Source organism: Salmo salar, chromosome ssa06, assembly GCF_905237065.1.
Source record: "Salmo salar chromosome ssa06, Ssal_v3.1, whole genome shotgun sequence".
NCBI lineage: Eukaryota > Metazoa > Chordata > Actinopteri > Salmoniformes > Salmonidae > Salmo > Salmo salar.
Window position 1 is genome coordinate 55,610,860 of NC_059447.1, and position 60,948 is coordinate 55,671,807.

Genomic DNA, 60,948 nt, shown 5'->3' on the forward strand with positions numbered 1-60,948 from the left:
GTCATGGAAGACCACAATACAGATCCTTTTTTCATAAGTAAGAATCCCAATGGGGTGCCAACAATTGTCACAATTGTCATTTTGTTGATCTTTTTTTGTGGAATTTGATTGGTGCAACTTTGCTGGAGTGACTGTCCCCCATATTCCTTGCAGCCAATAAATTCATTTTTTCTCTGTGAGGGCAAAAGTCACATGCAATATCTCATTTGGTCATTTCTGACACCAATGCAGCAAATGTTAAAGAATATGGTGCCACATAGCATGAACTGTGTCAATTGTATGGGCTATGGGTTACTATTGTGTTAGCTGAGGGTTACAGGTTTTTACTGCATGAAGGTCTGCACATGTGTAACTAAGGCCAAGCTGCTTGCTTAACAAGTAGGCCTATTGCTTATTCCTGTAAGACTAACTGTAAGTCGCTCTGGATAAGAGCGTCTGCTAACTGAGTAAACTGTAGGAGAATGATTTACATACACTATTTCTCTATGCATGCACATGTATTAGCGATCCTAATATTGGGCCAAAGCTTTCATGGTTAGCCATCTGACAATTCGTGTTTGGTGAGGCCAATGTAGTGAAAGTAATATGTGTAATGTTACAATTGGTTATAAAAGAGATTAACTACAAAAAAAACATTTGAATGCATCAGATCACCTATCCCATTGTGTGATGTTTGTGTAGAGTTTGCTCCTTGTTTGCACATTGATAGGGGATATAGATCAAACTTAATTTGGTTTAGCACTTGCTCCTTGTAATTCTAGTAATCAATGAATTCTTAAACAAAAGTGTATAATGTTTAGAATCGAACATATTTTTTATTAATAACCTCTTCGCTATAGGGGTCAGTATTTTCACGGCCGGATGAAAAACGTACCCAAATTAAACTGGTTACTACTCTGGCCCAGAAACTAGAATATGCATATTATTAGTCGATTTGGATAGAAAACACTCTGAAGTTTCTAAAACTGCTTGAATGATGTCTGTGAGTATAACAGAACTCATATGGCAGTCAAAAACCTGAGAAAAATCCAACCAGGAAGTGGGAGATCTGAAAATGTTAGTTCTTCTTTTGAATCCCTTTCCGTACTACAGTGTCTGTGGGGTCACGTTGCACTTCCTAAGGCTTCCATTGGCTGTCAAAAGCCTTCAGAAAGTTTTTTCATCATTCTCCTGTAACTGGGCAGAGAATAGGAGCTCAGTTAATGAGTGGACTGCCTATGGACAAAGGGTTTGGGTATGTGCGATCCCGCGAGTGCGCCGTTCATTCTTTTTCTCCTGGAATGAATACACTATTGTCCGGTTGGAATATTATCGCAATTTTACGTTAAAAATACCCTAAAGATTGATTGCAAACAACGTTTGACATGCTTCTTCGAACGGTAATGGAACATTTTGACTTTTCATCTCTGGTACTGCGCTCGCGCATTATGCCTTTGGATAGTGATCTGAACGCACAGAGGTATTTGGACATAAATATGGATTATTTCGAACAAAAAGAACATTTCTTGTGGAAGTAGTAGTCCTGGGAGTGCATTCTGACGAAGATCAGCAAAGGTAAGAGAATATTTATAATACTAATTCTGACTTTAGGTGAACTCAGAACTTGGCGGGTGTCTGTATAGCTTGCTGTGATGGCGAGCTATGTACTCAGAATATTGAAAAATGTGCTTTCTCCGTAAAGGTTTTCTAAAATCTGACACAGCGGTTGCAGGAGTAGTATATCTATAATTCTTTAAACAATTGTTATATATTTTGTCAACGTTTATGATGAGTATTTTTGTAAATTGATGTGCACGTTCACCGGCAGTTTGGTGGGAATACATTTTCTGAACATCACGCGCCAATGTAAAATGCTGTTTTTGGATATAAATATGAACTTTATTGAACAAAACATACATGTATTGTGTAACATGATGTCCTAGGAGTGTCATCTGATGAAGATCGTCAAAGGTTAGTGCTTCATTTAGCTGTGTTTTGGGTTTTTGTCACACATATACTTGCTTGGAAAATGGCTGTGTGGTTATTTTTGTCTATGTACTCTCCTAACATAATCTAATGTTTTGCTTTCGCTGTAAAGCCTTTTTGAAATTGGACAATGTGGTTACATTAAGGAGAAGTGTATCTTTAAAATGGTGTAAAATAGTCGTATGTTTGAGAAATTGACATTATTAGATTTTTGATGTTTTGTATTTCGCGCCCTGCTGTTCCATTGGATGTTGGCTAGGCGTTCCGCTAGCGGAACGGCTATAGCCAACAGGTTTTAAGCCTTGTCCTACTTAGCACGATTTATTTTCAAACTCAGTGGTAATTTATAGGCGCCGGCGCATTTCAGGAAGTGGCTTGATCAAAACCGTGCTTCGGTAACTCCTCTACCGCATTCAACTTCCAAGCTTAATAGCTTGGCAAAAGGTGAGTATCTCCTTTAAAACAATACAACCACTAGCATGTTATTTACCTACATGGTAACCTACACGGTATAAATATTTATTGGATAAGTTAACAAGTGCCCTTTATAAAAAAAGAATGATACTTTTCAGCACAAGAATAGCAAGGACATTAGGCATTATGTTACATGTTAGCAAGCTGGTTAGCACAGCACACACACTATGTTAAAATGGTAATTTGGTTAAATTAAGAAAGAAAATCTAATATTTGGCCAAATATTATTTTACTATATCAGTTTAAGTCAGATTACTTGTGCAATTCTGCTGTGTACAATTGTAAGCTTGCTGTTATCATGCTGTTAAATAGTAACGTTACCGCTCTAGCTAGCAGCACACATGGCGCCAACTTGCAGACATGCTGACTAACTTGTCATTTGTTTGATAACCTGTATAACAGTAGTTAGCTACAAAAGCCAACTGTTGCTACTGTAGCTATGCTTGTAGTTATAATTACTATTAGATTGGGTGATAATGAGATGTTATCAGTTTATTCTTCTATTGTGGTTGTATTCAGTGACTTGCTAGCCAAACATCAGATATAGGCATGTGTAGCTAAGGAAAATCCTCCAGTGTACGTTGTGGCATTTAGCTAGTATGCTGTTAGCTAGCATCGCACTATCTAGCATGGTGTTAGCTAGCATAGTGTTAGTTTGGACCGTTAGGACACGAGGTCAGAATTGCACATGTGCTGATAAAAGCTACTTGTTGGCTAGCTTTGAAATAGTTTGATAACCTGCATAATAGTACAAAGGAAAGATGTTTGCAAGCCATGCTTCTAATTAGTATTCGGTTTTAAACCCTTCTTTTTTCCAAAATATATGATTTTAAAAACCTAAGAATATTCGAATGATTAATTAGCCTAATCTTGCAAGTAGTAATGTTAGTATATATTTTTGTTATTTAAAAATGGTTAGTTTGGGTGTAATGAGATGTTATGTTAAACAAGCCATGTTATAAAAATGAATTTTGCTGTTAGTAAACAGGTTTACCTAGAAAGCACTTATATACATTTCAGAATAATTTGTTAATAATTAACATGTTAACTAAAGTGAATAAAAAATGTTTATGTAAACATTCTTTTTCAGATTCTTGGACATCTAAAAGCATTATTCCTTCAATGGATGAAGTGGAACTGTAAGTACTGCAGATTTGACACATCAAATCAACGCATCCTTATTAGACATTAGAAATTGAAGCATGGACATTATGCAAGAACCTGTCCATTACCATGTATCCATCAAGACTGTCCATGCACCTTTAAAACAGAAATAGCACTCAAGAAGCATTTGACTAAACACCGAAGAAATGTTCATGAATCAATTACTGCTTGTATAAAATGTGACCTTTGTAATTTTTTTGAGCCCTGTAATGTTAAGCAGTACTTTTCTCATTTGATAAGTCATTTCAACAATAAGGATTATATGCAAGAAACATTTCTGAAAATAAATTCTGACTGGGTAACTATTGATGCAGCAGTGAGGACTACTTTCTCATTAACCTCTTGAAGAACGGAGATTGTGGAAGATGAGCCCCTTGTGATTGACATCAAACCTAGATGGCCAGCACTTTTCACAGACAGACAAGTAAGCGCTTATTTAATAAGATTTTCTGTGATTGTTGAAATTAATAATATACAAAGTTTCTCATACCTCAAGAGCTTGTCTCCCTTCAGACCTTTGTGCATTTTGAGATGAAGGTGAGAGGACACAAGGAACTACATAAGCTATTAATGTAATACGCGTTCCAAAAATGTATTATTTTTTATCTGTAATGCTCTTAGGCTGGGTGTAAAAATCAGAACTCTCTGACTGTTTATAGGTCACACAAATGCAGGGCTCTATACAGTGTAAGTGTTTCACTCACATTTTCTGAAGTCAATTATGGCTATAAACCATTGTTCTTTTCAAAGTATTTCTGTCATTTAGTTTCATAGCTTGATTCTGAATCCCTTAACTTTATTTAACAATGAGCACAGTGGCAGTCACAGGCTGTCATAGATACATTTTAAATTATCCCAACTGAGACTTAGCTAGATTTCATGTTTCCTAGCTACAGTTGAAGTCAGACGTTTACATACACTTATGTTGAAGTCATTAAAACTCGTTTTTCAACCACTTGGGAGCAATTTCCAAACGCCTGAAGGTACCACGTTCATATGTACAAACAATAGTACGCAAATATAAACACCATGGGACCACGCAGCCGTCATATGGAAGGAGACGCCTTCTATCCCCTAGAGATGAAGGTACTTTGGTGCGAAAAGTGCAAATCAATCCCAGAACAACAGCAAAGGACCTTGTGAAGATGCTGGTGGAAACAGGTACAAAAGTATCTATATCCACAGTAAAACGAGTCCTATATCGACATAACCTGAAAGGCCGCTCAGCAAGGAAGAAGCCACTGCTCCAAATCCGCCATGAAAGCGCCAGACTACGGTTTGCAACTACACATGGGGACAAAAATCATACTTTTTGGAGAAATGTCCTCTGGTCTGATGAAACAAAAATAGAACTGTTTGGTCATAATGACCATCGTTATGTTTGGAGGAAAAAGGGGGATGCTTGCAAGCCGAAGAACACCATCCCAACCGTGAAGCATGGGAGTGGCAGTATCATGTTGTGGGGGTGCTTTGCTGCAGGAGGGACTGGTGCACTTCACAAAATAGATGGCATCATGAGGGAGGAAAATGATGTGGATATATTGAAGCAACATTTTAAGACTATCAGTCAGGAAGTTAAATCTTAGTCGCAAATGGGTCTTCCAAATGGACAATGACCCCAACCATACTTCCAAAGTTGTGGCAAAATGGCTTTAAGGACAACGAAGTCAAGGTATTGGAGTGGCCATCACAAAGCCCTAACCTCAATCCTACAGAAGATTTGTGGGCAGAACTGAAAAAAGTTGTGCGAGCAAGGAGGCATACAAACCTGACTCAGTTACACCAGCTCTGTCAGGAGGAATGGGCCGAAATTCACCCAACTTATTGTGGGAAGCTTGTGGAAGGCTACCCAAAACGTTTGTCCCAAGTTAAACAATTTAAAGGCAATGCTACCAAATACTAATTGAGTGTATGTCAACTTCTGACCCACTGGGAATGTGATGAAAGCCGTTGGCTTTGCTATTAAACTGCTCCGGCTATTACCATGTTCTGCTCTCCTGCGTCTGACTTCCCTGCCACCGGTTACGCACCCCTTACATTGTGTGGCCTGCTTGACTTGCTCGTAGCCACAGTGTAGCACCACCAGCCAAACAGGTTGAGAACTCAATATGAAGTAGGCTTGACTTAAGTGCATGTTGATTGAACAAGGATTGTAAATGGTTAATTATTTTATATGTGGCTTTAGATCAGATAACTCACACTTTAATGTTGTTTCAACATGTCATTTCCAGTCATCTAGTTGCATGGCCTTTTTCAAGCTCAGAGCACTTAACATATCAAGTTATCCTAACTTAGACAATTTTGTTATGTTAACTTTAAATGTAATTATGATAACTGTATTACTAGTTACAATAACTTAATTGAAAGTTGACTTAACAAAATCTGAAATGAATTCAACTAAAATGGTTGGTTATACTGACATGATGATGTGGACTTAAATATTTTTTATTTGTCAACATAAATGTTGCTTTAGCTATGATAACTCAATATTTATTGTTGATGTAATAAATGTTTAAGTTGATTCAAATGAGAATAGTAAGTTACACTGAAAAATTAAGCAGTGGACTTAACTGTCTTTTATTTGTCAACATTAATGAAGCTTTAGTTATTAGAACTCCACATTTATTGTTAACATAACAAAGGTTTAAGTTGATTCAAATAATATCAAATTAAATGAACAATTAACAAACATAAAATGAACCGTCTATTGTTAGTCAAAATAAATGTAATAAAAGCTAGGATAACGTGAAATGTGAAGTACTCTGAGTTTGAAAAAGGCCACGCAACTAGGTCACTGGAAATATTAAGTTGAAACAACAAATACTTTTTTACAGTGTATAGAGGAGACGGACCCACTGCTTGCCCTCTACGTTACACAGAGCTGGTAGTCCCATCCACCAAACTACCAGGTGTGAAACAGGGAAGGGACTCAGGGGGCTTGCCAATTTGCTATAGAGCAGATCTAACTCACTCTATTAAATTAATCAAAACAGGAACATTTTACATTTGGCTAGAAATTCAAAAGGAAATTATCTTAACAGAGAAAAATGTCCTCCTGTGTGCTACTAGAATCCCCATACTTCAATAAAGACATCTTCTCCATCCTGGAGGGGGAAATCAATCATTTCCAGGCCCAGGGACATGTACTAGTCTGTGGCGACCTAAATGCCAGACCCGGACAAGAACCTGACATCCTCAGCACACACTGACCTCAACCCAGAGTCCACAGTCAGCCCACTGACACCCCTATCAGATCACAGCAAAATCACAGTCTACTTGAACAAAGCAATACTCAATCATGAGGTGTCAAAGCCAAAGGAACTAAATACTATTAACAAATGCTATAGCTGGAAGGAATGTAGTGTGAAACCTACCAAAAAACAATTAGGCAACAACAAATTCAATGCCTTTTAGACAACTTCCTGGACAAAACGTCCCACTGTAATAGTGAAGGTGTAAACTTGGCAGTAGAAAACCTAAACAGTATATTTGACCCCTCAGCTTCCCTATCAAATCTAAAAATGTCAAACACAAAACCAAAGAAAATTAATAACAATGACAAATGGTTTGACGAAGAATGCAAAAACCTAAGAATAAAATTGAGAAACCTATTCAACCAAAAACATAGAGACGCAGAAAACCTGAGTCTATGCCTTCAGTATGGTGAATCACTAAAACAATACAGAAATATACTACGGAAAAAGGAGGAACAGCACAATGTAATTGAAGATTCCATAGACTAACCACTTCTGGGAAAATTGGTAAACACTAAAAAACAACACGAAGAGTTATCTATCCAAAATTGAGATATATGGGTAAACCACTTCTCCAATCTTTTTGGCCCTATAACAAAGAACAAACATATACATGTCAAATACAAAACTTAGAACCAACTATTAAAGAACCCACTGGATTCTCAAGTTACACTGAATGAACTACAGGACAAAATACAAACCCTGCAACCCAAAAAGGCCTATGGTGTTGATGGTATCCTCAATGAAATGATAAAATACTTAAACTCTTTAACATCATCCTTAACTCTGGCATCTTCCCCAATACTTGGAACCAAGACCCGATCACCCGAATCCACAAAAGTGGAGACAAATTTGACCCCAATAACTACCGTGGGATATGCGTCAACAGCAACCTTGGGAAAATACTCTGCATTGTCATTAACAGCAGACTCGTACAGTTCCTCAGTGAAAACAATGTACTGAGCAAATGTCAAATTGGCTTTTAACCAAATTACCGTACGACAGACCACGTGTTCACCTTGCACACGCTAATTGACAAACAAACAAAACAAAACAAAGGCAAAGTCTTCTCATGCTTTGTTGACTTCAAAAAAGCCTTTCACTCAATTTGGCATGAGGGTCTGCTATTCAAATTGAGGGAAAGTGATGTTGAGGGAAAAACATACGACATTATAAAATCCATGTACACAAACAAGTGTGAGGTTAAAATTGGCAAAAAACACATGTATTTCCACAGGGCCATGGGGTGAGGCAGGGATGCAACTTAAGCCCCACCCTCTTCAACATATATATCAACGAATTGGCGAGGGCACTAGAACAGTCTGCAGCACCCGGCCTCACCCTACTAGAATCTGAAGTCAAATGTCTACTGTTTGTTGATGATGTGGTGCTTCTGTCACCAACCAAGGAGGGCCTATAGCAGCACCTAGATCTTCTACACAGATTCTGTCAGACCTGGGCCATGACACTAAATCTCAGTAAGACAAAAATAATGGTGTTCCAAAAAAGGTCCAGTCGCCAGGACCACAAATACAAATTCCATCTAGACACTTAGAGCACACAAACTATACATGTGCCCTAGAGCATACAAACTATACATACCACGGCCTAAACATCAGCGCCACACGTAACTTCTACAAAGCGGTGAACGAGCTGAGAGACAAGACAAGAAGAGCCTTCCATGCCATCAAAAGGAACATAAAATTCGACATACCAATTAGGATCTGGCAAAAAATACTTGAATCAGTTATAGAACCCATTGCCCTTTATGGTTGTGAGGTCTGGGGTCCGCTCACCAACCAAGAATTTACAAAATGGGACAAACACCAAATATCCTCCGTGTACAACGTAAAACACCAAATATCCTCAATGTACAACGTAAAACACCAATTCTGCAGAGCAGAATTAGGCCGATACCTGCTAATTATCAAAATCCAGAAAAGAGCCATAAATTCTACAACCATCTAAAAGTAAGCGATTCACAAACCTTCCATAACAAAGCCATCACCTACAGAGAGATGAACCTGGAGAAGAGTCCCCTAAGCAAGATGGTCCTGCGGCTCTGTTCACAAACACAAACAGACCCCTCCCCCAGGACAGCAACACAATTAGACCCAACCAAATCATGAGAAAACAAAAAGATAATTACTTGACACATTGGAATGAATTAACAAAAAAACTAGAATGCTATTTGGCCCTAAACAGAGAGTACACAGTGGTCAGAATACCTGACCCAAGTGTAGACAGACCTGGCTCTCAAGAGAAGACAGGCTATGTGCACACTGCCCACAAAATTAGGTGGAAACTGAGCTGAACTTCCTAACCTCCTGCTAAATATATGACCATCTTAGAGACACATATTTCTCTCAGATTACACAGATCCACAAAGAATTCGAAAACAAACCCAATTTTGATAAACTCCAATATCTACTGGTTGAAATACCACAGTGTGCCATCACAGCAGCAAGATTTGTGACCTGTTGCCACAAAAAAGGGCAACCAGTGAAGAACAACCATTGTAAATACAACCCATATTTATGTTTTTGGCCATCAAATAAGAATTTGTTCTTAACTGACTTGCCAAGGTAAATAAAGATTAAATAAAAAATAAAATGTTTATTTTTTTTACCTTTTGTACTTTAACTATTTGCACATCATTACAACATTGTATATAGACATAATATGACATTTGAAATGTCTTTATTCTTTTGGAACTTCTGTGAGTGTAATGTTTACTGTAAATTTGTATTGTTTATTTCACTTTTGTTAATTATTTACTTCACTTGCTTTGGCAATGTTAACATATGTTTCCCATGCCAGTAAAGCCCTTGAATTTAATTGAAATGAGAGAGACAGAACGCAAGAGAGAGAAATAGAGCGAGAGACACAGAGAGAGAAAGCCGCACTGTGAGCAATAAGAAGACTTAATAGTCATATAAAAGTGGATCCCTTGAAAGTGCAAGTCCTGAAAGTTCTCCCCAGGACAAATCCTGACATGATTGCGTGAACGCATTGAACCAACAGGAGTGAACTGATAACTGCTAACAAACGGACAACTGTGTGATCACCCTCTCCGCAGCCGATGTGAGTAAGACCTTTAAACAGGTCAACATTCACAAGGCCGCAGGGCCAGACGGATTTCCAGGACATGTACTCCGAGCATGCGCTGACCAACTGGCAAGTGTCTTCACTGACATTTTCAACCTCTCCCTGTCTGAGTCTGTAATACCAACATGTTTCAAGCAGACCACCATAGTCCCTGTGCCAAAGAACACTAAGGTAACCTGCCTAAATGACTACCGACCCGTAACACTCACGTCTGTATCCATGAAGTGCTTTGAAAGGCTGGTCATGGCTCACATCAACACCATTATACCAGAAATCCTAGACCCACCCTAATTTGCATACCACACCAACAGATCCACAGATGATGCAATCTCTATTGCACTCCACACTGCCCTTTCACACCTGGACAAAAGGAACACCTATGGGAGAATGCTATTCATTGACTACATTTCAGCGTTCAACACCATAGTGCCCTCAATCACTAAGCTAAGGACCCTGGGACTAAACACCTCCCTCTGCAACTGGATCTTGGACTTACTGATGGGCCGCCCCCAAGTGGTAAGGGTAGGTAACAACACATCCGCCACGCTGATCCTCAACACGGGGGCCCCTCAGGGGTGCGTGCTCAGTCCCCTCCTGTACTCCCTGTTCACCCATGACTACACAGCCAGGCACGACTCCAACACCATCATTAAGTTTGCAGATGACACAATAGTGGTAGGCCTGATCACCAACAACGAGACAGCCTATAGGGAGGAGGTCAGAGACCTGGCCGTGTGGTGCCAGGACAACAACCTCTCCCTCAACGTGATCAAGACAAATGAGATGATTGTGGACTACAAGAAAAGGAGGACCGAGCACGCCCCCATTCTCATTGACGGGGCTGTAGTGGAGCAGGTTGAGAGCTTCAAGTTCCTTGGTGTCCACATCACCAACAAACTAACATGGTCCAAGCACACCAAGACAGTCGTGAAGAGGGTACGACAAAACCTATTCCCTCTCAGGAGACTGAAAATATTTGGCATGGGTCCTCAGATCCTCAAAAGTCAGTTGCACCATCGAGAGCATCCTGACGGGTTGCATCACTGCCTGGTATGGCAACTGCTTGGCCTCCAACCGCAAGGCACTACAGAGGGTAGTGCGTACGGCCCAGTACATCACTGGGGCCATGCTTCCTGCGATCCAGGACCTCTATACCAGGCGGTGTCAGAGGAAGGCCCTAAATATTATTAAAAACTCCAGCCACCCAAGTCATAGACAGTTCTCTCTGCGATCGCACGGTAAGCGGTACAGGAGCGCCAAGTCTAGGACCAAGAAGCTTCTAAACAGCTTCTACCCCCAAGCCATAAGACTCCTGAATATCTAATCAAATGGCTATCCAGACTATTTACATTGCCCCCCCCCCCCTTTTACGCTGCTGCTACTCTCTGTTATTATCTATGCATAGTCACTTTAATAACTTTACCTACATGTACATATTACCTCAATTACCTCGACTAACCAGTGCCCCCGCACACTGACTCCGTAGCCTCGCTATTGTAATTTTACTGCTGCTCTTTATTTATTTGTTACTTTTATTTCTTTGGGGTATTTTTCTGAAAAATGCATGGTTGGTTAAGAGCTTGTAAGTAAGCATCTCACTCTAAGGTCTTCACCTGTTGTATTCGGCGCATGTGACAAATGACATTTGATTTGATTTGATTTGATTTGAAAGCACCGATTACAGATATACTAGACAAAATTACTGCAACCAAGATAACAAAATAGGTCAGATTCAGTGCATCCAAAATGGCACCCTATTCCCTAGATTGCTATTTGGGACGCCGACATTGTCTACCCTGATCAGATTGTACCCATGAGGACTACAGACTGTATTGAGTCTGTACTGAGCTGTTCTTGTGAGACCAACTGGGATTGAATTCGGGTCTCCTGGGCCCAGTTTTTCAGAAGTTATCTAACCGGATTTCACCAATCGGATACGATTAAATGCATAGAAATAGAATGAATAGAACGAGACTGCTTTAACTCGCTGAGCTAAAGCCTAGATATAAGCTCAGGGAGCTAAGGCAAATCTTCAAGTCTCAGGAAAGGGTACCCATCACCTGACCTTTCATCAGGAACGTCTACATAAGGGGTATCGGATAATGATTGACTTCCAGGGACAGAGGAACAATGCGAATGTAAAGGGCTCCACCCTGGTCAAGGCTGTGTGTAAGCAGAGACGCAGACAGCCAGTGCCATTGTGAGGAATAGCTCACCAAATTATATGGATATCCAATGGCGGAAAATAAAAAAAACTTTTCTAAACATCCAAATTTCACTTTGGCCACTTAACCCTTCTTCTAAAACATGTCCTCAAAAGCACTGCTACATTCTCGGTAAGTTTGAGAAGGGGCCCAGAGAAGGAAGTGCTGAGAATAAGTACTCAAATGGTTGCAGCCAAAAGCCCTTACCATTGTGACAGTGTGCATCCCAAATGGCACCCAATTTCCTATAAAGTGTTATAGGGCGCTGAGTTAATTCTGATGGATGAGTAACAGTTGCTCTGAGATGCGATTTAAATGCTGTCCCAGCTTCAACAAGCACGTTGTCCAAAGAAAATAATCTATGATAGAACATAAACCCTGTAATACTGCCCCTGTTGGATAATGTGCAACATTGACGAGCGGGAGGAAAATACCACAAAGTGAAACTTTCAGTAAATATGACAAGTTGGTCACAGCTGTTTAAATACATACTTTTCTGTCTTTCTGTCAAATGTGCCGGTTCCCAGACTTTGACTGAGAGGGTCAAAATGAACACATTCACTCGCTTATGAATGCTGGAAAGCCGTAATATTTTCACTACTCCAGGTCTCTTCTTCCTCTCCAGTTAAACATCATGAAAACATCAATGTGCTCTTTTTCCCCTTACCTTATTATGAGTCGACGGTTTATTTGTGCAGGTTGTTTGCATCGTCCATTTGAAACAGAGGGGAATGTGCGTACATGCTACTGTATCCAGCAACTTGGGAAGAGAAGAGTGACCATGGAAAATGCATAATGAGGATTCTGTACATCTCAAATGGCACTCTATTCCTGTATAGTACTATACTTCTGACCAGAAGTACAGAACGCTTGGAGTCAGTGACCCATTTTCATATTGATCTTAACCGTTGCTGATCAATGACTGTGTTTTACATTGTTTATCTCTAGGTTTTGAATGTCCATTTTCCATTGTCTTAAATACTCCTCAAAAGTACTTAAATGACTTTGACACATAGACCTATACAGTATTTATTTTAATTATATTTAACCTTTTATTAACTAGTCAAGTCAGTTAAGAACAAATTCTTATGTACAAAAAGGCCTCCTGCGGGGATGGGGGCTGGGATTAAAACTAGAAATAAATTAAATACAAATATAGGACAAAACACACATCATGACAAGAGAGACAACACAACACTACATAAAGAGAGCCCTAAGACAACAACATAGTATGGCAGCAACACATGACAATGACACTTTAACAGAATGTGACTGGCAGAACGGGTGTTGTATGTGGAGGATGAGGGCTGCAGTAGATATCTCAGATAGGGGGGAGTGAGGCTTAAGAGGGTTTTATAAATAAGCATCAACCAGTGGGTCTTGAGACGGTTATACAGAGAGGATCAGTTTACAGAGCAGTATAGCGTGCAGTAAGGTGTCTTATAAGGAGCATTGGTGGTAAATCTGATGGCCGAATGGTAAAGAACATCTAGCCACGTTCGAGAACACCCTTACCTGCCGATCTATAAATTACGTCTCCGTAATCTAGCATAGGTAGGATGACATCTGAATCAGGGTTAGTTTTGCAGCTGGGGTGAAAGAGGAACGATTACGATAGAGGAAACCAAGTCTAGATTTAACTTTAGCCTGCAGCTTTGATATGTGCTGAGAGAAGGACAGTGTACCATCTAGCCATTCTCCTAAGTACTTGTATGAGGTGACTACCTCAAGCTCTAAACCCTCAGAGAATGTAATCACACCTGTGGGGAGAGGGGCATTCTTCTTACCAAACCACATGACCGTTGTTTTGAGGGTGTTCAGAACAAGGTTAAGGGCACAGAAAGCTTGTTGGACACTAAGAAAGCTTTGTTGTAGAGCGTTTAAGTAGCACATAAACCTGTAGCTGAAAACTACTGGACGCATTATAAGCTCTATACCAAAAGGCAGACTATTCCCTATAGTGCACCACTTCTGACCAGTGCCATTAGGGATCTGATCAAAAGAAGTGCACTGTGTAGGAAATAGGGTGCCAGTTGGGACGCTATACTATTTTCTCACAACAAGCCCTTGGCATCTAGTACAGCTAGTGAATTAAGACAGTAAACAGATAGAAAACAGTAGTTCAGTTGTGTTGAGAAACTCAAACCACCAGTGCAGGTGTGTGGCTCCGGGCACTCCAGGCACTGTGAGAGCTCCATCTCAAGTCAGCTGAGAGCCTGCGCGCTGACTGACAGCTCCCGTCGTCATAGCAGCCGCCAGAGCGGCGCCTGCCTGGCTTCAAGTGCTGCTGTGAATGGGATGCCGTCACAGCGCTGGCGCCAGGCAGTCGGTAGAAGTGGGAGCTTGCGGCGAAGCCAGGCAACTCGCTACAGCTACTGCAGTGTGAGTGCGTTGAGCTCTATGGTGCCAAGCAATCATGAGATTGGGTTCAACTTGGTCCAGTGGGTAAGAAATGGGGAAACTGCGCACAGCTTTAACTCAAGGTAAAATTAACTCACTCCAGATGAGCTCGGGTCACGAAACGAAATAATGTGCAATTTCCCTCTATGGAAAGTAGGCCAATATAGGCTATCAATAGCTGGAACGTGGAACTGTAGGCTAATACATGGTTATTGGGGTGAAAAGCTCTGGTGAGTAACCTAATTGGCTCTGCGTAATTAGGAGGTAGTCTACATTTGGCACACGTGTGTGTCTTTAGATCACCTGTAGGCCTACAGTCAGAAGTAGCCTACAGACTCAGATGACTTCAAAATAGACTTTCACATGAACAGAGAAGAACATCACTTCAGTGCGCGCCTTCACATAACTTGCTCAAGAATGCGGAAAATATGGGCGGGGTGGAAATATGTGCTCCATTTCAACCAATTCCATTGCTTGGGACAGTGATTGACACTTCCAGGAAGCCAATCTACGAGCAGTTCACCCTGAGGCGCGACCAGCCCCGTCCACAAGGCTTATAAGACAACTTGACAGCGTGCGCACTGCACTGATTGTATTTAGCGAAGTCTGGGCTAGGATATCTGCTTCTTTCATGCGTAATATCTTATCGCACTCAACTGTCATCATGAAAGCAATAAGTCCTGTGCGGTCTATGAGAAACAACATCACCAACTCGTCGGAACATACCCTCGGCATCGCCCGGAGCAAAAGCCCGATGGATGATCCTCTGAGTCTGCTGTACAATATGAACGACTGCTACACCAAGCTGAAAGAACTCGTGCCCAGCCTCCCGCAGAACAAGAACGTTAGTAAAATTGAGATATTGCAGCACGTTATAGACTATATATTAGACCTTCAGATTGCACTGGACTCTAGCTCAATCATCTCCAGCTGCCAACATCAGCAGCAGCGACCGGGACAGCCAGCATCACCCAGGAACCCCCTAGCAACCATCAATTCCGACATCAGCCTACTCACCTTTCAGGTAAAATTACGAATAGTATAGAACAACTTCATTTTTTTTCTCCAATGAGGGAACTTCTGTTTTGGAGTGGTTCGGAAAAAGAAATAGCCTAACGTAAACATAGTAGGCTGAACAGAAACTAGCTTGTTCAATTGGAGTTCCTGATGTACCCTAACTCCTATGACATGTAAAGTATTCATGTAGTCTATGTAATATGTTATATATGCTTACTTTTGTTAAAGGCGTACAGGCTTATATACAAATATTTATTCGATTCTTTCCAAAGCAGCCTTATATTCTGCTTCACATACATCTGTAAAAATGTACTAAATCTTTTACATTTGATTAAGTGCCACTGTTGGTTGTTGTACAAGTTACAGCTTGGTGGTGAATGAATAGAAACCTAATAGAAACTAGACCGCAGCCACTGTACTAACTCAGCAATGCCAGGAGACTCGATCTGTAAACAGTGATACTGAACAGTGGTTGTCTTGTGTGTTTTTACAGTCAAATGACCAGCTCCCCAAAGAGACAGAGACTGATGACAGCTAAACTCTCCCTCTGACTGGGTAAGTATTTCCTTTAATACTGCCATTATTGCATCCATTTCCATTTGGAAAAGTCATTTTGTTGAGAGGTAAAAGAAAAGGTGCACTCAAATGGGTCAAAACTTTTAAGGACATAGAGACTTGGTATCAGTTACACTTTTAAAAGGGTATTCCACGGACTGTCATATTGTTGACTTGACCGACATTTGACACCACTGATTAACCTACCTGTATCATGATATCATAGGCTCTGGCTACATAATAGACCGGATGGCTACTCCAGTCAGTGGTTGTGTGGGTTCTGAAAACTACTGGTCTGTAGATAATTGTCTGTAAGGAAAAGCAGGCGCCAGCCAGCATCATTATAGCAAGTGTAGATCTAGTCCCACGTTGTACTTAGAGGTTGTCAGGATGTTACTTATTCCTCGACACAGTCGACGCCTCCATCTGGTGCTCAGGGATTGCCCAGTATTTCAGCCTGTGCGTCCCAAATGGCACCCTATTTCCTTAAGTAGTGCCCTATGGGCCCTGTTTAAAAGTAGTGTGCTACATAGGGAAAGGGGTGCCATTTGGGACAGACTTCCACCAGTATTTCAGTGTTTGGTTAAAGTAGAAAAATAACTGTGGCTTCCTCTCAGGCGCCAGTCTGACTGTCCAGTTCCCTGTCTGTCCTTTAGCCTGGCTTCTCTCTAAATGTTACCCTCTTTTCTCTCCCCAGTCTATTACAGGTGTGTTTTAAACAGGACCCCATGTTCACCTCCACTGGCTGGCTGGATTTCCTCTTGACTTAAGTTGATCTTTTTTCCTAAAAGGAGATACAAGTATGTGTTTTAAAGTTTTTAATTTATCTACTGGCCTTTTCTTTTTTCTTTCAACGGAAGAATGATATCTCACCAACAATGGAAACACAAGGACAGAATAACTGACTGAAAAGATAGTATTGAAACAAGATATCTTTCAACGACAGGATTCTGCTTTTTCCTGGGCAGGTGGCGCATGAAACACAGGAGAACTCTAAATGTTTGCTGTTTCTTACGGACGGACTAATGGACACTCACTGTATATAAATGTTAAGACCAAAATCATGCCTGTATAGTATCAGATTGGTTGCAGAGAATATAATGAGGAATGTTGTAAATTGCACTTTTATACAATAATAAATTAGATTCCTTATACTGTACAATTGTTAATATCCATATTATGTTTTATGAGGGATTATATTGGAACTTTGTAAGTGGTGTAAATATACACATTTCCAACTGACAATTTTCAATTTTCAACATTGTCACTGGACTTTCTCTTACATCGAAGGATGGTGGAACTGCATTCCATTTAACTTGCTTTTAAATGTATCTGAAAGATTCAGACTATCATTAGGAAGACCACATAACAAGGCTCAATGTATTGCAGTTACTAATCTTATCCAGTTATCCAGGATGGTGTGCTGGTGCCCATCTAGTCACTGATGGTTCTCTGTAGCTCAGTTGGTAGAGCATGACGCTTTCAATGCCAGGAAAGTGGGTTTGATTCCCGGGACAACCCATACATAAATAACTTATGCACCATGACTGTAAGTTGCTTTGGATAAAATTGCATATTATATTATTACATATTAAGATGCTTACTACTATTTTTGCATGGGTGGAGCACGCCTCCTGCTGGTGGACATTAAGAAGAAACTGCTATATGAGAAAACATACCGGTCCATACATATCATTTCCAACACGCCTACGTGGGAACAAACAAGAGGTCAGACTCTGTATACGGCATCCAGATTTTATTTTTCAGTCCGATTAATGTCTGACGGCAAAATTCACTTATTTTCCTTTATAGATAGAATCCCCTATTTTATTTTATTTTTTTCTCCGACACGGTTATCATCAGACTGGGTAAAATACACCATAGAACATCACAGTGCATGCTACACATACACATAGGAGGGCACTCTGACATTTGCACAGACGTCAAACTAATTTGCATATGCATCGCACGGGTCATCTGTAGCCAGATTTGTGAATCCGATGCCATCAAATGTATATTTCAATGGCATTGGATACGTAGTACTAGTGTTACGGGACGAGACAGACCATGACAACATTTAATAAACCAAAATGATTTTACAACCACTGTTCATTACAAAGAAGCGTACATACAGTCCAATTTATCACATGGCGAATGCAACTGAACTTTTCTGAACATACTTCTCGTTCTAAATGTTTTTCTTAAAACCACTTGTCACATATTAGTGTCAACGTCCCCTCCCTTTTCTCCTCAAATGTTTGTTAGTGTTGTAAGGAGGGCCCATAGCACTGGTCAAATGTAGTGCACTTTATAGGGAATAGGGTGCCATTTGGGATGCAACCATAGTTAAAAGTCCTGTGGCTATAGCAACATTGCAGAACAGTTCAGTTGAGTCTCCTCCATGACATTTGCTGAGACACGGCAAAGACAGATCCTACATACACTTTTGTTCAATTGGCTCACGTGTTCATTTGCATTTATTCTTCATCGATGTTTTATTGTACAGAACCCACAAGCTCCATACATCACTAGTTGACACACACAGGGAGCAGCAGCTAAGAATAATACTGTTGGCACATGCTCCTAGACTGGTCCCGGATAGATTTGTGCTCTTGCCAACTCCATTGCTCATTGTCAATCCCTTGGCATGACAATGAGTGACAAGAAGTTGGCCTGATAGCACAAACAGACTGGCACTCAAGCTTAAAATGCTTGCTCTAGTGCAGGACAATTCACAGACAGTTGTCAATTATACTGTAAGTAACTAACTACCAAGATAGTTAGTATGGGTCACTTCACATGATGAAAATACACAATACAACAGTGCGCTGCCTCTTCAGTACATAGTAGCCTCGTGAAACCAGACCGACCGCTGCGCTCTCCTTCTATTTCACTGAAGTAAAACAGAATGTGAGCACGCAGAATCAGGCCGGTTTAACGAGGCTATCTACGTAGCACACACCTAGGAACATATAGCCCTAAAAATCTTAATTTATCTACCCATTTAGCTAGCTACGGTACCTTGCTACTCATGCTTTGTTCAGACTACCACACCAAAGATTTACTGACAGAGTGCTCTCCAGGGGTCTCCCTCCTGGGTACGATGTGGGAGGGGAGGCTCACAGGATGCTCTCGCGCTCCTCTCCGAAGGTGACGCTGTCAGAGGACACGCTGGTGATCTCTGGGGGATCCCCGGGGTTCAGCCCCCGCTTCAGGTGCACCACGCGCACGTTCTCGTTGTGCGGCCCGGACTTGGTGGTGCCGGAACCCGGGGAGATGATGATCTCGCTGGTGGAGGAGGAGGTAGGGGTGGAGCAGGTAGTGTCGGTCGACCCCACCGGAGCACTCTGCCCTGGGCAACGCTGCTGCTGGGCGTTGGTGTTGTTGTTGAGGGTGGTGTTGCTGGGCGTGCGGTTCAGGTTGTAGCTCTTGGACGAGGGCCAGCTCTCTTCGGGGCTGCTGGCCAGCAGGCTGCACTGGTCCTCGGAGCAGATGGACATGCGGGCCACGGCCGGGTCCTGGAGACCACTCAGGCTGCTGGGCAGACCCCTCTTCCTGGCTGCCAGGCTCTGGCTCTCCTCCTGGTCCAGGTCGATGAGGTTGGCCCTTTCCAGCTGGGAAAGGTCGGCCTCCTCGTCCTGAAGAGAGTGGTTGGGGGAGCTCTCATTAGACCGCATGCCAGAGTCCGATGAATCCTTCTTATCCAGCATGGCATCGGAGAGATATTCTTTCCCCTTAGCCAGGGCCAGAGAGCTGCTGCAGGAGGATGCTTTGGTTTCACCGGGCTTCTTCCCGTCGCCCAGGAGAGGAGTGTCGGAGTTCTCTGAATCCTCGTCGTCGCTGGTCAGCTTCTGGTAACGCAGCCCGCCGGTGGCCTTCAACTTGAGATCGGCGGCTCCCAGAAACAGTCCGCTCCCCCTGTCGCTGCATCCGGAGGTCTTGCGGCCCAGCAGGGTTTTAGAGGAGCCATGGGGGTCCTGCTTCTCATCTTCCTCTGTGATGGGGTCCAGGGGGGCTTCAGCATTGGTGAAGTCTGGGGCGTCTACAGTGGGGGGCTTGGTGGTGCTTCCCTTGGCGGTAGCCTTGTCCTTGGTCTTATCTTCGGAGCTGGAGGAGGTCATGAACTGGTTGGGGTGGGGCTGGACGGGCTTCTCTCCCCCGCCTCCGCCCACCTCCAGCGTGGCCATCTGGGCGATGTACTCCTGGTAGGCGTTGCGGTACTCGGATTGCTGCTTTTCCGTCAGCTTGACGATGTCGTTGGACGACTCCGGGGAGTTGAGGCTGGACATGCTGGGGGTGCGGTGGGTCGGGGCCTGGGGAGAGGGGAGGTTATGGAACATTACATTTAATAGAGTAAGACATTGAAAGACTGAGGAGGGCCTAGATCTGTGGTCTAAGTATACACTACTGTTCAAAAGTTTTAGAACACCTACTCATTCAAGGGTTTTTCTCTATTTTTACTATTTTCTACATTGTAGAATAATAGTAATGACATCAAAGCTATGAAATAACATATATGGAATCATGTAGTAACCAAATAAGTGTTAAACAAATGTAAATATATTTTATATTTGAGATTCTTCAAATAGCCACCCTTTGCATTGATGACAGCTTTGCACACTCTTGGCATTCTCTCAACCAGCTTCATGAGGTAGTCACCTGGAATGCATTTCAATTAACAGGTGTGCCTTCTTAAAAGTTAATTTGTGGAATTTCATTCTTAATGCATTTGAGCCATTCAGTTGTGTTGTGACAAGGTAGGGGTGGTATACAGAAGATACCCCTATTTGGTAAAAGACCAAGTCCATATTATGGTGAGAACAAATAAGCAAAGAGAAACGACAGTCCATCATTACTTTAAGACATGAAGGTCAGTCAATATGGAACATTTCAAGAATTTAGAAAGTTTCTTGAAGTGTAGTCGCAAAAACCATCAAGCACAATAATGAAACTGGCTCTCATGATGACCGCCAAAGGAATGGAAGATCCAGAGATAAGTTCATTAGAGTTACCAGCCTCAGAAATTGCAGTCCAAATAAATTCTTTACAAAGTTAAAGCAAAAGACATATCTCAACATCAACTGTTCAGAGGAGACTGCGTGAATCAGGCCTTCATGATCGAATTGCTGCAAAGAAACCACTACTAAAGGACACCAATAATAAGAAGAGACTTGCTTGGGCCAAGAAACACGAGCAATGGACATTAGACCAGTGGAAATTTGTCCTTTGGTCCAAATGTGAGATTTTTGGTTCCAACCGCCTTGTCTTTGAGAGACACGGTGTGAGTGAAAGGATGATCTCCGCATTTGTATTTTCTACCGTAAAGCATGGAGGAGGTGTTATGGTGTGACAGTGCTTTGCTGGTGACACGGTCTGTGATTTATTTAGAATTCATGGCACATTTAACCAGCATGGCTACCACAGCATTCTGCAGCGATACGCCATCCCATCTGGTTTGGGCTTAGTGGGACATTTGATTTTCAACAGGACAATGACCCAACACACCTCCAGGCTGTGTAAGGGCTATTTGACCAAGAAGGAGAGTGCTGGAGTGCTGGATCAGATGACCTGGCCTCCACACTTACCCGACCTCAACCAAATTGAGATGGTTTGGGATGAGTTGGACTGCACAGTGAAGGAAAAGCAGCCAAAAAGTGCTCAGCATATGTGAGAACTCCTTCAAGAATGTTGGAAAAGGATTCCAGGTGAAGCTGGTTGAGAGAATGCCAAGAGTGTGCAAAGCTGTAATCAAGGCAAAGGGTGGCTATTTGAAGGATCTCAAATATATTTTGATTTATTTAACACTTATTTGGTTATTACATGATTCCATACGTGTTATGTCATAGTTTTGATGTCTTCACTATTATTCTACAAAGTAGATAATAGTAAAAATAAAGAAAAACCCATGATGAGTAGGTGTTCTAAAACTTTTGACCGGTAGTGTACATGAAGGCAAATGTGCTATCATTTGGTTTACATACAGGTCAATGGCTTAAATCATGGTTCTGTACATATAGTTATTCAATACCAGTCTTTCTGTCAATGTAATATAATGATGCAATATAGACCTCTCTACAATGGAAAATACCACCAGTCACTCACCATCCATGTGTTATTGCTGTGCCTGGGAGGCTCATCCAGTCCCACGTTGCTTAGTTCCTCAAAGCTCAGGTTGAAGCTGTACATTGGTGAGTTGGCGTCGAGGTTGACAGCACTAGCTTGGGGCGGGGCGACCTGGCGCCTCGGTTCCCCGTGGCCCGCCACACTGCTGCCCATCTCGCTGGGAGCCTCCTCATGAAGCACCTGGCTCTCCACGTGACGCATCTCCAACACCTAGAAGAAGAAGAAGATGAAGGAGGAGGACTACAGATGACTGGGTTTAGTGTGTACAATCAAAAACACATCTTTTGACCAATGGCTAAAATTATAACCCTTTAAGAAAACCAAACCTCATGTCTCTAGTAATCTTTTAAAAAGTTATTGGAGTTTTTACCCTTGTAGAATGCCCAGAATTATAGTGACTAAATCAATGGAGGCCAGAGAATAAGTGTGGTCAAAAATCTGGAAAATTGCATCATGTCAGCTAGGCTGGATTCTGTGCAAGAATTAAGGCTACTGGCTACCTGACAGGCTCACTTTGCTGTTGAACTCGTTATCTTTTTGTATTGAATTGCAGGACATTATACAATATAGAGGTAAGATGGATATTGATTTTGAAACGTGACATGTAATATTTTCATATTTTAGCATATGCTTTTCATATGTAATTGGAAATTCCTGTTATTTTTCAAATATTTCTCACAAAAACAAACATATCGCTGTGAAATGTCAATGGAGCACTGAATTTACAGATGTAGGATCTTAATTTGATCTCTCTTTTGTCGCTGACAATTTTCCCGCCCAGCCGGAAATGCAATCTTGTAGTGTACTCAAGGTTTAAAAAGACTTCTAAAGTTTGTAATTTCCACTTTAAAATGTCAGACTTGATTTGCCCTAACGAAGAATGTATTAACCCCTACAAAAAATGTAAATGAATTATGATCCACATAATAATTCACATTTCCTGTTGCTGCAGGATTATGTTCCTTCTGTCGCAAACTGGCTCAAATTAAGATCCTACATCTGTATAAGCTTTTTATTTTCAAAGCCTTTTACATTTAATTCAGCTCGTGTCATGCTAATTTTGCGTTTTGTGATCCGCAGAAACAACTTTGAAGACAACGACCACAAAATGTAAAAGTGACAAAAGTTGTTACAAGAAACCTGCACAGCTATGTCAACAGAGCTCGGTGCTTATCATAGGATGTATTAGGTATGAAATCCAACTCTTTGGACATAATGTTAATGATTTGTTAGAGAAAGACCCCATTGAACGATTCAGAACATGAATAATATTTGTCTTTGTAAAAATGTATTTTATAACATAAGGAGGTGAAATTTCATCACCAAAGCGCATTTTGGGCAGACACCCTACTGAGTTAAGAACCATACTGTAACAGCAGTGTCCACTGTTAAAGCTGATGGTAAATACACTACACAATAAAAAGAAACAGGTAAGAGCAAAGTTAGAACCAAAGTACTCACCGTTCCTCTGAAGAGCTGCCAGTCTCCAAAGTTCATTTTCATCTCATTCTTCAGTTCATCGATGTTGCACTGGGTCAGAACTCTGCCGTTCACATTAGCCTGAGGGAGAGAAGCAATGGAGAGATGGTTAATGGGGGGGATGTCAGAAATACTCTCTCTCTCTCTCTCTCTCTCAAGCTCACCTTCTTAATGGTGGCTGTGTATTGGACCAGCATGCTCTGGTCGATGCCCTCGATCTGTTTGACGCGCTCACACACTGCGTCTGTGTTCATGGAGCTCAGGAGGATGACCGGGGTGGCCGACACCACAGAGGCAGAACCCTGACACACACACACAACCAGGTCCAGAACACATTGTCAATGACAGGATTATTGTTGTTAGGATGCTAACTGATGTAGATACTGAACACTACAAGGCCGCTGACTAGTGAAATATTTGATCTGCTCATAGTGCTTCTGTCCTTAATATAGCAAAACTGCTTAAGACCTATTTACAATTAAACGGTTTGGAACCTTGTAAGATACATTGTAGATTTGTAACATGTTTGATTTAGTCACTTTTACAGTCTCTATAAGCATTTCAAACATTAGCTTAAGTCCTCTCCTTACCACAAACCCTCACACACTCCCACCTCTCGCACCTCATCAAAGTCGACATGTCCTATGAAGACAGCCATTCTACTCAGTCAGTGGCATTGCCTGTGGTTTCATAAAGACCTGAAACTAACCTGTTTGAATAAATAATAGTCATGCACCATTTTATTGCTGTGTGCGTTCTATCCATACTAGCATCACAGCAATCTAGCGCTAGATGTGTATCACTTACCAGTAATATTTTCTCCATTCATCTTTGGTGAGGTGTGTGGTGTCATATATCTAACTCAAAGAAATATAATCACTATATCGGACATCCTCATTCAAGTAAATTCAATGATCTGAGGGGATATCTGTTATAGTGATTCTATTTCTATGGTCTAACTCTTGCGTTAGTGAGTAACCTAGTAGTAGTACTACTTTACAGATAACAGGAAGTGATGTCATTTCCTCCTCACAGATAACATCCAAGGTGTTTTACCATACTGTATTCTCTCATCCACTCACTGACGTTTGGTCTGGGCCTAATGCCGTGACAACGTCTAATAACCCATAGTCTACAGCCCATTGCCATACTGTACCATGCCATACTCACCCTAGGATAACGCCACTCTCATCAACAACCCATTATAGATCAGATATTATATTTGTCTCATACTGTACCTACTAAGGGTTTATGTGGCCTACGTTCTCTTCATGTTCCTCTCCCCTATACCATGCCTTTACCTTTGCAGGTTTGAACGGAGTTTCAGCATGGAACTCTATTTTATTTCATTCTATGTTATTCCATTTTTACCCAGACTGGCAGAGCATACTACAATAGTGAAATACATAATAACTTGAAAAGGGAGAAATTGTATTCGGACTTCTAACGTCCATCAAATAGCTATTAACCCAGGTTACATACAGATGACAACATCATCGTTGTAGAGGAGAAAAAACTAAGGAGGCAGACATCTTCAAGACAGGAAATAGAGAGAAAGAGAGAGAAAGAGAGTGGATTGAGAGAGGGAGAGAGAAATACAAAGAAAGAGTGGAGAGAGACAGAAATACAAAGAAAGAGAGTAGAGAGAGAGGGAGAGAGACAGAAATACAAAGAAAGAGTGGAGCGAGAGAAAGCATGTCTTCATCATGATGAGAAAAATGTGTGATATCTGCAGGGTTCAGTGGTTTTTAGGACAGTCTGATGCAGCGAGGTCATTGTGTTTCTGTGTTTGTGTGTGTGGGGGGGGGGGTGTATGACGAAGAAAGAAAGCAGCGTGTTTTTGTAAAAGAAGGACGTGTTTCTTGTGAAATTAACTTCTCTCTTAGAATCTACTAGCACTGACTTTGCTCATAACTTCTTTATTGAGGAAAAATGTACTTCCCACGACTGTGCTATGTTGTCGTCTCACCTAGCTATCTTAAGATGAATGCACTAAGTGTAAGTCGCTATGGATAAGAGCGTCTGCTAAATGACAAAGGTGTTAAATGTAGAATCCGATCAGAATGTTCTAATGTTTAAACAATCTGAATCAGAAGGTTCAAACAAGCATGTAGAAGCTAATTAAAACATACATGTTTATACATCCAGAGATGCCATTCTAGATGCACTACTTCTATCTATGCACTATGACGTACTGGCTAATACTTACGTGTCCACTGCTCGGATCCCGGGGAAAGCCACTTTTAAGTGGGAATGGACGTGGTGGAGGTGCATGAACAGGGAAAGTGCCCACATACTGGCGTGGCAGCTGGTAAACATGATGGGGGAAATATGGCTGGAGGGAGGGGGGAATACCAGGGAGATAGGAAACACGTTTAACATGGGGTAAAATCAAATAAAAACAACACTTAAAAGGTGTCTGATGATGAGATATGAGATATAGACTGAGGCAAATAGAATTAAATGAAAACAGGCAAATTAAATACATTCACAGCAAGTGAAATACACTATGTATGCATGTAGTGACTTCAGAAAGCATTCACACCCCTTGACTTGTTCTACATTTTGTTGTTCTACAACCTGGATGTTGGGCCTACACACAATACAGCACAATGTCAAAGTGGAATTATGTTTTTCAATTTTTTTACAAATTAATAAAAAATTTAAAACTGAAATGTCTTGAGTCAATAAGTATTCAACCACATTGTCATGGCAAGCCTAAATAAGTTCAGGAGTAAAAATGTGCTTAACAAGGTTATATGGACTCTGTCTGCAATAACAGTGTTCAACATGATTTTTTAATGACTAACAAATTTCTGTACCACAAACATTTCAAACAGGTTCAACCGCAAAGACCAGGGAGATTTTCCAATGCCTCGCAAAGGGCACATATTGGTAGATGGGTAAAAATAAAAAAAAAGCAGACATTGAATATCCCTTTGAGTATGGTGAAATTATTAATTACACTTTGGATGTTGTATTAATACACCCAGCAACTACAAAGATACAGGCGTCCTTCCTAACTCAGTTGCCGGAGAGGAAGGAAACTGCTCACGGATTTCACCATGAGGCCAATGGTGACTTTAAAACAGTTAGAGTTGAATGGCTCTGATTGGAGAAAACTGAGGATGGATCAACAACATTGTAGTTACTCTACAATACTAACCTAATTGACAGAGTGAAAAGAAGGAAGCCTGTACAGAATAAAACTATTCCAAAACATGCATCCTGTTTTCATTAAGGCACTAAAGTAAAACTGAGGCAGACTCATCCATTGCTTAAAAATATTCCATGTTTGCATCAAGGCACTAAAGTCATACTGCAAGAAATTTAGAAAAATGAACATTATGCCCTAAATATAAAGCGTTATGTTTAGGGCAAATTCAACAACACATCAATTGAGTACCACTCTTCATATTTTCAAGCATGGTGGCGGCTGCATGGATGGCTGCATGGGTATGCCTGTCATCAGCTAGGACTAGAGAGTTTTTTTTTTATCTTTAGGATAAAAAGATACGGATTAGAGCTGAGCCCAGGCAAAAATCATATAGGAAAACCTAGTTCAGTCTGCTTTCCAACAGACACTGGGAGACAAATTCACCACTCAACAGGACAATAACCCAAAACACAAGACCAAATATAAAGTGAAGTTGCTTACAAAGACAACATCCAATGTTCGGCCTAGTTACAGTTTGGACTTAAATCGGCTCGAAAATCTATGGCAAGACTTGAAAATGGCTGTCTAGCAATGCTCAACAACTTGACAGAGCTTGAATATTTATTTTAAGAATAATGTGCAAATATTGTACAATCCAGGTGTGCGAAGCCCTGTTTTTGTTTTTTTACCCCTTTTTCTCCCCAATTTTGTGGTGTCCAATTGGTAGTTAAAGTCTTGTCTCATCGCTGCAACTCCTGTACGGACTCGGGAGAGGCGAAGGTCGAGAGCCGTGCGTCCTCTGAAACACAACTCAATCAAGCCGCACTGCTTCTTCACACAATGCCCACTTAACCCGGAAGCCAGCCAAACCAATGTGTCGGAGGAAACACCGTACACCTGGCGACCGTGTCAGAGTGCATTGCGCCCGGCCAGCCACAGGAGTCGCTAGTGTGCGATGGGATAAGGATATCCCTGCCGGCCCAACCCTCCCCTAACCCGGACGACGCTGGGCCAATTGTGCGCCACCCATGGGTCTCCCGGTCGCGGCCGGCTGTGACAGAGCCTGGACTCGAACACAGAATCTCTAGTGGCACAGCTAACACTGCGATGCAGGGTCTTAGACCACTGCACCACGAGACTTACCCAAAAAGACTTACAGCTGTAATCGCTGCCAACTCAGGGATATTTCTGTATTTAATTTTCAATATATTTGCAAAATTTCTAAAAACATGTTTTCACTTTGTCATTATTGGGGTAGTGTGTGTAGATGGGTGAGAGAAAATATATATATATAATTTATTTTGAATTCAGGTTGTAACAACAAAATGTGGAATAAGTCAAGGGGTATAAATACTTCCTGAAGGCACCGTGTGTATGTTACATTGCAGATAACTGAAACATTACAAAACTATAAATAACATGACAGCTCTGTAAATTATATACCAAAAGTGTCCCGCAAAGTGAGAAGGGGGACGATAACATAAAAATGATTGGAAGGGTGGTGGGAAATGTAGGCAAAATCATGGGTTGAGGTTCGAAGCCCTTTGCTTTGTTGCAGAGGCCATCACGTGTCATCTTAATTTACAGCATTTCCCTCACTCAGACAACAAATAATTAGCAAAAGTTGCCCAATTAGCAGGAGGGATGGGGGCAACTTCTTGTTGCACGCAGTGCTCAAGTTCAGAACGTCTTGTCAGTCAAATATTGTTACTGTGCAGCTGCGTTCCAATTTAGGCACTTATCTAAGGCCCTGTAAATTCCGTGATGCGGTAAACGCGGACAGATTCATGAATCCAGACATTTAAACGGAATTCAACAATATTCAAAATGGTATTGAATTTAGTAGGAAATTATTTCATTTTCCCAAGTTTATCATAGGACATGAACAGAATGTATCAGTGATTCGTATTTCCTGCAACTTTCTGATAAAGCAACAAGAATTCCCCATCTGTGTGTTGCGCACATCTACCACTTTGTGTAGCCTATCGCAATGATGCTAATGACAAGTCTTCTGGTAGATGGAAAGGCTTCCCCAAAAAACATTCTCACTTAAATGTTAACTACAAAGTAGCCTATGTTTACCTGGCAGAATGATATCATGATTATTTGCATCTATCCAGTGGGTATTTCTTTTGCAAACTCTAACATCACATGTGCGCTACAAAAACATAGATAAACAGCCTCTTGCTTGGTGACATTAGAATTAAAGGGTAGCTACACCCAAAATTCTATAATTTTCCCCAGACCTCAAAAAGTGGCCTTCTGATGTGGTTTAAGCATTCTTGTGGACTTAGAACATCCAATTTTGTTGTTTATCTATTAAAAATTGTTATTTTGAGAGCGAAAAACGGAATATACAGGGGAAAACGAAACCAGGAAAAACTAAACGGATAAAAAAACTATTATAGAAAAACTAAACAGAATCAAGCAAAAAATACAACTGACTTTATAGGGCCCTACTTATCAGTGCACCAATCTGCCATTTTGAACCCATATATGGGTATGAGTGTAAAGGGGCTACAGGACATTCTACTCCAAAATGCATGAACATTTAATTATATTCTTATCCTTTAAAACGCATCTGAAAATCAAGGACAGTTCAATAGTATCTCTTGATGTCAATGACGTCACCAGCCAATTCTATATTAACCCCAAAAATGATATAGCTAGCATAACGTTACTGCCTTTTAGCGTACGCATACACGTAGCTGCCAAAATAAAGGAAACACCAACATATAGTGTCTTAATAGGGCGTTGGGCCCACATGAGCGAGAATAGCTCCAATACACCTTGGCATAGATTCTACAAGTGTCGGGAACTGTATCGGGGGGATGCGACACCATTCTTCCACAAGAAACTCGGCGACGATTTAGCAGCAGGGGAAACACTGGACACGATATAGGCCTAGAGTCAGAGTCTACAACTGAAGCTTTGGTCATTCCGTTTGGAACCAGGCCCTTCTCAGAGTCCTGGAAATGAAAGGACCATGATGTTGACGACATGGTGGTGTTCTTGCCTATACACTCACCCTGTTGTAGAAGGGGTGCTGGGGGCCAGCTATGCCACTGTAGTAGCTGCTACGTGGCGGTGGGGACACCACCCCTGGCGGGTTGAAGGGCCCGTTGAAGGAGGGGGAGTAGGCGGACATGCCTGACTGCTGGCTGTAGACGGAGGTGGGACGGGGAGCGGCCTCCTGCAAGGGCAGGCTGGGATAGGTCACCGCTCCGATGCTCATCTGCTCCCTGGCAGCACGCACGTCTGGGGGGGGGAGAAGAGGGAAAGATACAGGCAAAGAGAAATGTGAAATTAAAAGTAGTAAAAAAAAAAATCTTTTAACTCTTCCAGTCTCGTTCAGAAAAAAAATCCAAAAGTCAACTGTTGTATTCAGGTTGCCTACGTCATGTCTACAAACAATTGTGTGGAACTCAAATTATTTGACACACAGACACAGCTAGCTAGGCTCCCCTTCACCTGCGGCATGCACGTCAGAAAGAGAGAGAAAGAGAGAGAGAGAGAGACGCAGACAGAAAAAGTTTTCGTAAAACTCAGATGTTGTAAATCGACTAATAAGTACATTTGCAAAGTAGTTTTATTACTTATGAACAGGCTTACATCTGAAATGCCCTGAAAACAAACCTGAAACAAACTATAGTACCTCTATGACTTTCACTCACCTGCGATGATCTCTCGTAGTTTGGGGTCGAGGTTGACGGTGCAGGGTAGGAAAGTTTTCATGTCACGCGAGTTGAGGACCGGGGTACGGGAGGAGAGGAACACCTCGAAGCTACGCACATCCCCGTCAATCTCCAACAGGGGCTCCACATCTTTTGTGGTGGGAATGTTTTTGGAGATCCTAAAAACACCAGAGACAAACATTGAAAAAGCCATTACAAACCCATGTTGGTTAGATTGACGTCATGTCAAAACAGATGAGGAAAGACCTATAGCTATTCTAAACTGAAAGGCTGCTTCGTTTGTTTGGCATACTTTTATGAAGCTTACCCACAAAAGCCTTAGATAAAACATAAAATATATCTTTATCCAAAAAATGTAATTTCAATGGAGGTTATGGGAAATGAAATTGCAATGAGGAAAATAATATCCTTTTAAAAATAAGAAAAAATAAGAATTCTGTGAGCTTCATGGATAAAACAGACATAAAATAGTATTTCAAGTGACAATGAAGGAAGTTTTTTTTTAATGGAATATACAGTTGAAGTCGGAAGTTTACATACACTTAGGTTGGAGTCATTAAAACTCGTTTTTCAACTACTCCACAAATTTCTTGTTAACAAACTATAGTTTTGGTCGGTTAGGACATCTACTTTGTGCATGACACAAGTAATTTTTCCAACAATTGTTTACAGACAGATTATTTCACTTATAACTCAGTGTATCACAATTCCAGTGGCTCAGAAGTTTACATACACTAAGTTGACTGCCTTTAAACAGCTTGGAAAATTCCAGAAAATGAAGTCATGGCTTTAGAAACTTCTGATAGGCTAATTGACATAATTTGAGTCAATTGGAGGTGTACCTGTGGATGTATTTCAAGGTCTACCTTCAAACTCAGTGCCTCTTTGCTTGACATCACGGGGAAATCAAAAGAAATCAGCCAAGACCTCAGAAAGCAAATTGTAGACCTCCACAAGTCTGGTTCATCCTTGGGAGCAATTTCCAAACGCCTGAAGGTACCACATTCATCTGTACAAACAATAGTACGCAAGTATAAACACCATGGGACCACGCACCCATCCTACCGCTCAGGAAGGAGACGCGTTCTGTCTCCTAGAGATAAACGTACTTTGGTGCGAAAAGTGCAAATCAATCCCAGAACAACAGCAAAGGACCTTGTGAAGATGCAGGAGGAATCAGGTACAAAAGTATCTATATCTACAGTAAAACAAGTCCTATATCGACATAACCTGAAAGGCCGCTCAGCAAGGAAGAAGCCACTGCTCCAAAACTGCCATAAAAAAGCCAGACTACAGTTTGCAACTGCACATGGGGACAAAGATCATACTTTTGGAGAAATGTCCTCTGGTCTGATGAAACAAAAATAGAACTGTTTGGCCATAATGACCATCGTTATGTTTGGAGGAAAAAGGGAGATGCTTGTAAGCCGAAAAACACCATCCCAACCGTGAAGCATGGGGGTGGCAGCATCATGTTGTAGGGGTGCTTTGCCGCAGGAGGACTGGTGCACTTCACAAAATAGATTGCATCATGAGGGAGGAAAATTACGCGGATATATTGAAGCAACATCTCAAGACATCAGTCAGGAAGTTAAAGCTTGGTCACAAATGGGTCTTCCAAATGGACAATGACCCCAAACGTACTTCCAAAATTGTGGCAAAATGGCTTAGGACAACAAAGTCAAGGTATTGGAGTGGCCATCACAAAGCCCTGACCTCAATCCCATAGAAAATGTGTGGGCAGAACTGAAAGAGCGTGTGCGAGCAAAGAGGCCTACAAACCTGAATCAGTTACACCAGCTCTGTCAGGAGGAATGGGCCATAATTCACCCAACTTATTGTGGGAAGCTTGTGAAAGGCTACCCGAAACGTTTGACCTAAGTTAAACCATTTTAAAGGCAATGCTACCAAATACGAATTGAGTGTATGTAAACTTCTGACCCACAGGGAATGTGATGAAAGAAATAAAAGCTGAAATAAATCATTCTCTCTACTATTTTCCTGACATTTCACATTCTTAAAATAAAGTGGGGATCCTAACTGACCTAAGACAGGGAATTTTTACTAGGATTAAATGTCAGGAATTGTGAAAAACTGAGTTTAAATGTATTTGGATAAGGTGTATGTAAACTTCCGACTTCAACTGTACATCATTATTTATTCTCGGGAACACCGTTACATTTTTTTTTAAAACACTAAATGTAATTTTGCAGTGACTAAGCTTTTGTCTGACGGGTAATTTAAATGAAACTACAATAATCCAACCAATTGGACGCAATTCTATGATGATTCTATGATGATGATTCAACCAATTAAACAAAACCTTATTGCACATTTTCAAAATAGATCTTTCCAATTTAAACAAAACCCTCTCTCATGCAACTTAAGACGTGTGTTTCAAGAAGATCTTAGTTTTGGGGGGGATTTGGAGAGGGCGTTGGGGACCTACAACACACTACCTTTGGTAGATGGTCTTGAGGGTGACCTAGTGTTAGGGGGTAGAGTGGGACTACAGTACACTACCTTTCCTAGATGGTCTTGGGTGTAGTTTTAAAGGACAACACTACCTCTCATAGATGGTCTTGAGGGCGGCCTGGTCGGGAATGCCGTCGGTCTCCTCCAGGAATAGGATGAGCCAGGAGGTCCTGTAGGGCCACGTCTCAGTAAGGTTGATCCACGACGCCAGGCGGTCCCAGTTGAACGTGATCTGATTGGCCCTTAGCAGACGACCTGTAGACAAACAGAACAGCATTGTGCCAGTCATCCTGGAGAAAACAAACAGTCTTTCCTCCACAATATATTATTCACAATAATCTGTCCATTCATCATTTTCTAGATGGTCAATTGTGGTTTATGTAGTAAACCCAGTGACAAACATGGGGGTAGCTACTGTGTGTGTGTGTGTGTGAGCGCGCGCATCTGTCTGTCTGCATGACTCTGTGTGTGTTTGTGTCTTGACTGTGTGTGCCTGTGTGACCCACCTGTGACAGAGACTATGTTGAGCAGCCTCCTCATGGTCTGGGGACTGATGTCACTGAACCAGTCCTCTGTCACCAGCAGCTTGCTCAGGTCAAAGGACATCTGCCGCGTCACCGTCCTCTGCATCTGCCTGCGCCGGTATGTGTCCTATACACAGAGAAACCATATATTAACTTTGTTTAAATGTCGACTTTGGGCACGCAAAAAAGGTCCAACTCGGCCCCTTTCTCAAAACTCTAACAGAAATGGGGTGTGCCTTTGGTGATTCATCGATGTGTCATTCTGGTAATACGCGCCGTGACCGACATAGCTAGTTATTTAGCCAAGCTAGCCACTTTAGCTAGCCACTAACTCCTTAAATGTGTGTGTTGACGTCATTTCACAGGATTTGTTTTTGGACGGAAGCTGTAGAGATCGGTAAGAAATGGCACTTCTGTAGCCAAATATCTTATTCACCCATTTGTTTTTGTTTTTAAGCATTAAATTACCTGGTATAATGATCTTTATTGACCACAGGACACACGTTCAACATCCCATATGAAAGATGGCACCCTACACAGGGCAATGTCCCCAATCCCTGCCATGGGGCATTGGGAGCTTTTTTTCAGACCAGAGGAAAGAGCTATGGGATTGGTCAGGGATGGGTCTCAAGTGGCACCCGATCTCCTTTATAGTGCACTACTTATAACCTTAAAACAAAATGTTTCTGGTAAAAATAAGTGCACTACAAAGGGAATAGAATCAAAGCACCTGCATATGACTGAATTTACATGTGTAGATATATGTGTGGTTATTATATTGATTTAAACATGCCCAATCTGAAGGCTTTTGATGATACTGTTGGTGACAGTGTTGACCCATATGCCAGTCCTCTTCCGGAATCCACCAGGCCACACACACAAACATGCACGGCAAGAAGTGCACCAGCAGAAATGGTCACCCTGATGCTAGCTCCAAGTCAACATTGCAGTTTTTTGTTTACTCGTGTCATTTTTTACTTTATTTGCTCAGGACGTTTTGGGGATTTTTATGATAGACATGCACTTCTGGACATCAGAACAGCGGTTCTTCACCAGAAAAATGGACTTTCCAGAACCGTACACTTTTTCTTTTGTTCCCCAGAAGCAGTCCCATTAATTCCGGCAGCCCTACCAAAAAGACAACGATGGAGGCGAGGAAGGAGAGCCGTTCTAGTCAGACTAAGAAGGGCAAATCATCCACCACTTCCTAGTTTTCTACTAGCAAATGTACAGTCTCTGGACAATAAGGTAGACAAGCTCAGGGCAAGGATTTCCTATCAACGGGACATGAGAGACAGTAACGTAATACTCCTGACTGACATGGCTATCAGATTCCGTGCTGAATCCAGCTATCCAGCCTGCTGAGTTTTCCCTACATTGCGCGGACCGGTCGAAGGAATTATCCAGGAAAAGTAAAGGAGGAGGGGTTTGCTTCATCATCAACAACACAATGGTGTGACTGTGGTAATGTATAAACCTTACGACTTTTTGCTCTCCCGATCTGGAATATCTCACAACTAAATGTCGACCCCAAAATACTAACACTTGCTGTCTCCCTGCACAGACCTGCACCTTTGAGACTATTTGCACCTTAGAGACTCTCCAAACATTCAACCCATACACACAAACACATACTGCTGTTCTACTATATACTATTAATTCATCTGCGTGACCAAGGCTGTTACTATGCATAGTACCTCTTCTTTTACTATTGATATTATTGATTATTGTACTGCAATGTTGAGGCAGCGAGCACACAAGCATTTCACTGTACCTTTTATCCCTGCTGTAAACTGTGTACGTGACAAATAAAATGAGAGTTGGATTTGACACACAAACACTCTTCTCTCTCTTACCCTGCGGTTTAGGGTGGTCTTGCTGCCAGACTTTGTCATCTCTCCGATGCTGTGCTGAGATAGCTTCCTGTCCAGCTCCTCATGCCAGCCTACAAGACAGAGACAGGAAAGATGTAGATGAGAAATCAGAGCTAATAACAGACCAATCGTTTGACACATTCAGTCATAGTCCTGATTTGGGAGCTACAGTTGAGTGCAATGGGAGCCATTTGGGTTTTGCAGGTGGCTGTATGTGTTCAGTGTCTGGATGAATGCGAATGAGCGCGTGTGCACGAGTCATGTGTGTGCACGAGTCATGTGTGGCTGTGTGAGTCCATCTTTACCGTCTGAGAGGTACGGATTACCGTCTGAGTTGCTGGTGTCTCCGTTAGCAGGCGCTGCCACACACATCTTCCTGGCGCTACTCAACCCCCGGCTGTTGAGGAAGACGGGCAGGTGGACGATGTTCCTCATGTAGTCATGGCCGTTGATGTTGGAGTCCCTGAGCACGCTGTTCAGGTTCTGGTTGATGGCCTTGATGATGATGTGGGGGTCGCTGGCGAAGATGGAGATGAAGGGGCCTTTGGAAAACAGCACCCTCACCTGGTGAAGCAGGGAGAAGCAAGGTACATATGGTGAGGTGTGTGGGGAAAGAAAGGTGTGTGTGTGTTAAATTATCCTTGTGGGTACCAGAAGTCCTCACAGGATAGTAAAACAAGGAAAATTCAGACAAGTGGGGACATTTTGCCAAACCCCACAAGGAAAAATGCTATTTTAGGCTTACGGGTTAGGTTTAGGGTTAGGGTTATAATTAGTGATAGGAGTTAGGCATAGGTATAGTTTTAGGGCTAGGAGCTAAGGTTAGTTTTAGGGTTACAATTAGGGTTAGGGGTTAGGGTTAGGTATAGTTTTAGGGTTAGGAGCTAAGGTTAGGTATAGTTTTAAGGTTAGGAGTTAAGGTTAGGTTTAGGGTTAAGGAAAATAGGGGTTAGGGAAAATAGGATTTGGGAAGGGAATCAATTTGGTCCCCACAAGGATAGCATTACAAAGCCGTGTGTGTGTGTGTGTGTGTGTGTGTGTGTGTGTGTGTGTGTGTGTGTGTGTGTGTGTGTGTGTGTGTGTTAGGGTGTGTGTAGCATATTCATTGTTTCTATTCTAAAACCTTTTCCACAGCAGTCAGCTCATAACTCCATTATCCCAATGGGCAAGACAATGAAATATTATATTTTGTGACTGCTATCAAAGTCTCGACAAATTGCTCTAATCAATGAGGGTTGTTGCTTCTGACTACAAAGACATCTTACATAAAATATCCATTATTTCCTTTGACCTAAGATTGTATTTGTAAACAAGAAGCAGCAAGTTTAGATCCTCAAATAAATTGATCAGATTACAGAAAATTGCATTACTGTAAATAATAAGAAAAATCATGACAGCTTCTGGAACCTTTGTGAGTGATGTATGTGTGTTCTTTCTATTGGGACAGATCGGAATAATTCCATTTGCAGACAAAAGCCCCACACAAGGTGAGGAGTTGGGGAACATATCAATGTTACTGTTCGAGGTTATACAGTATACCCAACCACCCTGTGACTGTGTGTGTGTGTGTAAGCCGTGTCCAGGCCGCTCTGCCTCCTTAGGCGAGACATAGAAATCTCTGCCCCCCTCCTATCCCCGCAAAACCAGAATAGCGTAGCACAGTGTTGGCTCGCAATGCAGTTGTGACAGCCCATCCATGTTGTACCGTTTGTAAAACAGGCATTTGCATTGGCTTTATTAGCCTAGACATTATTCCGGACCAATGATTAAGACTAAACATTTTGGCTATTTAAGATGGGCATACGAGCTACCCAAGTTTATCAGGAGTAATTGTTTGCATATTTGCAATGAGAATCAATGTGTTTACACAGCGAGAAATGCAGAAGTATTTTCTTATTCGCTATGATCAGCTCGTTTTTTACTAATAGGCTTACATTCATGACAATTTAGCCCACGGAGTGCTGTTGAGGTGACTGTATTACCGCCACACTTCCACGTGGTCGCTAAATCACAGTAATCTCCTTTTATGCACTCTGGACATGCTTTGGTAGTACCCAACTCACTAACGACGATCAGGTCCTAATGGCCTAGTACTTTACTGTCCCTCCAGCCACTCTGACATCAATGCAAATCATATCAAACACATATCATCAAAGCAGTAGGCCTATTGTACTTTTAAAAACTCACCTCAGTGTGATTGATCAATTTGAAGAAAGAAGTTCAACAGCAGGTTGAAACAGTGTAAAACATAGTTGTGGATGTTGTTTCAAAGCTACACAGAATGTCTCACCACCATGCGTTTCCATCTCCTCTCTCTCCTTTATTCCTTTCTCGAGCACGCAGACGGACTGTCAACAGTTTAGTGAAATGTATTTAATTGCAAAAACATACTACTGTAGATGTTCCCACACAGACTTGACTTGGTTTCCCAAATTAAGCACTGGGTAGCTGCAGGAACAAGGTTGGAGAGCCCATGGCAAACAGAGTATGGGCAGAATATCACCTGTTGGGGCAGCGAAAGCATGCTCCTCAAACAGCGGTTGATGCATGGAGTGAAGTAAGTGTTCTTCTATTTATTTCTCAGCTGCTCATATAAAGCACATGCTCCGCCGTCAAACCGAAGTAGCTTACAAAACAGACCGGCGGGAAAGCGTGCAGCCTCCATTTGCTATTCGAGTGCATACAGATGACATGTCTTTTTCTCCCCTGCCCTGTTCCTGCCCATTTGATAACGGGCCATTCTAAATCAAAACTAAATTTGACATATTAGTAAAGACGAGATTCAATTGAGTATAGTCTGATGGGTGAAAATATGATCACTTGATGAGGGAACAGCTGTGCAGCCAGAGGCAAGGGACAGGGCACGCTTTTTTTTGTACTTTCTCAAATCATCAATAGTCTATAGCCGCATCATGCATACCATATATGATTCGATTTCTAAGGCATTCTAAGGTTTGTATCATTCACAACTCAAGTTGTCACGTAACTAAAAATGTTGCATATAGGACCTGTTTCAAATGATCACTTATACGTTCAACACAGCCACTTCATAAGCACAGTCATTCTGTAATGGGAAAAATACCCTTTGTATTTTATTCAGTTATATTCTTCTTACTATAAAATCATCTAAAATAAAATAACAGCACCGGACTTATAAGCATATATTGTCATCTAAATGAACTAGCCCACAGCCTATGGCATGGAGCATAGCCAGATAACACAGGCCTACAGTAGGCAAACTCATCTTCAGTTCTTCTGAAATACATTCTTGTCATATCATGTTTCTTTAGACCTGACTAAAATAAATAATGTATTTATTGTGATGGTATATATGACATTGATTTATTTGACTTTTTAAAATGTAGATGTTCCAAAGCGCATCAGCAGCGTGTATGCGTGGAGGCCTGGAGATGATAAAGGAGTTTATGTTAATTAACGGTCAATTACCGTGAGACTGGCAGTCTTTTGCTTGACAATAACCGGCTGACAACATTTCATGACCGCCACAGCCCTACTCCTGAGTAGCCCAATTTCATTCCATATTGCCCATTTTATTTTGACCTGTCCCGTTTTCAGGATATGGTGTTTGTTAACATGTGAAGTCATATTCAAATCGAAGTGCATTTTTATTTGATAGGCCACGCCCTTCTGGCTATTTGTCATAAATATGGTCTCAAGTCTATAGGCTACAGAAAAACCACATAGGCTACTGCTCTTTCTACTATAGGATACATAATTTATGTAGAGGACTTGAGCGTTGGTGGACTGCCACAGCACTGCGTCTCCCCAACAGCACCCTAGAGAGGCACGCTGGGCACGCACAAGATAAATATTTTGAGGCCCTGACTTTGGCAAAGTGGGCACTGCTTAACATGGTGCGGCATCAGCACTCACCTAAATGGCCCATATGCCACTGGGGGAGAGACGTTTTCATTGTTTTGGGCAGAATTATGTGAAGCGGTATGTGTTGTCGGAGGTGCATCTTGGTCAGTTCGATGCCGCCCTCGTCAACCTGCCGTCTAGGTGGCCGCCTAATCCTGCCTAATGGGCGGGCCGCCCCTGTGCGTGTGAGGTGCTCGCTGCATGTGTGTGTGTCTGTGAAGGGACCTCAGTTCCCCACCTAGCAACCCTGTCTGTCACGCCTGCTCCCGCCCTTCCCTCCCCAGCATTGCGCACTCCTGCCATCATCATTACGCACACCTACCTTTTCCCCGTCACGGGCATCAGCTATTATTGGACTCAATCACCTCTGTCATTACCTTTCCTATATCTGTCTGGTTCCCCGCTCTGTTCCCTGCTTCTGCATTGATTGTCATACGTCCTTGTTTACCCGTGTGCTGATGCTGTTCCTGTCTTGTTCTATGTCTGTTTCCGATTAAGTGTTTGACTCCCCCATACCTGCTTCTCATCGCCGCCGTCGGTCCTTACACCGTCAAGTGGTTTGAATCTCTTGGTTGGGGCTACCACTCAAATATATACACTACATTGCCAAAAGTATATGGACACCTGCTTGTCGAACATCTCATTCCAAAATCAAGGACATTAATATGGAGTTGGTCCCCCCTTTAATGCTATAACAGCCTCCACTCTTCTGGGAAGGCTTTTCACTAGATGTTGGAACATTACTGCAGGGACTTGCTTCCATTCAGCCACAAGAGCATTAGTGAGGTCGGGCACTGATGTTGGGCGATTAGGCCTGGCTCACAGTCGGCATTCCAATTCATCCCAAAGGTGTTCAATGTGATTGAGGTCAGGGCTCTGCGCAGGCCAGTCATTTTCTTCCACATCAATCTCGCCATGGATCTCGCTTTCTGCACGGGGGCATTGTCATGCTGAAACATAAAAGGGCCTTACCCAAACTTTTGCCACAAAGTTGGAAGCAGAGAATTGTCTAGAAAGTAATTGTATGCTGGAGCGTTAAGATTTCCCTTCACTGGAACTAAGGGGCCTACCCCGAACCATGAAAAACCATTATTCCTCCTCCACCTAACTTTAAAGTAGGCACTATGCATTAGGGTAGGTAGCGTTGTCCTGGCATCCACCAAACCCAGATTTGTCCGTCGGACTGCCAGATGGTGAAGCGTTTCCACTCCAGAGTCCAATGTCGGCAAGCTTTACACCACTCCAGACGACGCTTGGCTTTGTGCATGGTGTTCTTAGGCTTGTGTGTAGCTGCTCGGACATGGAAACCCATTTCATGAATCCACTAATTTGAAGAGGTGTCCACATACTTTTGGCCATGTAGTGTAAGTTGTTTCTATTCTATTCTAAAACTATTTTATATTCCGCTACAGCTCAGTCAGCTAATAACTCCATTATCCCAATGAACCAAAGACACTGAAATATTACATTTTGTGACCGCTATCAAATGTCTAGATAAATTACTCTAAACATATGAGTGATGTTGGTTATTCCGTTACAAAGACATCTTACATAGAAGACCCATTATTTCCCCAGATCAAAGATTTCATTAGTAAACAAGAAGCAGCGAGTTCAGATGGCCTTGCTCCTATAATAAATTGATCAGATTAAAGACAATTGTATTACTGACAGCTTCTGGAATCTTTATGACTGATGTATGACTATGTGTTGTTTGCTCTCTTGGGACAGATTGTTTTCGGAAATAACTCAAAAGTTTGCACAAGGGTGAGATGTTCAAAAAAGTTACTGCTCAGAGTTTTACGGTATACCCTATCACCCTGTGACTGTGTGTGTGTGTGTGTGTGTGTGTGTGTGTGTGTGTATCTCTTACCGTATCCAGCATCTGCAGTACTTTGTCCTGTTCACAGGAGTCCAGGCCGTCTATGATGACAGCCAGACGCGTCTGGTTCTGAGTGAAGCCATCGATGGTCTTAGCCATCCTCGCCATCAGCTCCACCTCATTCTTCAACACCTGAGGATGGAGGAGAGAGAGGTACAGCGAGATATAAAGATATGTAGAGACAGGTAGCAGGTATGTGTGTATGTTTGTTTTTGTGTGTACATGCATGTGTGGCTGTTTGCAGTGCACTCTACCTTCATGAAGCCCTCGCTCTTGAGCTTGTGCATCTTGTTGGCGGCGCTGTGCAGCCTCTTCCTCTGGGAGTTTAGCACCGAGTCGGCCACCTGCCACCAGGTCCGGCAGTTGAGTACCAGCGCCAGGCCCACCACGCTGGCCATGGCGATCAGCACGGCATTCACCGTCTGGTTGGCAACGTCCACCTTTATGCATTTTGAAATTGTCTTATTCAACATTGGTGAAGCAATTCAGACTTTTTAATCACATTGGTTTCAGAACCTGCAATAATGCTAAAAGACCAATAAGCTAGACTAATAAAGGAAACCTTGAAGACGGCGAGGAGGGCCATGCCGGTGATCAGGCAGCCCAGGATGAAGACGAAGATGACGAAGGAGGGAACGCAACATGTCTTCTTCCACTTCTTCTTCCCTATAATACAATTTTGAATGACTATCTGAACAGAAATGCCTATTTTTGCTGCTTATGATCAATTTAACATGAAAACATAGAAAACAGTAGGTATAAAGTATTCAGTGGGCATACAAATATTTTGAAACAGGAAGTAGGCTACTAACTAAGCTTGTTCAATAAGAACATTCATTCTTATTGTCTGTTGGACGTTTGCAAGCCTTTGTTCTTAGTTCCTACTGAAAACTGTGTGTTAACGAATGTAGTGACTGATAGTGACTCAAAGTAGTGCCAATAGTAGAACACATTTGCCCAAGGGGATTCAATAAAGTAAACTGAATTGACTAGTCTGTCCTCCTCTGGTCCTACCATGTGATTCCTCCGTCTTGAAGACCCTGAAAAGGCGGCTGGCCATGAAGCCAAACTCCCTCTCACAGGCATCAGACAGGGTGGCTATCATCTCTGCCAGGCTGGTCTCTCCTCCCACACTGGACAGACGGTTGTAGTCCGTGAACAGGAACCTGCAGGGACACAACAGTAGAGGGAGAGGAGTGGACATATTAAATCATTGGTCACACACAAACTACAACTTAGAACGGCTTTATATGGAATTCATAAAGTCTCCATGAGCGCTACATAAATAATATGCAAATAATTGACAAATCAAGGCATATAATGACGTGATGTAAAGAAGTTAATTACATCCAGGACTGATGTGATAAATACGGCATGTGATTGTAGTTTAGATTTCTGGCTTTGCTAAGAGGGATTTGGTAGTGATTTTGGGTGGGTGAGGAGGGGTGTGTGTACCAGATGGGCAGAGAACAGGTGGTCTGTGTGTGTGTGTGTGTGTGCGCGCGGTTGCGTGTGTGTTATACCTGACGGGCAGTGCGCGGGTGGTCTGTTCGGGCAGGTCAGGGGGGTTGACGAACATCAGTTTGAGCAGCAGCTCCAGGTAGCCGATGTGTCGTGCCAGACTGGTACTGATCACCCATGCCCAGTTCCAGTTCTCCCCCTCACGACGACTGCCGAAGTACACCACCACTACAGAGCGAGGGAAACAGTTATCTCCAAACTGGATCATTAACAGCCACCACCACTACAGGCCAAATGAAGACAGCCAGAGTTTTAAAAAAAACTGTTCCTGTGTCATTACAAGGGTTTGGAAAAGCCAGTCAGTATAGTGCATAGGCTGTGTTTTAATATACTGTTTATTCAAGCATTAAGTCCAGTAAAAAGTATGAATCCTTTTTCGAACACTGCCCTCTAGTGTGGCACTTGAAAATAACTTAATACTACTGGACTACATACAAAATGGAGGACAAAGTGACGGTCTCACCGAAGAAGACATAGACCAGGGCCAGCAGGCTCAGGGAGACGGCAATGGCCAGCTTGGGGTCAACGGTGAAGCCCAGGACCAGAGCTACCGAACCACACAGCAGCAGGGACAGGAACAACACCATCCAGGAAAACTGGAACAACGGCTCCACCTGCTGGCCAGCAAATGTCTTCATCTCATCTGGAGAGGGGAAGAAAAGGAGGGGGTGAATGAGGAGTAAGATCAGGCGAGAATGAGTTCATAAAATAATTTCTTAATATTAACAGCTATCTTATTATTAACATGTATAACATATTGTTAAAGGAGTAGTTCACTATTTTACAACTTAATGTTAGATGGTTCCTCACCCTGAAAGTAATCTATTGACCAAGAGAAAATGTAATCCAACAGCCACTACAAACTTTAGCTTACTTTAGCCATCACAAGCTAACAATCAATGGAAGTGATGGGGGCTTGTGAGCATTAATTATTTTTTTTACGGCCAAATCACCTTTAAGTAACATCAAACCAAATATGCAGTTGATTTCAGGTGATTTAGACATATATTTTCTAAACGCTCACATGCTCCCATCACTTCCATTGATTGTTAGCTTGTTATGGCTACGGTTGTAGTGGCTGTTTAAAGAACCTTTTACCCTGGATTACCGTTTCTCTTGGCCCATAAATTACTTTCAGGGTGAGGAACCATCTAACATCAAGTTCTAAAATAGTGAACTACTCCTTTAACATATCATTCTTTTTTGGTTTGACGGGTTCTGTCCTATTTGAGCAGTATCATAAACGCTCAGACTCCTCTATAGAAGTGAGTGAAGCAATGGCAAGCAAACTGCCTTATAGAGAGAGATACAGTGAGCTCCAAAAGTATTGGGACAGTGACACATTTTTGGGAAATGACACAAAAAGTATATGAAAATGATACAATGACTATGAAGTTAAAGTGCACACTGTCAGATTTAATTACATTTTTTTATTTATGTGAACCGTTTATAAATTACAGCACTTTTTATACATAGTTCCCCCCCCCCCCCCCATTTTAGGGGACCAAAAGTATTGGGACAAATTCACTTATATGTGAATTGAAGTAGTGAAAAGTTTAGTATTTGGTCCAATATTCCTAGCACGTAATGATTACATCAAGTTTGTGACTCTAAAAACTTGTTGGATGGTATTGCTGTTTGTTTTGGTTGTGTTTCAGATTATTTTGAGACCAATAGAAATGAATGGTAAACAAATGTATTGTGTCATTTTGGAGTCACTTTTACTGTAAATAAGAATACAATATGTTTCTAAACACTTCTACATTAAAGTGGATGCTACCATGATTACGAAAAGTTACAAAAGCACAAATATGATACCCCCAAGACATGCTAACCTCTCACCATCACAATAACAGGGAAGATTAGCATTTTTTGGAGGTATGATATTTATGCCTCTAACTTTCTCTCTCATCAATATTCACGATTCATTCAGGATTATCTGTAATCACGGTAGCACCAACATTAATGTAGAAGTATTGAGAAACATATTCCATTCTTGTTTACAATAAAATAGACTCCAAAATTACACATCAAAAAAATGAAATGTAAAAAAAAAAATGGACACAGTTGAAGTCGGAAGTTTACATACACTTAGGTTGGAGTCATTCAAACTCGTTTTTCAACCACACAACAAATGTATTGTTAACAAACTATAGTTATGGCAAGTCGGTTAGGACATCTACTTTGTGCATGACCCAAGTCATTTTTCCAACAATTGTTTACAGACAGATTATTTCACTTATAAAATCACTGTATCACAATTCCAGTGGGTCAAAAGTTTACATGCACTAAGTTGACTGTGCCTTTAAACAGCTTGGAAAATTCCAGAAAATTATGTCATGGCTTTAGAAGTTTCTGATAGGCTAATTGACATAATTTGAGTCAATTGACATAATTTGAGTCAATTGGAGGTGTACCTGTGGATGTATTTCAAGGCATACCTTCAAACTCAGTGCCTCTTTGCTTGACATCATGGGAAAATCAAAAATCAGCCAAGACCTCAGAAAAGAAATTGTAGACCTCCACAAGTCTGGTTCATCCTTGGGAACAATTTCCAAGCGCCTGAAGGTACCATGATCATCTGTACAAACAATAGTGCGCAAGTATAAACACCATGGGACCACGAAGCCCATGGTGCTCAGGAAGGAGACGCGTTCTGTCTCCTAGAGATGAACGTACTTTGGTGTGAAAAGTGCAAATCAATCCCAAAACAACAGGAAAGGACCTTGTGTACCTGTTTCCTCCAGCATCTTCACAATTATCTATATCCACAGTAAAACGAGTCCAATATCATCATAACCTGAAAGGCCGCACAGCAAGGAAAAAGCCACTGCTCCAAAACCGCCATAAAGCCAGACTACGGTTTGCAACTGCACATGGGGACAAAAATCATACTTTTTAGAGAAATGTCCTCTGGTCTGATGAAACAAAAATAGAACTGTTTGGCCATAATGAGCATCGTTAGAGGAAAAAGGGGAAGGCTTGCAAGCCTAAGAACACCATCCCAACCGTGAAGCAAGGGGGTGGAAGCATCATGTTGTAGGGGTGCTTTGCTGCAGGAGGGACTGGTGCACTTCACAAAATAGATGGCATCATGAGGGAGGGAAATTATGTGGATATATTGAAGCAACATCTCAAGACATCAGTCAGGAAGTTAAAGCTTGGTGGCAAATGGTTCTTCCAAATGGACAATGACCCCAAGCAAACTTCCAAAGTTGTGGCAAAATGGCTTAAGGACAACAAAGTCAAGGTATTGGAGTGGCCATCACAAAGCCCTGACATCAATCCTATAGAAAATGTGGGGGCAGAACTGAAAAAGCATGTGTGAGCAAGGAGGTCTACAAACTTGACTCAGTTACACCAGCTCTGTCAGGAGCAATGGGACAAAATTCACCCAACTTATTGTGGGAAACTTGTGGAAGGCTAACCAAAACGTTTGACCCAAGTTTAACAATTTAAAGGCAATGCTACCAAATACTAATTTAGTGTATTTAAACTTCTGACCCACTGGGAATGTGATGAAAGAAATAAAATCTGAAATAAATAATTCTCTACTATTATTCTGACATTTCACATTCTTATAATAAAGTGGTGATCCTAACTGACCTAAGACAGGGAATGTTTACTAAGATTAAATGTCAGGAATTGTGAAAAGCTGAGTTTAAATGTATTTGGCTAAGGTGTATGTAAACTTCCGACTTCAACTGTATATTTATATTTTGAAATCTGGCCGCAGACCCCACTTTGAGAACCCCTGGTATAAATAATACTCTAATTCTGTTTTAGTTCCTTACCTTCCAGTTTCTTGAGCAGGAAGGACTTGCCGCTGCCCCACTGGGCGTACAAGCCCACACAGATGGGTGGCTGCATGGTGGGCTCACTGAGGATGTCTGCCAGGGCACTGCTGTACAGGTCATAACCCAGCATGTCTCCGTCAGACTCAGTAGGGGACAGGTGGCCTTGGAGGGGACACAGACAGATGGAATGAGGTTACTTACAGCTCTACAATATCTACATTATTTACCGTTATTTGGTTACAAGTCTACAATATTTATATAAGTAATATTGTCAGAGAACAGAGGCTAAAATGTGACTCCCAGTCTTATCGAATCCATCACACAGGTAATGTCCTTTATGGTATTCTACTAGATTTTCACTGCCGAAAGTCACTGACCGAGCTTCCGGAGAGAAAGGATACTCACGGGCTCCAAAGATCTGGGTGAGGATGCTCTTCTGGTGGCTGCAGTCGATGTTGTAGGGCGTCTCTCCGGCCTTGTTGGGCCGGTACAGCAGGCGGCCATCTTTCGGGTTACGGAGGAGGAGCTCCGCCAGCCTGCGGCTCCGCCCACGTATGGCGATGTGGAGAGGGGTGTCGCCTCTCTAGTGGGAGACAGGTAGGATCAGACATAACTAGTCTTTTTGACATTCTGTAGGCCATGTATATGGTTTATTATACGTTACATATGGACGGCGATAGATTATTGTACAGGTGGTTTGGATGCTAGGTTTAATAAAGGTTAAATATCTTGTACCTTATCTACAGCTGACACCTTGGCTCCTTTGTCCAGCAGAAGCTCCACTATGTCAATATTCCTCATCTTAGTGGCCTTGATCAGAGGGCTCTCTGAATCCTGAGACAAGAAAACACATGATTATGGTTTGGAGAACAGTGACTACAGTAGATGGCTGTGTATGTGTCTGGGTTGTCACATAGTTCAAACATTCAAAAGGCACTCGCACATCTGAGCAAACTTTTTTGGAGGTGCATGGTAACTGTTGAACAAGATGAAGGAAAAAGGAAACCGCACACTGCTCTTGATAGTATCACTGATCTTTAATAAGCTTGAAATATGGTTGTTGCCTCTTACCTTGGTGCAGGACTCTGTGTCGGGGTTGCACTGAAGGATATCTCTCACCATGGTGGCGTTGCCTTTCTCCACGGCCCAGTACAGGGCTGTCTTGTTATCCTACAAGAGGTCAAAATGTATTGTTGTAAGGCAGTTGAGGTGAATTGTATGTACTTTCTTCTATAATGTCTCCGTCCCAACTGGCATACCATCCCCGAAATAGTGCACTACTGTTGACCAGATTCCCTGTGGGCCCTGGTCAACAGTAGTCCACTATATAGGGCAGCCTTTCTTTAAGTATGGGTTTGGGTCGCGACGTGTCAGAGTAAATGTATAATTATTTGATGAATTACTGGAATTGATTTGGCCAAGTACAACTGCACTCTCTGTTCAGTGCACTCTCTGCTTAGCAGCTGTGTCTCTGGTCAGTTTGGCAGCAGCGCAAGTGGGAGGGGGATGTGCGTATGCTTCGTGGTTTGCCGGATCTTTTTTACGGCAGATTTCTTGAAGATCACTCTGCGACCCACACGATGCAGCGTTGTCGTTCAGCACTAGATGATGCGCTGTCAGCCACTGACTTGTCATTCCCACTCGCCATTGAATGGACTCAAGCTAGCCACAAGTTCTGACTGAGCTCAATCGTCACGAAGCGCAAATACAGCGATGAGTTCCCTCTCTTGGTTTCACACACATTTTGAGAAATAACAAAGAGCGCCCACAATGTGTTTTGTGCGGGGAAGTGCTTCGTAATGAGTCTATCAAAATGAACAAATCAAATGACACACCAAGACCAAACATCCACAGCGTGAAGTTAAGCCCAGGGAGTTCTTTCAGAACAGGGCAGAATACTTCAGGAAACAGTGCTTCGACCGTAGAAGAGTAAGTCAGTTAGCAAGGCATTGTTGTCATTTTATAACAGGTGATGATAAGCAGAAATAAGGGAGTACTATCTCTGACAGTAGTCGATGTGAGTTTCTCTTTCAAACAATCCCCTTGTACACAGCTAATAGCTAGCTAGCTAACATCAACTTTAGCCAAAGCAAGCTAGCTAGCTACTGATAGTGCAACCCTAAGTAACAGTACCTACTGTACATCTTAGTGTAGAAGTTATTGTGGAAAACATGTCTCGGTTGGAACTGTTGCTGTTAAAACACAAGTAACCCTTTTTATTCTGAACTGGAATAAACTGATTGAAGTGAGATGCTTTTTGAGGCAAACACACTCACTCACACAGTTCTGGGTTGCTCGTCTACAGCAAGAAGTGGTCTCCTGCCTGACTGAGAAAGCAGTAGATGTTCTGGTCCAGTTTGGCACCACATACCTATACGAGTCAAGGTTCTCAACTCTGGCGTACTTAAAAAAACAAGTACAGGAACAGACTCGATGCTGAGCACGACCTCTGGGTTGCACTGTCAAAAACTGAGCCCAGAATAGACATGCTTGATGAAAACTTCAACCAACCACACAGCTCTCATTAGGACTGTGTGTGTTATCTGGTCTACATCTGTGTGATGTGATCAATCAGTTTATTCCAGTTCAGAATGATAACACTTTCTTGTATTTTAACAGCAACAGTTCCAACCGAGACAGATATAGAAGAGAGTTTTTAAATGGGGAAAATAAACATGAATAGCTATTTTTATGGGTATTTTATTGTTATTTGTTTTTGTCTACATTGCATTTGTTTTAGGCATACGCGCAATGTAATGTACCAATATTTACGTATAGTTGCATGTTTTCATAAGCTTGGGTCCCCGAAAAACACAGAATTTCTAATTTGGGTTCCAGGCTGAAAAAGTTGAAGAACCTCATATAGGATATAGGGTGCAATTTTGGATGCACGGTATGTGTCTTATCTGAAGTAGCCAGGTGTCAAACTCATTACCTGTCCTCTGATGTCGATATCAGCGTATTTGTGCAGCAGAGCCCTCACTATCTCCACATGGCCTCCTCTCACTGCCCCGATAAGCACTGTGTCTCCACTCTGTACAACACACACACACACACACACACACACACACACACACACACACACACACACACACACACACACACACACACACACACACACACACAAAATAGGTCACCAAACAGCATAGACACTACATCCACATCTCAATACAGCACCTATAATACAAAATATGTGTCTGAGTGTGCTCCTTTGCCCACCCTGTCTGGTATGTTGACGTAGGTGCCAGCGTCCAGCAGGTCCTGTACTATCTCAGTGTAGCCCTCCTTGGCAGCGATCATCAGGGCTGTGTTGCCGTCCTTTTCCGTCATGTTCACGTTAGGGTTCCTCTTCAGAAGCTCCTTCACCACCTCAGTGAAACCTCCCTTCACTGCCACAATCAGAGCTGTCATCGAGTTCTACAGGGGGTGGTGTGGAGAGAGGGAGGGAATGAGGAACAGTGGAAAGAGAGAGAGGGAGGGGGGAACGGAACAAAGGGAGAAAAGAGAGACAGAGGACAGGAAAGGGATAGAATGAGGAGAGGAGTAGAGAGTGCCGTGTGATTACGATGACAGTCAATCCATCCAAATTAACTACGCTTGATGTACAAAGCCTTTCTCTAGAGCTTTAAACAGATGATAAAACAGTGAGAGGTGTAGACCGCAGAACTAGAATACCGGTATGTATTAGAATGTCTGTTCATTATAATGTTATTCTATTTCTATGGTGTAGATCAGAGGTCATCAACTGGTCGATCGTTGTCGATCTCCAAGCCATTTCTAGTCAATTGCCAAACATTTCTGTAAAAAACCCAACGATAAAGCCTTGTGTTGCTATTTTTTTTATTAAGTCTCGGGCTGTTGGTGGTAGGTGCAGCCAATTCAGCTGCCCTGCGCGCCGGGGTAGGCAAACTGTTGCCATTTCATGTGTCTTAAGGTACAAACTGCCTTCCCGGTGGGCCTGGAGAGGAAATCAAGTGCACTATGCTACCGCTGGCCAATCAGATTGCTCAGATGACCGTGTCTGCAGTAACGTAGCAGGCATAAAAGAAAGCTAAGGCAAAATTGGTACTGTGAGATTTCAAAACGTTTAAAACCATGACTAGAGACAGACTGTCAACGAATACTGTAAGAGACGCTGTTTTTATGAGTGAGTTCATGTTTAAGTTCTTACTCAGCACTGTCAACACTTTGTATTCAACACTTCTATAAGCCATAAAATGCACGTTCTTCCTATTTCCACTCAGCGCTACAACAAGCAATGCAGCAGCAATGAATGAGGAGGAAAGTGTATCTATAGGCTTGTGTTGATCTTATTATTAGCGGCTTGGGTCTTTTTTAATATCAAGGAATATTTCACATTCTCTGTTCATAGGAGTAACAACATGAATTTGTGCATGAGGCAGAAATAAGGCGGTGCGACTTGAGTTTCGCCATCAGCTGGAAGACAGTGTCCCTTTTTGGTCAGTGTGAGTGGAGGAAAGGGAGAACGGAGGGATGTTGAGAGGAGGACCCTCAGTCTGCTGCTCTCTCCCTCCGCTGAGACTGACCATCAGATGCAGGCACCATCAGCCCAGTAAAATAAAAAGCGAATTATTTAAATGTATGCTCACTCAGCTGTGCCTCACAAGTAATACAACAATGTATCTATTACCAGTGTGATCTTATAGCCTACCTCAAATTTTTAAATCTAATTTTAAAAAATGTCCCGAACAACAATGCATTGGCAGGTAAAGCCAATATGCAGTGATAATGTATTGGGCCTATAGCTTACTGCACAAACCTCATTGCTACAGTACTGTTTTTAATTGGTTAATGTTGCATAGGTTACGTTTTTTTAAGTCATGTTAATAAATAATCAGAGCGGTAGATCTCGGCATGCATTTTGACTCAGAAAAGGTTGGTGACCACTGGTGTAGATTGCAGACATACCGCCCCCTCCTGGTCGACATCGGCTCCGTTCTCCAGCAGGTGCATCACACAGTCAAAATGGCCCTTCCTGGCTGCCCAGATCAGAGGGGTAGTGCCGTACTGAGAGAGGGAAAGACACACACACACACACACACACACACACACACACACACACACACACACACACACACACACACACACACACACACACACACACACACACACACAATTATCAATACTGGCACAGGTCACTATTTCTGGCCAAACTGGGGCACCACTAACCCAGTGGGCCACCACTAACCCAAAGGTTGGCATTGCCCAGCCATGCTGCCCAATCTGTTGTCTCACCTTGTCAGAGCAGTTGACCTTGGCTCCATTTTCCAGCAGGACCTGGACGATCTCAGCATGACCTCTGCCTGCTGCCCAGATGATGGGGTACACACTGTACTGCTGATGGCAGAGAGAGAGAGAGAGAGAGAGAGAGAGAGAGATAATGTATAATACATGGGGAATAGTATTTCCCTCTTCACCCATAAATATGTGTATAATACATGGGGAATAGCCATGAATTAAAGGCCGCCCACAGGAGGGAATGCAGTCCAGAGGTGTGGTTGTTTCCAGGAGCATGGGGGTAATGGAGTCTGATACATTGGAAGTTATAGGTAACAAGATGGATGCCTGCTTCCTGGGCCCACCACCTCTGGTGCCTATTTGGTATGTTTTATATTCTTTATTGAGTAAAAATGTAGTTACTACGACTGTGATTGTCTCACCTAGCTATCTTAAGATGAATGCATTAGACATTTTAGTCATTTTTTGCAGACGCTCTTATCCAGAGCGACTTATACAGTAGTGAGTGCATACATTTTCGTACATGTCCCCCGAGCGAATCAAACCCACAACCCTGGCGTTGCAAGTGCCATGCTCTACCAACTGAGCCACACGGGACCACTAACAGTAGGTTGCTCTGGAGAAGATCATCTGCTAAATGACTAGAATGTAAAATGTCTGAGACGGGTCATGATGACTGCTCACCTGTCCAGTAGTGTTGGGGTTGGCTCCGTTGTCAAGGAGAACCTTGGTTACCTCCACGCGGCCCTTGTAGGCAGTCCACATCAGGGCCGTCCAGCCTCCCTACAGAACACCAAACACACAACCTCAATTGCTGTACAAAAACATTCTCCTGCACACATTACAGTACCTTTGGGGCTTTGCACGCAAAAACATTACAAACCTAGCCTGTACATTGGAAAGCCTGTACATTGAATAGTTTCGTGGTTTTGTAGAAAAAAGAAGGAAGGGAAGCGCTGCTAAGGTACAGAGGTCGACTGATTAATCGGTATGGCCGATTAATTAGGGCCGATTTTACGTTTTCATAACAAATCGGTAATCAGCATTTTTGGACGCCGATTACATTGCAATCCACGAGGAGACTGCGTGGCAGGCTGACCACCTGTTACGTGAGTGCAGCAAGGAGCCAAGGTAAGTTGCTAGCTAGCATTAAACTTATCTTATAAAAAACAATCAATCTAATCATAATCACTAGTTAACTACACATGGTTGACAATATTACTAGTTTAACTAGCTTGTCCTGCGTTGCATATAGTCAATTAGATTGCCTGTTAATTTATCATCGAATCACAGCCTACTTCACCAAAAGGGTGATGATTTAACAAAAGCGCATTCGCGAAAAAAGCACAATCGTTGCACCAATGTACCTAACCATAAACATCAATGCCTTTCTTAAAATCAATACACAAATATATTTTTTTAAACCTGCATATTTACTGTTAAGTCAGAAGTTTACATACACCTTAGCCAAATACATTTAAGATCAGTCTTTCACAATTCCTGACATTTAATCCAAGTGGTTTTGGAGCAGTGGCTTCTTCCTTGCTGAGCGGCCTTTCAGGTTATGTCGATATAGGACTCGTTTTACTGTGGATATAGATACTTTTGTACCCGTTTCCTCCAGCATCTTCACAAGGTCCTTTGCTGTTGTTCTGGGATTGATTTGCACTTTTCGCATCAAAGTACATTCCTTTTCTAGGAGACAGAATGCGTCTCCTTCCTGAGTGGTATGACGGCTGCATGGTCCCATGGTGTTTATACTTGCGTACTATTGTTTGTACAGATGAACGTGATACCTTCAGGCGTTTGGAAATTGCTCCCCAAGGATGAACCAGACTTGTGGAGGTCTACAATTTTTTTTCTGAGGTCTTGGCTGATTTCTTTGGATTTTTCCATGATGTCAAGCAAAGAGGCACTGAGTTTGAAGATAGGCCTTGAAATACATCCACAGGTACACCTCCAACTGACTCAAATGATGTCAATTAGCCTATCAGAAGCTTCTAAAGCCATGGCATAATTTTCTGGAATTTTCCAAGCTGTTTAAAGGCACAGTCAATTAGGTGTATGTAAACTTCTGACCCACTGGAATTGTAATACAGTGAATTATAAGTGAAATAATCTGTCTGTAAACAACTTGCCACCCATTCGATAAAATACGGAACGGTTCCGTATTTCACTGAAAGAATAAACTTTTTGTTTTCAAAATGATAGTTTCCGGATTTGACCATATTAATGATCAAAGGCTCACATTTCTGTATGTTTACTATATTATAATTAAGTCTATGATTTGATATTTGATAGAGCAGTCTGACTGAGCGGTGGTAGGCAGCAGCAGGCTCGTAAGCTTTCATTCAAACAGCACTTTCCTGCGTTTGCCAGCAGCTCTTAGCAATGCTTGAAGCACAGCGCTGTTTATGACTTCAAGCCTATCAACTCCCGAGATTAGGCTGGCAATACTATAGTGCCTATAAGAACATTCAATAGTCAAAGGTATATGAAATACAAATGGTATAGAGAGAAATAGTCCTATAATTCCTATAATAACAACAACCTAAAACTTCTTAACTGGGAATATTGAAGACTCATGTTAAAAGGAACCACCAGCTTTCATATGTTCTCATGTTCTAAGCAAGGAACTTAAACGTTAGCTTTTTTTACATGGCACATATTGCACTTTTACTTTCTTCTCCAACACTGTGTATTTGTATTATTTAAACCAAATTGAACATGTTTCATTATTTATTTGAGACTAAATTGATTTATTTATGCATTATATTAAGTTAAAATAAAAGTCTTCATTCAGTATTGTTGTAATTGTCATTATTACAAATATATTAATTAATTAAAAAAACTTGAATAAAAAATAAATAAAATAAAAACATTTACAAAAATTAAACCGGCCTATTATTCGGTATCGTCTTTTTTTGGTCCTCCAATAATCCGTATCAGTATCGGCGTTGAAAAATCATAATCGGTCGACCTCTAGTACACAATAGTAGATTTTGGTAGACAGAAGGTGCTCTTTGGTAAGAGGGGTAAATTGGTCATCAAAAAGAAAGGAGGACCAAGGCACTCTTCATATAATTCATTAAAGGCCTTTATTTCTATGGCATGTTTAATGGAAACAAAGACTAAAAACTCTTGACGCGTTTCGGCTGCATGGCCTTCGTCAGGGAGTAGTACTGTGTTTTTATTGAAAGTACTAACTGAAGTGGACTGAACAAGCATACAAATCAAGTTTATACGATCACCAACACGTTACAGATATTACTGATTGTGGCCAGTTGAACTGACTGAGTGTCTCACCATGTCTCTGTGTTCTATGTAAGCACTGCTGTCTAGCAGCTCCTTCACCACATCTACATGGCCCTCCTTAGCAGCACAGATCAGAGCAGACCAGCAGTCCTGAGGAAAGGAGAATACCACATCACATCATAACCGGTCACCATGGAAACAGGGAGACGACCATGACTACTGTTACTATGGAGACCTCAGGCAAAGTTCACAGTAATTGGCACATTCCCAATGATTGTCATACTGAACTGAATGTATTCATGTCGGCCTTGAAATGAACGTGTGTATGTGTTTATCCATTGAGCTCTCCTACTCACCACATCGTCCAGGTTAACATTGGCTCCTCTCCTGATGAGCTCCTGTACTATCTCAATACTGCCCTGCTCTGAAGCCAGCATCAGGGGTGTCTGCCCATTCTGTTAGGGAGGGGACAAAGGCAAGCAATTAGAAAGACCTAACACAACGGTAATAGACCCAATCTTTATTAGACTACCTTTATTAGACTGTGTTTCCAAATGGAACCCTATTCTGTATATAGGGCACTACTTTTGAGTAGGACCCATAGAACTCTGGTCAAAAGTAGCACACTATAAGGTGATAGGGTGCCATTTAGAACAACAGCCTATATATAATAACTATAGCTAGATTAGTAGACCTGTAGGCCTATTAGATAGTATGAGGATACTCACGTCACTTCTGCCGTCCACCTCCTTGAACTTGTCCAGGTGGGCCTTGAGTGCTGCCAGGTTCTCCTCCTCCACGTAGCTGAAGAGGTTCTGGATGGCCAGAGTGGTCATCTTGATGGAGGTGGTGGTGTCCATGGCTGCAGCTACTTCTCCTCACCGGCACTGCACCTGCATGGTGAGAGATCATAGAAATAGAACGCTTCACTTCAATGTGTACACTCAAAATGGCTGCCAAACCACTCATTATGGCATAATTGACTCCAATAGGAACCCCCGTTCTACTCATTCTAGTTCTGTGGAAGAAAGACAGGATACTAGTCATGGGAAGCTAACAAAAATGTAATAAACACAATATATAGCTTAGCACCAATAACAGCAACGTACATGCTTTTCCCCTCACTTGTTATAGGCTACCTTTCATTTATAAAAGGCTAGACTATATCGACATTTTTATATAAAAAGCAGTGTGAAACAGTGACCATAGAAATATATTTAGTAGAACGTGCTTGGAACCGCTGACCATGGGGAGCTCCATTCTATTCATTCTAATTCTATAGCGGGTGGTGACCATGTGAGATGGAGATATAACAGAGCACATAGTCTAGTTATCTGACCGTGGCAGACAGCCAGTGGGTCGACTCACTCCAGTGCTACCTGGCCCAGGCCTAGCTATCTCCTGACAGATGCAAGCAATATCACACTCAGAGACTCAAGACCACTCACTCACTACTTTGGTGGCAGGATTTTCACCCAGGCAGTCACAGCAGGAAGAGTTGAAAGAGATGTTTGCTTGGTTTATTCAAGTTCTCCTGGCTGCTATCATCGTCTGCCATGCATTTATTTTCTCACTCAGAGAATAGCCTCTGCTTGGCAATGCATACAGTCTTCTTCCTATTTTACCGGCACACAAAATGGTAGCTAGTCTAAATTTTGGTTTTTAGTTTTCTCAAAGCATGTGCTGTTATTAGTCCAAGGCTATATAGTGTTATTACAATGTTATTATCCATTCGTTTTTGGCATAGAAAAAATATATACAGTAGCCTAGGTCATACTAGAAATTCACAGGTAACACACCAATGGCATAGAAAATATTACAACCCCAAAATATATAAATGAAAACCAACTTACCTACCCTATTCACAGGCTCTTTGGGGAAGACATTAGGCTAGGTAGGCAACAGGCCTAAGTGATTTATCTTCCTGGCCTAACCATTAACACAAGTTTATTAATCATCATGCATAATTAGGGCTGTGACGGTCATCGAATTCTGGATGACGTCTTTGTAATAACCGTTCGAATAGCGGTCACCTCTCCTCTGCTCCTGACTGCAGTCATGTCTAGATGAGCACAGCTTATATCAAATTTACATCAATTAGCATTTTTTTGTCTTATGTCAATTAGCGAATTTTTGCAATCAGCATTTTATTTTTTAAGGGTTATGATGTTTATTTTCTTTTCATGACGGTCTTCATCCATAACCGTCGTTACACGGTTATTCGGTAATTGTGCCAGCGCTATCCATAATGTACTCTCTCCATAAAACTGGTCAGTTTTATTACACTAACTATTCCTATCCGACACAATACAGACAAATGCAGACAGTTTAGCTTACAATTCAGCCAGCCAAGTCTACAGTGTACAATGTAACCCTAACATTCATGGCAGGGCGCACTTAATCAAGGCTCAAAAATAAACCCATTCTGTATGACATGAAACAATTACTAGATTAACCAGCCCTGCTGGCAGGCTGACAGCCAGTAAAAAAAAGCATTCCTTCCATCACCACAGAGAGAGCACAGCATAAGCCCTCCAGCATTCTCACACACAAACACCCTCCAGCATTCCACCACACAACACCCAGGGCCTGTTGCAGCAACAGTAACACAACAGCTGAAAGCAGCCACAAAGAATAGAAAATGGAGGCAAGGCAGCCAGCAAAACATCAAAACACATCACTGTGTGCTGCATTGCTGCCAATACCATTAACCTGTCGGCTGTCGCACACAGACAGAAGATAAGGCGCAATTATTACACTGTTACAACTGTGCAATCTTATCTATGGGAATAACAGGCCTACTGTTCTCTATGTGGTTTATTTTTGGCTACTCTCGTTTCGCTCTGTAACTTTTGTCTCCACATACAGCGGTCCTGGCTAGACCTATTGACTAGGCTATTCTCCCTGGCTGTGGCTGCTGATATTGAATTATGTATGAGGATGAGATACCACTCAGCCTCTCTGGCACATGGTCAGAGGACATAGCACAGTGGAGAAAACAGGCCCAATATAGGCCAGTGGCACCACTGACCTACAGAGTATAATATCAATCAATCAAATGTATTTTATAAAGCCCTTATTACATCATCAGTTGGTAACTTCAATACTATGATGTAGGCCTAGTTGTGAGGATGGTTTGAACCGTTAAGAACTTCCTGTCCATCTGTGGTATACAACGAATAGCCTATATGTCACGTGTGCTCCCTCTCCGGACTCTAGGTCACAAGGCTGCTCGTTATGGCTGCACACCTGTCACCAACGTTACAAGCACCTGCGCGTCTTCAGACTCATCTGGACTCCATCACCTCCCTGATTACCTTCCCTATATATGTCACTCCCTTTGGTTCCTTCCCCAGGCGTCATTGTTTCTGTATTATGTCTGTGTGCTGTTAGTGTTTCTTGTTTTGTTTTACGTTGCGTTTATTTATTAAAACACGCACTCCCTGAACTTGCTTCCCGACTCTCAGCGCGCATCTTTACACGATAGCCCTAAATGGAATATGTAAGACATAGTACAGTATCTGTGGTATGCAGAGGATAAAGGGTTGTGTTAAAAGCAGAATTATGCATTTTCAAGCAAAGAAAATGATTAAATGCATAAGAAATATCTTGCTGCACTTCTCTCTCGCTACTTTTCTCAGTCTAGCCTACATTTTTTCTGGTAAAATGGATGAACTTAAAAGCATTAGGAAATGTAGCTGCCTATTTTCTTTCTATGATAAAAAAAGACCTTCCTTTTTCACTGTAAGCAAACTTATTTGTGTCTGATAGCCAAATTGCGTTGCACTTATGTTGTCATCTGATAAAAATGAAGCTATTTTCTGCCGAATGTGTTGCATGTTATGTGAAGTAAAAACATAGTTGCATACCCCTGATCCCTCTATGATGGAAAAAAAAACACACTTGACTTTCAATATAAAATACAGGTGAAATGGTTTAAACGCAGATTTTAATTGAGATTGATTGGTGCTCTAAATGAGACCCCTGGAGAATATAGAAGGAATGCGGCTGGAATATGGCTGCTTTTAAACTGGCAGCCCAATTCGGATAAAACATTTTTTACTTATTGGTCTATATCAATGATGTCGCTCTTGCTGCGGGCGATTCCCTGATCCACCTCTACGCAGACGACACCATTCTGTATACTTCTGGCCCTTCCTTGGACACTGTGCTAACAAACCTCCAGACGAGCTTCAATGACATACAACAAACACTCCTTCCGTGGCCTCCAACTGCTCTTAAACGCTAGTAAAACCAAATGCATGCTCTTCAACCGATCGCTGCCCGCACCTGCCCGCCCGACTAGCATCACCACCCTAGACGGTTCTGACTTAGAATATGTGGACAACTACAAATACCTAGGTGTCTGGTTAGACTGTAAACTCTCCTTCCAGACTCATATTAAACATCTCCAATCCAAAATCAAATCTAGAATCGGCTTTCTATTTCGCAACAAAGCCTCCTTCACTCACGCCGCCAAACTTACCCTCGTAAAACTGACTATCCTACCGATCCTCGACTTCGGCGATGTCATCTACAAAATAGCTTCCAACACTCTACTCAGCAAACTGGATGCAGTCTATCACAGTGCCATCCGTTTTGTTACCAAATCACTTTATACCACCCACCACTGCGACCTGTATGCTATAGTCGGCTGGCCCTCGCTACATATTCAGCTCACAAAAAGATCTGATGTGAAAAGATCTGATGTGATTGGTCAAAAGACCAAATAGTCGAAAAAAGATCAGAATTGGCTGATGTGAACGCAGCCAGGCTCGTCTATAAATATGAATCTTGAACATTTAAACTACAGCAGTGTCTCTGTATGTTGAGACTATGCTGTATCTACTTATGTTTTGTGCTTCTCTGTCCTGAAAGCAAAAGTACTGCAAAGTAGTCATAGAGAAATTACATAAGCTTGGATGGTACTTCAAAATAACTTAAAATAATAACGCTAGGTTTTGAAATGAGAGATTTACATAAATGATGCATTGTTTATGTGCGACACCACTTGTTGTATTGATACGATGCATCCGGCTACTAAACTCATCATCATCAGGATGTATAAAAAAAAATGATTCGTTCGACCAATAGGGGCTAGCTAATTTCAATTTCCAACAACATTTAGATCGAGTGTATCTCGAAACTATCCATTTATCCCTATCGTTAACTACCTAAACCATCGAATGGTAGCTTAGCGCGTTCTCGCGGTAACGTCTATTAAAATAAAATAAATAGCTAGCTTTTCGTTCCTGACTGCGACCATTATTGATTGCTGTATTTTGTTTTTAAATGTCAATGACCATAATTAGTTGATAACGTTTGTTTGATAGCGACTATGACATTTGCTAAACGGCCAGATCTCAAACAAGAGAACGTTCTGACCTGCTCGAGCTGTCAATCAAACGGCATCGATCAAAGGGAGGACGCATTTTTGATGCCCATACGTGAGAAATGGCGATTCTCAGTCACATACCTCTGGAGTAAAACTACTAGAAATGTTCCACACTTCGGTGTTGTCGTCTCAATCCTCGATTGATAGGCGTGTGAAGGCTCACGGGCTATTTATTCCCCATCCTCGACAACAGCCATTTTAGTGGACCAGAAAAACAGCACGTCAGGGTGATTTCCTCACTGTTCGTCAACTCATCCTCCCCGCCTACAAACCTGTGACGTATGGGAGCTCTGAGAAGAACATGTTGGAAAGAAGCGGGGTCGCTACTGTACAAGCTGAATTAGCCATTTACTAAAACTGCAACTTCAAACATGATCATATTTTATTAACTGACTAGGAAATATTTTATATTATGTCAATGCTTTTTGTGTGTTGTGGATGTGTTACACATTTCAGGTTATTGCTCTCATAAATTCCCTTTTTTTTGGTTTC

The 60,948-nt window shown here is 42.0% G+C and overlaps 1 protein-coding gene across 8 annotated transcripts; it reads right to left on the reverse strand.

Moving 5' to 3' along the window:
- Nucleotides 1-17,882: 17,882 nt before the first annotated feature.
- On the reverse strand, nt 17,883-60,733 carry kidins220b (kinase D-interacting substrate 220b). Of its 8 annotated transcripts, none has more exons than XM_014204842.2 (30): nt 60,538-60,733; nt 55,790-55,954; nt 55,418-55,516; nt 55,113-55,211; nt 52,491-52,589; nt 51,804-51,902; nt 51,477-51,575; nt 49,767-49,964; nt 49,483-49,581; nt 47,619-47,717; nt 47,283-47,381; nt 46,953-47,130; nt 46,545-46,709; nt 43,214-43,393; nt 42,753-42,918; nt 42,244-42,395; nt 41,792-41,895; nt 41,484-41,669; nt 41,221-41,361; nt 35,795-36,032; nt 35,451-35,539; nt 33,577-33,721; nt 33,163-33,325; nt 30,575-30,753; nt 29,929-30,158; nt 25,953-26,078; nt 23,908-24,045; nt 23,726-23,824; nt 22,244-22,474; nt 17,883-20,454 (listed from the first exon to the last, which is right to left on the reverse strand). In XM_014204842.2, exons 2-30 carry the CDS (start codon nt 55,919-55,921, stop codon nt 19,261-19,263), a joined length of 5,226 nt encoding a protein of 1,741 aa, XP_014060317.1. In that variant the 5' UTR covers nt 55,922-55,954; nt 60,538-60,733; the 3' UTR covers nt 17,883-19,260. The 8 variants fall into 8 exon arrangements, with proteins under 8 accessions (XP_014060317.1, XP_014060315.1, XP_014060316.1 ...); XM_014204840.2 differs by having other exon boundaries at nt 35,774-36,032; XM_014204841.2 differs by having other exon boundaries at nt 51,804-51,905.
- Between the last annotated feature and the right edge of the window lie 215 nt (nt 60,734-60,948).

Coding starts and splice junctions, on each gene's coding strand:
- kidins220b (XM_014204838.2), bottom strand. CDS start 55,921: ATGGACACCACCACCTCCATCAAGATGACCACTCTGGCCATCCAGAAC. Junction 49,965..51,476: donor ATGTCGACCAGGAGGGGGCG/GTATGTCTGCAA, acceptor CACCCCCTGTAG/AACTCGATGACAGCTCTGAT. Junction 30,159..30,574: donor ACTACGAGAGATCATCGCAG/GTGAGTGAAAGT, acceptor TCCCCCCCCCAG/ACGTGCGTGCTGCCAGGGAG.